At 43.0% G+C, this 60,948-nt stretch overlaps 1 protein-coding gene across 2 annotated transcripts; it reads right to left on the reverse strand.

The window, feature by feature from the left end:
* Window positions 1–13,159: 13,159 nt before the first annotated feature.
* ERCC3 (ERCC excision repair 3, TFIIH core complex helicase subunit) lies at window positions 13,160–59,425 on the reverse strand. Of its 2 annotated transcripts, XM_033102317.1 has the most exons (15): window positions 59,299–59,425; window positions 58,759–58,964; window positions 57,962–58,198; window positions 56,308–56,357; window positions 55,751–55,886; window positions 55,435–55,599; window positions 54,768–54,972; window positions 53,211–53,525; window positions 47,892–48,076; window positions 44,854–45,056; window positions 37,460–37,556; window positions 36,294–36,411; window positions 16,968–17,086; window positions 14,951–15,103; window positions 13,160–13,466 (listed from the first exon to the last, which is right to left on the reverse strand). In XM_033102317.1, the coding sequence occupies exons 1-15, from the start codon at window positions 59,417–59,419 to the stop codon at window positions 13,335–13,337; spliced, it is 2,442 nt and encodes an 813-aa protein (XP_032958208.1). In that variant the 5' UTR covers window positions 59,420–59,425; the 3' UTR covers window positions 13,160–13,334. The 2 variants fall into 2 exon arrangements, with proteins under 2 accessions (XP_032958208.1, XP_032958209.1); XM_033102318.1 differs by lacking the exons at window positions 55,751–55,886; window positions 56,308–56,357.
* Between the last annotated feature and the right edge of the window lie 1,523 nt (window positions 59,426–60,948).

A 60,948-nucleotide genomic window follows, 5' to 3' on the forward strand; every position in this document is an offset into this window, starting at 1 on the left:
AACCACTATGCTCTTCACCTGAAACTAATATAAAATAATACTGAATGTCAATTGTAACTGAAAACATTTTTTTAAAGAGGTTAAAAATTTAAAAATAAAACTGCCAAAAACTAGATTTCATTTATAGATTAATGTAAGCAGAATTGATATTTTGGCAGATTATCCCTAAGCATTTCATATTTTTTATGCTATTGGAAATGGTATTTTTGTTTTAATTTCCAATTGTTTGTTACTAGTTTCTAAAAAATGTAATTGATTATTATGTGTTGATATTATATCCTGCAACCATGCTAAACTCCCTCATTAGTCTTTGGAGATTTTTCTGTAGATTCCATGAGATTTTTTACTTAATCATATCATTTGCAAATAAAAGTTTATTTTCTTCCTTTCCAATCTGTATGCCTTTACTTTTTTCCCTACCTTATTGCATTGGCTGGAGCCTCCAGTACAAGGTCAAATAAAAGTAGTGAGAATGGACATACTTGCCTTTTCGCTAATCTTAGAAGGAAATTTCAGTCTTGCAACATTAAGAACGATGTTGGGCCGGCCCAGTGGCTCAGGCGGTTGGAGCTCCGTGCTCCTAACTCCGAAGACTGCCGGTTCGATTCCCACGTGGACCAGTGGTTGCCGGTTCAAAGTCCCGCAAGTGATGGTGGGCTCCGCCCCCTGCAACTAAGATTGAACAGGGCACCTTGAGCTGAGCTGCCTCCCGGATGACTCAGTTGGTTGGAGCATGGGCTCTCAACCACAAGGTTGCCAGTTCAACTCCTCGACTCCCACAAAGGATGGTGGGCTGCACCCCCTACAACTAGCAACGGCAACTGGACCTGGAGCTGAGCTGTGCCCTCCACAACTAAGATTGAAAGGACTACAACTTGACTTGGGAAAAAGTCCTGGAAGTACACAATGTTTCCCAATAAAGTCCTGTTCTCCTTCCCTAATAAAATCTTAAAAAAAAAAAAAAATGATGTTAAGGTGCAGGTTTGTTTGTTTGTTTTCTGTAGATGCTCTGTATCAGTTTGAGAAAGTTTTTATCTATTCCTGCTTTCAGATCACTGAATCGACCCTCTGCTTCATCTAATCTACTGTTGATTGATTCCCTGTAATGTAGTCTTCATTTCCATTATTGTACTTTATTTCTGACTTTTTTTTTTCCATTTTCTATCTCCATTTTTATGTTTCCTATCTCTTTGTTGATGTTCTCACTGAGATAATTAGTGTTTGAAACCCTGCGTCTGGTAGATTGCTTGTCTCCATTTTGTTTAGTTCGTTTTCTGGAGCTTTGTTCTGTTCTTTCATCTGGGACATGTTTCTTTGTCTCCCTATTTTGGCTGCCTCCCTGTGTTTCTGTGTATTAGGTAGAGCTGCTATGTCTCCAAGTGTTGGCAAGGTGGCCTTATGTAGTAGGTGTCCTGTGGGGCCTTATGGTGCAGTCTCCCTGGTCACCTGAGCCAGGTGCTCCAGGAGTGTCCCTTTTATGTTGCCCTCCTGTTGTAGTTGAGATTTGATTGCTGTTGGCATGTCAGTGGGAGGGATTGACCCTCAGGATAACTGGCTGTGAGGGCTGACCATGACCACAGTGGAGGAGCTGTTGTGCAGGGGCTGACCCTACAGAGCAGGAGTGGCTTTCATGGGACTCTAGTGCCATTAAGTGTGTCATTTGTGGAGCTAATTGAGTGGTGCCCTGGTATGTTCTAAAGCCAGCCACCAGGTGTGTTGGTTCTGGAACTTCTTGGGAGGGGCTCTGATGCAGGTCAAGTTCAGCGACTTCTTGTGCCCAGTTTGTGGCCCTCTTGTAGGAGCTACAACGTGCTCTGCAGATCACTGCCACTTGTGCTGGGCATGGAGGTGCTTGGGAGAGGCTATTCGGAAAACCAAGACTGGCTGCCACTAACGTCAGGCTTGGAACACTTTGATGGGCACCATGATGTGAGCTGAGGCCAGCTGCCACTTGTGCCAGGTTTGTGACCACTTAATTGAGGCTATGTTCCAAACCATGACTGGCCTCAGCTTATGTGAGGCTTGGGGCTACCTGGTAGGAGTTACAATGCCAGTAGATACCAGTCACTGTTTGTGCCAGGCTTGGGGTAGCATGCTGTGACCAGTCACTGCTTATTTGGGGTTTGTGGACCTTTGAGAGACTTTAGGAAAAGCCACTGGAAACAGCTCTGGCTGGGCTCATGAGTTGGGTGGGGCGGGGCCTCAGTGTGTCACCAGGGTGGGCGGATGGTATTAGCCCACATTAATGGAGAATTCAGATTTGGCGCCGGCCTGAGCCAGCTGGCTGAGTGAGAAGGGTCAACAAAGGAACAATGGCTCCTGCCAATGCCTTCATCCCCAGAGAGAGTTGTCCCAGCCTCTGCCCCTCCAGCCCTGGCCCTGAAGCCAGTCAATTTAGTTCCTCCCTGTATGTCCCTTGTGCTTTTAGAGCTGATGCCTCTGCACTGGAGCTCAAAGAGAGTGAGTTTATGAGCAAGTGAGTCTGTGTGTGGACCCATTAATACCTGCAGTGCCTAGGTCTCCAACAGTCCTCCATTTCATTTAGACACAACCCCTGCTCATTTTCAAAGCCAAATATTATGGAAACTTCTCTTCCTGCCACTGGTACTGCAGGATGGGAAGCCCAGTGTGGGGTTGGAACCCCTTGTTCCTCACGGCGGACATCCTGAGATGTCCCTCATGATTTTTAATCACCACATCGTGGGTGTGAGGTCTGACCATTCCATGTTTCCACCCCTTTTATCAGTCTCGACAAAAGGGGTTTCTTCTTTATATCTGTAGTTCTAGGGCTACTGTTCAGCTAGTCTTCAGGTGGTTATCAGTGGTGGTTTTTCTATAATTTAGCTGTAATTTTGATGTGGTTGTGGGAGGTGAGCACAGCGTGTATCTACTCTGTCATCTTGACTAGAAGTTCCTATTCCTGGTTTCAGAATGGCATTCAATTTAAAACTTATGAATTGTTTATTTCTGGAATTTTAGATTTAATATTTTCAGACCACAATTGACCACTGGTAATTAACTAAAACTGAATATCGAAACCGTGAATAAAAGAGGACTACTGTTGGGCCGGCCCAGTGGCTCAGGCAGTTGGAGCTCCATGCTCCTAATGTCGAGGGCTGCCGGTTCGATTCCCAAATGGGCCAGTGGGCTCTCAAACACAAGGTTGCCCATTTGACTCCTCGATTCCCACAAGATTGCAACTAAGATTGAACGCGGCACCTTGAGCTGGGCTGCCACTGAGCTCCCGAATGGCTCAGTTGGTTGGAGCGCATCCTCTCAACCACAGGCTTGCTGGTTGGATTCCCGCAAAGGATAGTGGGCTGCATCCCCTTGCAACTAACAATGGCAACTGGACCTGGAGCTGAGCTGCACCGTCCACAACTAACATTGAAAGAACAATTTGACTTGGAAAAAGACCTGGAAGTACACACTATTCCCCAATAAAGTCCGGTGCCCCTTCCCCAATAAAAAAATCTTAAAAAAAAAAAAAAAAGACTACTGTTCATATCCGATTTGCTAAAATTTTAAGAATTTTTGCATCTATGTTTATGAGACAAAAATTGATACCTCTGAAATTGGTATTATTGGTCTGGAGTGTTCTTTTCTTGAACTGTCTTTGTCCGCTTTTATCAAACCAGTGCTCTCTTCAGACAAATATTCTTTGGGGGCAAGGGAAGTGTATAAAGTTGTTCATAATATGCAGTTACTATTCTTTTAATATCTGTAGAATTTGTAATAATGTCGCAGCTCTCATTCCTGATATTGGTGATTTGTACCTTTTCTCTTTTCTTCTTGATCAGTTGCTGACTAAAAATTTATCACTTTTCTTGATACTTCTTTCAAAGAACTAGTTTTCAGGGTTTTTTGGCTTTCTGTAATGTTTTGTTTCCTATCTCACTGATTTTTCTGCTTTGATTTTTATCTCCTTTCTTTTACTTGCTTTGTGTTTTATTTGCTTTTCTTGTTCTTAAATTGGAAGCTAAGGTCATTGATTTGAGATCTTTCTTCTTTTCTAATATCATCTAATTCTACACATTTTCCTCTAAGTACAGCATTGGTTGCATCCCCCATATTTTGATATGTTGGTTTTTATTCTGTGTTCTTTTATGTGATGGTCAGTCAGGTGCTGCCACAAGAGGAGACACGGGAGAGGCGCATAAAAACAAGTTTATTTTGTTCCCTAGAAACAAAAGGCACATCACACCACACTATGCAGGGCCACATAGGGAAGCCGTAGGATGGTCAGTGGGCAGAAAGTGGGAGGAAGGGGAAAGCTGAGGCTAGAAAATTTATTGGAGTTTCTGTGAGACAGGCAAGGTAGGGCAAGATGAACAATTTAGGATTGGCTAGTTTGACTAATTTCAGTTGGCCCTAAACTATAAGGGTGGTTTCTAATTGCCTGGTACCTGGCCCTGGAATGATTAAGGTGGAGGAATAGTGCCTCCTGGGATGTAAGAGCCAGATAGAAGTGTGGCTCTGGATTGGTTAGTTTGCAGACTGAAGTCATGCTCCTGACTGAGCACTTTGCTAGCTCAAGAATTGGCTAGCCCAAGGAGGGGCTGTCTCTCCCAAGCCAGAAAGGTTTTAAGATGTCAAAACATAATATACAGAAAATAAAAATATAAACAATTCAGTTTTCATTTTTACTCAATTTAAAATATTAATTTCCCTTTTGTTTTTTCCTTTCTATTTAGAATTGTGTTACTTAGTTTTCAAATATTTGTGGGTTTCCCAAAGATCGTTCTTTTATTGATTTTTAATTTAATTCCACTGTGGTAACAAAACATAGCTTGTATGACCTGAATCCTTTTAAATTTATTGGAACTTGTTGTATAGTTCAGAATTGAATCTGCATTAGCAAATGATCTGTATGAAGTTAAAAAGAATGTGCTCTGCCATTACTGGGTGGTATTCCATAATGTCAATTACTGTGTTTCCCTGAAAATAAGACCTAGCCGGACAAACAGCTCTAATGTGCCTTTTGGAGCAAAAATTAATATAAGACCCAGTATTATATTATTATATATTATACTATATATTAAATATATTAATTATAATTATCATTATAAATACCTGGTGTTATTTTATAGTAAAATAAGACTGGGTCTTATATTAATTTTTGCTCCAAAAGATGCATTAGAGCTGATTGTCTGGCTAGGTCTTATTTTGGGGGGAACACAGTAGTTCAAGTTGGTTGGTAGTGCTGTTCAATTCTTCTATATCTTTAATGGTTTTTGGTCTACTTATTCTACAATTATTGAGAAAAAGGTATTAAAATCTCTGAACATAATTATGAGTTTGTCTAGTTCTTTCAGGTCTATCAGTTTTTGCTTCATGCATTTTTAAATTATTATTAGGGACATACATGTTTAGAATTATTATTCCCTCCTTGTGAATTGACCCCTTTATCATAAAAAAATGACACTGGTAATTTCCCAGTATCAATACAGCCACTACAGATTTCTCTTGCTTAGTGTTAGCACAGCATATATATCTTTTCCATTTTTTTTACTTTCAACCTATTTGCTTCCTAATATTTAATTTTGTAGGCAGTATAATTCGGTTCTTCTTTTCAAAATCTGACATCTTTGCCTCCTAATTGAAGGTGTTTAGATCATTTCCTACTTATTCTCCATTTATTCCATCTGTTCTTTATTTCCTTCTTCCTCTTTTTCTGCCTTCTTTAGGGTTATTTTTCAAGATTCCATTGTATCTCTTATATTAGCTTATTAGCCATAATTCTCTGTTGTGTTATTTCAGTGGTTGCTTTAGTGGTTGTTTTAACTTATCAAGGCTATTTTCAAGTCATATTACACCATTGCATGTATAACACAAGAACCTTAAACCGGTATACTTCCATTTCAACCCTCTTGGCTTTTATGCGATTATCATATATTTTAGTTTTATAAACTCTACATTATCTTTGCTTTAAAAAATTATCTTTTTTTACTGTAGTAAAATATATATGAAATTTACTATTTTAACCACTTTTAAGTGCACAATTCAGTGGCATTAAGTACATTCACACTGTTGTGCAACTATGATCACTATGCATCTTCAATTCTCCCTTTTAAAAAAAGATGTAAAAAATAATCTTGTATATTTACCTTTGAAAAAAGATGTAAAAAATAATCTTTTATATTTACCAGTGGTCATTTATTCCTTTGTGTAGATGTAGATTTCTAATTAGTATTAGTCTCCTTTTCTTGAAGAATTCCCTTTCTACAAGAATTTCCACTTGTAGTGCAGTCTGCTAATGATGAAATCTTTCAGCATTCCAATATCTGAAAAAGAATTTCACTTTTGTTTTTGAAAGATCTTTTTGCTGAGTATAGAATTCTAGGTCATTATTTTTTTTCTTTCATTTCTTAAACAGGTTGCTCCACTGTCTTCTGGCATACATGGTTCTTGATGAGAAATCTGCTGTCATATTTCTCTATATTCCCCTGTACATAAAGTGTCCTCTCTTGCACCTTTTTAAGGATTTTCTTTATATCACTGGTTTTAAGCAATTTGATTATGATATACCTTTGTGTAGTTTCCCTTGTATTTCTTGTGTTTGGGGTCCAACGGGTTTCTTGGAAATGGGGGTTTATAGTTCTCATCAAGTTTAGAAAAATTTCTTCATTTTTTCTTCAATTTCACTTTTTCATTATTTCTTCAATTTTTTTTTTTCTTCTCTATTTTCCTTTCTCCCTCTTAGGCTTCAGGAACTCTGTATACATACATATTAGGCCACTTAAAGTTAACCAACAGCTCACCAATGCTCTGCTCATTTTCAGTCTTTTTTTTTGTGTGTTTCATTTTTGACATTGATGTTGATATGTTTTAAAGTTCACTATTCTTTCCTTTTACAAAATCTAATCTCCAATAATCCCACTGTTTTAGTTATCAGTCGCTGTTGAAAGAGGCTATAAAAAATTTTTTTAAACCATCAACAGAGTCCTTCTAAAAATCAGTTTGCCCTTCACGTTTCCTGTCTCCTTTTGCATTTTACTATATAAGCAGCAAGAAGAAATCAGATGGCCACCAATCCCTCTCCTGGGTATCTACCCAAAAAATCTGAAAACATTTATTCATAAAGACAAGTGTGCACCAATGTTCATTGCAGCTTTATTTACAGTTGCCAAGACATGGAAACAACCAAGGTGTCCTTCAACAGATGAATGGATAAAGAAGTTGTGGTATATATACACAATGGAATACTATTCAGCGGTAATAAAAGATGAAATAGGACCATTTGTGACAACGTGGATGGATCTTGAGATTATAATGCTAAGCGAAATAAGTCAGACTGAAAAAGTAGAGAACCATATGATTTCACTGATATGTGGTATATAAACCGAAAACAACAAAAGAACAAGACAAACAAATGAGGAAACAAAAACTCATAGACACAGACAATACTTTAGTGGTTACCAGAGGGTAAGGGGGGAGGGAGTGGTAGATGAGGGTAAAGGGGATCAAATATATGGTGATGGAAGGAGAACTGACTCTGGGTGGTGAACACACAATGTGATTTATAGATGATGCAATACAGAATTGTACACCCGAAATCTATGTAACTTTACTAACAATTGTCACCCCAATAGACTTTAATTAAAAAAAAAAATCAGATGGCACCTTGCACAATTTGCTTGCAAATTTTAGCAAAGCTTGCAAATCTATATCACATAGTTCATTAAGCACGTTCTGCTTTCCACAGAATCAAACATGATAGTGCCATGAATTTTGCAGGGCGTGGTGTAACACAGTTCCCCCTTCCACCACTTTCCAATAACATGATTCTTACTTCCTTTTAAGCACTCACTGGTAGTATCTCTAAAGTCTGGGTTTCTACTAATAGTCTGTTGAAGGCAATTTAAGCATTCTCTAACATGTTCCTCAAAATCTTTCCAGATTGAGACGTAAGTATTATGGCAAAGTGAGAAGACTCCATTGTTTCTCCCCTTAAATTTACAACTTGTCATACTACTATAACTCAATAAAGGATTTCTTGCTCAACACAAACACACCTGAAGATACATACATAGAGGCATGTGAAGGTGGGCATATTGGAAAAAGCAGGGGAGGTGAGACAGGGGAAGGACAGGGATGGTGGTCACAGGTGCAGCTTGGCACCCACTGTGGCTCCAGTGAGTGTGGTAGCAGTGGAGAAGTCAGGCTGAGGCCCTCACACTACTGCCTGGAGCTTAAAAGAGGTTGAAGCCATTTCCCTTTGGGAAAGGGCATTTCCCCTTTTCCCTCTCCATGGCAGAACCATGGAGGTAGAGGTGGCTGGGAAACTTTAAACAAAGCAGCAGAGCTGCAAGATCAAGAATGTGCCCCCTTGCCCCACACCCCCCAGGCAGAGCCCAATAAAGAAAGCAAGGAAGCTTTAAACAACACAGTGGGGCCGATAGTCTTCATAAGAATGGGGAAGAGCTGAGAGATCATGAATTTATATCCCCTGTCACGCACACCCTGACAGAGCCCAGTAAAAAAAAAAAAGAAGAAAAAGCGAATAGAAAGTACACTACCTATCAACCTGGTATATTGAGAGGAAAATAGTATCCAAACAAAAAAAGAGTTTACTACCTCAAATGCAGAGGCAGAGAATCCATCAAATAACATGAAAAACCAAGGTAACATGGGGGCACACAAAAAATGAAAAGTCTCCAGAAATCAAACTCAAAGTCATGGAAGATGAGGACTTAAATGACAGAGAACTTGAGGCTGCAGTTATGAAGAAACTTAACGACATACAAGAAAACGTAGACCATTCAATGAGCTCAGAAATAAAATTAATGAACAAAAGGAATACTTTATCAAAGAGAATGAAACTATAAAAAAAGAAACAAACAAATTCTGGAACTGAAGAACTCAATAAAGGAGATGAGGAATGGACTACAGTGTCAGAAATAGAGCAGACCAAATGGAAGGGAGAAATAGAAGATAAAACCCTAGAAATGACCCAGGAGAAAGAAGAGAGAACTAAGAAGAAAAGAAAGGAAGGAAGGAAGGAAGGGAGGGAGGGAGGGAAAGAAGGAAAGAAGGACGAGAAGGAAGGACAGGAAGGAAGGAAAGGAAAGAAAGGAAGAAAGAAAGAAAGAGCTGACTCTATGAGAACTATTTGACTACATTAGAAAGAGCAACACAAGGATAATTAAGCACACCAGAAGGAGAAGAGCGGAGGAGATCAGAGAGCCTACTCAAAGAAATAATTGATGAGAACTTCCCAAGCCTATAGAAAGAATTGGACTTTAGAACAGAGGAAGCTAACAGAACACCTAATTAGATCAATGCAAAAAACACCCTTGCCATACTTTACTCAAACTGTCAAAAATGACAAAGAATTCTAAGGTAGCCAGTGGGGGGAAAAAGACTGTACCCTGCAAAGGAAACTCCATTAGATTATCATGAGATTGCTCAGCAGAAACAATACAAGACAGGAGAGAATGGAAGGAAATATTCAAAATATTGAAAGAGTGGAACCATCAGCCAAGGATAATATATCCAGCAGTTATCCTTTAGAGATGAAGAAGAAATAAAAGCATTCTCAGACAAACAAAAGCGGAGAGAATTTACCACAAGACCTGTATTACAAGTGTTGAAAGGAGCTCTTCTACCAAAAAGAAAAAGAAAAAAATATATAAAACTTTCAGTAAGATGACTAACTGACAGAGGAAGGAAACTGCAAATCTACTTCGGAACAGGATATTAAACAATTATAACATAAAAGCTAAAGGAGAAAAAAAGGGATCATTAGAAAATAACTATAAATACTACAATTTGGTAACAAAGGCACAACATAAAAAAAGGATAATATGTGACAACAAAATAATAAAAGGGGAGGAAGAAAAGGACTGAATGGGCACAAGTGAACGAAGACACGAGGTAATTAGAAAGAAAAGAGCTATTGTATGTATGTGACATTTTACACAAACCTAATGTTAACCACAAAAACAAAATCCAGAGCTAACACATGAAACACTAAAAAAAAGGAGGGGGGGGACAGAGAAAAAAAAATCATAGAAAACCATCAAACTAAAATGTCAGACAGAATCACAAGGGAAACAATGGAGTTACAGAGCAACCAGGAAACAAAAGATACAATGGCTGTAGTAAGTGCGCATATACCAATAAGCACCCTAAATGTAAATGAACAGAACTCACCAATTGAAAGGCACAGAGTAGCAGGATGGATTAAAAAACAACACCCAGTTTATATGTTGCTTACAGGAGACTCATCTCAGCTCCAAAGACCAACAGATCCAAAGTGAATAGGTGGAAGATGATACCTCAAGCAAATGGCAAGCAGAGAAAACAGGTGTAGCAGTACTTATATCAGATAAAAGAAATTTCAAGATGAAAAACAGTAAACAAGAGACAAAGATGGACATTTTATAATGCTAAAGGGAACAACTCATCAAGAGGATATAACACTCATCAATATATATGCACCCAACCTGAGAGTACCAAAATACATATATAAGCAAATACTAACAGACCTAAAGGGACAACATGACCAAAACACAATTGTAGGGGACCTGAATACCTCCATTGCATAGATTATCCAAACAGAAAGTCAATAAGGAAATAGCCTTAAATGACACATTACACCAAATGCACTTAATCAACAAATATTTTCCAACCACTAGTATTAAACTGGAAATTAACTACAAGAAGAAATCTGGAAGAACCATTTCACTTATGTGGGACATAAAACTGAAAGCAACAAGCAAACAAAACTCCTAGGCACAGACAACAATATGGTGGCTACCAGAAAGTAAGGAGGGGAGGGGGAAAGGAGAAAAGAGTAAAGGGATCAAACATGGTGATGGACTGACTCTGGGTGGTGAATCACAATGTGATATATAGATGATGTATTACAGAATTGTACACCTGAAATCTATGTAATTTTATTAACCAATGTCACCCCAATAAAAATTTCATAAAATTTAAATTAAAAAGGCACTTGGCACATAGCAGGTGCCCGATTTTTTTTAAAATGTAAAGAAAAATGCTTAAAATTTTTAAATTGAATAGTTTAAAATAACATTTATTATCTCAGTTTCTGTGCATCAGGAATCCAGGTCCTTAGCTGGGTCCTCTGGTTGAGGGTCTCTCACAGGCTACAGTCAGAGGTTAGGTTAGGGCCGCTGTCATCTGTCTCGCTGAGGGGAGCATCCATCTCCCAGCTCACTGTACGGCTGGTGACAGGATTCTGTCAACTGTGGGCTGCTGGACTGAGGCCCCCTCAGTACCTTGCCATGTGCGCCTGTCCACCACGCAGCTTGCTTTATCAGAGCAAGCAAATGAGAAGTGTCAGAGTGTTGAAACAAGATATCTTGGAAGTCAGTCTTTTGTACTCTAATCCTGGATATCCCCATTACTTTTGATTTTACCCAATAAAAGCAAGTCTGTACTTCCAGCTCACACTCGAGGGAGAGGAATACACAGGGCCTGAGTACCAGAAGGTGGGATAACTGGAGCCATTTCAGAAGCTGCCGCAAACACCCACAAAGTATACTTTTCATTTTAGACATTGTAGTTTTCATCTCTAGAAGTTTTATGTGGGTCATTTTTATATTTTTCATGTCAACTTAATATTAAAAATCTTCCCTCTAGCTTTGTGAACATATGGAATAGTTACAACATTTACTGCCCTGTGTACTAATTCTATTATCTGGATCATTTCTGAAAGCATTTGATTTCTTTTTTTCATTGAATCGTATTTTCCAGGCTCTTTACTTGCCTGGTAATTTCTGATTGGATGTCAGACATTGTACTTTATTGGTTGCTGGATACTTTTTGAATTGCAATAATTAGCTTTGCTCTGGGATGGTGTTAAGTTACTTGGAAACAGTTTGATCCTTTCGGGTCTTGCTTTTAGACTTCATTCAACAGGACCGATGCAGCATTAGGTTAGGTCTAAGTTTCCACACTACTGAGGCAAACCTTCTGAAAACTACAAGATACCCTGTGGTTTATGGGGTTGTTCACTCTGGCTGGTGGGAACAGGAAAAGGCCAGGCCTTGGGTAAACTCCCTGATCCTTGTATGCGGTTTCTTCCCAGCCTCAGGTACTTCCTTACATGCATGTGCTAACCTGTGCTCAGGGGAAGAATCGAGGGACCCTAAGCAAATCTCTATAGTTCTTTATGCAGCTCTATTTGGTACTTTGTCCCTGCAAAAATCTTATATAGGGAGGAGGAAACAAGTAGAAAGAGGGTGTCAGGAAGTGGGATGAAAGGGAATGGCATGGTCAGTCAGCAGATCATACAGTATTTTACCCTGAGTCTAGCCTGTTGTCAGGAGGGGTTGTCGGCTAAGGATGAGCCAAAACCCCGGGACCCGGGGGAAGGAGAATCTTAAACCAAGGTTTGGGTAACAAGCATTTTGTTCCAACTGATCATGTCTTCATGACCTATGCCTGTGTGCCTTTCTTTTAGGGAGCAATCCTGCTTTGTCTCTTTTCCTTAACACCTTTTCTTTCATATCAGCAATAATAAAAAACCAGTCCAAAGACATTTTTCAGCGTAAAGAAACTAGCCATTAAAGACTCAAGGGTCTTTAGACTAAGGAGCTATTAGAAGAGGAATCCGTCTCCCAGAAATACCAGAAATGTGTTTTGAAAGAGAAATAAGAGGTCGTTCAGTCAGAGAAGATTATCTACCAGGAGCTATGTGCATTGGTTTCCTAAGGAGGCGATGAGCTTCAGGTGACCGAGAGTACTAAACGCGGTGGGTGCACACAGAGAAGGCAGTACTACAAATGCTCAAGCTCGTCCCTCTGCCTGGACTATCCACCCCCAGCTCCCGGGCCTGGCCCGTCAACACCTCCACCAAGTGGCGATTCCTCTCTTCTCGTCGCCCCAGTCACTCCCTGGGGACATGTGGGCTCCATCTCATTCCTCCCCTGCTACAAAACGGGGCCTCGATGGATGGTTGTCATCCAGACGTGACCCATTCATATGACAAGGTACAAGGACATTGATAATGAAGTGTGGTTAAATGGTGCATTTGTTAATTCAGAAGAACATTAAGATAAATACCCCTTAAATATTACAAATTTTTATATACAGGAATGAACTCCCCTATATGACTACTCAAGTTTGAAAAGACCAAAAAATATAGTCCCACTTTTTTAAAACCCTGGATGACCCATGAAGACAGAACCAAGTTCTTGATGCCTTTTATTCCACACAGTCAACAGATATTGAATCTACATCAGTTTGGCCAATGCTACAGGAAAGCACATGGATATAGAAATGAAAAGAAAATGTTACGTTGAAAATCCCTTTTCCAGTGTTGGTCTGAGCATGCAGCCTTCACCTGCGTGACTCCATGGGTGTCACTTCCGGAAGCGCTTGAACAGTGGGTGCACGTGCTTGGTGGCGGTCCTGCTCCGAGCAGAGTGGTACTCCATGTACACGGTATCGTCGGCCCCAGACATGGAGCTCATTGTACCAAAGCGCCGAGACACCTGTGGGGGACCCGGCCCACTGTCAGTTTCCAGGGGGAAAGACATTCCTTTTATAACATTCATAATAAGTTTATAAAATTTGTAAGTTTAACAAATTTTATTATTTTTTGAGTAATATTTATTAACCACTTACGATGTCTCAGATATGGTTCTAAGCAGTATTTACAACGTATTAATTTATCTAATCCTCACAACCATTGTAATCTCCATCTTACAGAAGAGAAAACGGAAACACAGAGAGGTTAAGTAGCTTGCATAAGATCACACAGCTCTTAAATAGATGGGACTTGAACCCAGGTGGTCTAGCTTCTGCCTCTCTTAATGACAATTTCTGGAGAGAATTTTTTAACAATGAGGGCAGAAGCCCCTCAAAATTTCCTGAGACTCCGCCGTAAATTTTTGAATCAGGTGGAACCTTGGGCACATAATGAATGCCCACACCTCAAGCTGTGAAGCGGGGAGAACCACATCTGCCTGGACACAGGCTGTGAACAGAAACCCCTCAAGTCCAGGGTGTGACCCAGAGCCTGACACGGCACTCACACCAGATCATAACGGGTACGCAGGCAGGCACTGAGGCAATGCTTGCGACAGCCTGACTAGGTGACCCCCTGTGAGGTGGAACCGACCAACCGCACCTCAGAACGCGGTCAGAGGCAGGAAGTTTCTCTGGGGCTTCCATGTCGGGTACCAGAGAGAGATCGAGCCCCCACCCCAGGTCTGACAGGAGAAAGGTGTCAGGGAGCAGGAATGGCAGCAGCCCCCAGGTGATGCTAGCTCTCTCTCCTTGCTCCAGTCATTGCTCACCTTTTGGCTCTAATACCGATTCGTTTCCAAAGCATCTAACTAAACTATATTTTTCTCCTTGGAAGGTCTGATAACTCCTCATAATGACACTTTCATTAATTATACCATATTGTACTGGCCTGGCATATAGTAGGCATTCAATAAGTATTTGCAGGATAAATGAGAAGCTGAGTATTTTCAGAGAACTCTAAATTTTTCAAAGTGTTGAGACTACAATATGAGTTGATCATCAGACCCATCTTACAAGCTGGAGGCTCAGCCCCATGACTGAGAAGGAAATCAAGACGCAGCGACTTGCCCAGGCCCCAGTAGGGGCGGCAGCCCAGGCCCATCCCAGCCCTTCCTGCAGCCACCCCAGTGAGAGCCGGCAGTCATATTTGTCCTCCTGGGCTCCTACATCATAATACTAACACACTTACACCAGACTGTTACATGAACAGAGCAGGAGTCCATTTACAGAAACCGTGGGCTAAGCCATGTGAAATATGTACAGAAGCAAGGACACACACATGAACAGTTAACAGGTTGTTACTATCCTCTTCTCTACAGTTGCCAGTGTTTTCCAAGTTTTTCAGAAAATTGCACAGGTCCATGCACGCGCACACACAACTGCACATCTGCGTGTCTAAGAATTCGGTCCTTCGGGAGAACTGACACCTGGAGCCACACCCACTCACCTGGCTGGATCTGGAGCCAAATTCTCCTGCCACCACCTCTTCTTCCGCATCCAAGTCAGTGGCTGCCAGGACTTTCTGTAAGAGCTGCTGTTGTTCCTCTTTTGTCGAAAATGCCAACTCTTCCTCCTCCATGCCAGCAAGCTTTGTGATCACCTGCGAAGCCAAAACCAGCAGGCGACATGTCCTCTTGTTTCCTCTCCCTTGGCCCTACCCCCTGGGTTTCTTCCCTTGGGCCCGCAGAGCAGGGAGCTGCCAGTGGAGAGCTCCTCTGGGCAGCCCAGAGACCAGTTTCCGCAGCTGCTGTCAGCAAGGAACATTGCCAATGACTGCGAGGCAGGAGAAGTTACAAAGATGCTAGAGAAATCAGCTCCCAACACACAGCCGCTAAATGACCACTTATGGAAGATCCACAGGGATCTTGGTGATTTTGAACACCTACTCTGGTAGTTTTCCCATCTTGCACTAGGGAAAGGAAGGTACCAGAGACTGGACAGCACAGCCTGCTGCCCCCAAGAATGGGCTTCCACCTCCCAGCTTGGACCCAGGGGTTCCAGCAGGAGGGAGCACTTACGAATAACAAAATGACGAGAACGGACTTACAAGGTTTTTTCTAAAAGAATAAGATGACAAAAGACCTGGTTTTCATTTCTTTGGGGGTAACTTACTACTACAAGGCCTACTTATCCCTGCAGAAAGCTTGGATTGATTGTGTAAAGGGAACTTTTTTTCCTCTCTTTAATTCTTCTCAGAGTTTTAATTAAAAGAATATTCCTAGAAGCAGGATCTGGCTGAGCTCTTCTAGTGGCCGCACATCTGGAGTATAGACATGAGATACCTCTGCCCTGGCCGGGCCTGGTCACCCCGCTAGGGTCATGACTCTGGGAATTCTAAGCTGGCCGCTCTCAGCGGCACCACTGAAGGAAGGAAGATCAAAGCTGCTCCTGCAAACACAGACAGCTGGTGCTCACGTGTCTTTTGTCGAGCTCATCCTTCAAGAACCCACCGCACTTCCTGACTCTGTGCTTCTCCCACGGCTGTGACTGCCTGAGGCATCAGGAAGCAGTAATGCTGTTATCAGCACCCAATTTTATACAGAAAGGTCACAATGCAAATCCTGCAAACACTGCCCCAAGAGTCCTATCCTCTAGCCCAGCATGAGGAGTTTGAGAGTGTCACTGCCTCTGGCTAAAAGGGGAGGTGTCAGACAACCAGCCTTCTTGTCTAAGGCTGACAGGCTCTCGTTAACTTACAAAAAGACCCACTGGGAAGTATCCGACAAGGTAGCCCAGTCTGCCTCAAATCAAGACTCCAGGCACCTGTAGACACAAGTTCTAGTGAAGTTCTTTCAGTCCCCTGCTTCCAGCACCCTCCACCCACCCTCACAAATAAAAACCCTTGGGAACTAAATCCTGATATAAACTATTTGTGTCAAGCAGGAAAGAAAGCAAAAGCCCAGCCAGTGAAAGCTAGACAAAGATTTAAAATTTCACAAGTCATTCAAATACCTGATTTGTACACTGAATAGCTCTAATGCCTGTGAGGCCCGGCTTACCACCTGGGAAGCACTGTCCCAGCCGCCTGGAGGGGGCACCCCCTGACAAAGTAACCCCAGGGGCTCAGACTTACACAGTGAGGGCCACAGTTCCTTGGCACCTCAAGTCCTGTGAGGCTTGCACATGTGCCCCCAACATCTAATGGTCTCTGCACAGGACAACTGTACCAAGTTCACAGGCAGAGATTCCAGCCTCTTGCGTCAGAGGATCTCTCCTTCGACCATTCACTGTGGGAAGCTGGAGGCAGGAGGAGATCCTGCACTATGTTCTCCCTCAAATTGCCCTGCAATCATGCAGACAAAGGGAGTCTGCAGCAGGGCCTCCAGCCCCCTCACGTGCTCTGCCTGCCCAAGCTGTATCCCACACTGGTGTGAACAGTGGTCCCACTTCTCCTGGAGGCCTGGGAAAAAAAAAAAAAAAAAAGCCATGGTCCTACTCTGACCAGACACCAAATGGACACATACCTTAAAGCTATAGCCCTGGTCTACCAAGAACCTCTGCCGCTTGGTTGAGTAGGCCATTTCCTGTGTGTCCTGGGATACCAGCGAGTAGAAGAAGGCATTGTACTCCTCTGCAACCATCCCTGGGAAGAGAGCAGAAAGGACAACATTAGCTGTGAGAATGCGAGAACTAAGGGTCAGGACTCAAAAGCAAGGAATGCAGTAGGAGAGCTTTGTAGTCAGGGGTGACTGGCCTGACTTTGTAGAGGGACTGCATCAAAAGTGAAAATCTGTGTGCTTCAAAGGACACATCAAGAAACTGAAAAGACAACCCAATTATAAAATGGGTTAAGGATCTGAAACCCACTCCAACTCAAGGATGAGCCCCTGCAATAGCTTCTGAATCAGTCTCACCCCATCAGCCCTTGCCCACCGTGTACCTAAGGAGTGGTGTTAAAAATGCAGACCTGAGGAGGTGAGTCTAAGATGGCGGATCCCATAAGTACTATGCCTGTTGCCTCCCAGGGTCACATCAAAACTACAACTAAATTACACAACAATCTACCTCAAGAATCATATGAAGACTGGCTGAACAGAACTCCTACAATCAAGGATATAAAGAGGCTACACTGAGACTGGTAGGAGGGGCAGACACAAAACGGGCTGACCCTAAACCCACAGGTAGTGGTTGAACACTAGGAGGGACATCTCAATGGCAGAGGCCCCCCCTGGATAGGGCAGGGCTCCCTAGACCAGAGGTCTTACGCCAGGAAGAGGACTTCCCACATGTGGCACTGAAAATCAGAGAGGACTCTATCTCTCCATGCCGGTGAGATGGAAGGCAGCAGGAAACCCAGACGCCCTCTTACAGACCCTGGACACAGACTCATTCACCTGCAAAGACTCATCTGGCCTATGGTGGAGGGATAGCAACTCAAGACGCCCAGAGACATACAGGGAAAGACTGAACTGTGTGACTTCAGGGAAAAGGCTGGAAGGACAGGAGCAATTATTATCCCTATGTGGTGCCTGAAACACATGTAGCCTACAGAAGCTCGCCATCTTTTGTGTTGAGCCCTCCCCCAAAGGGCAAAACCTGGGACTGCACTGGTCTGGCGAAACCTGCGTGTGTGCACTGCCTTGGTGATGCCCTGGGTCCCCAAGCCCCACACAGCTGGTGCTGCATTAACTGGGACACTCTTCACTGCTGGGCTGCTGGCTGCACCCCCACAGGCTGCGGAAGGCTTTAGGCAGTAATGGATGGCCCATGGTGGCCTGGGAAACGTTTGGTGATAGGCGGTAACCCAAGACCTGCGCTGCAGCCACTCTTGGGCAGCTCTCAGGGATTTGTGAGCCTGCAGCAAGCAGTGGCTGCCTGCAGTGTTCTAAGAGCATTTTGTGAAGTGGTCACACGCCAGGAAGGGCTCCAAGGAGAGCAGTGGCTGGCTATGGTGTTGTAGGGAGCTGTGCAACGTGGTCACAGGACAGGCATTGGTGCAAGAAGTGACCTTGCATTAACTCTGTAAAAACGACCACTAGCATTTTTTGACTCCGAGACTCCACCCCGCCCAGGTAGGGCTGCACCACAGAAGGATACTCTCAACTCCGGGTCAAACAGCCGGCCCACGCACCAAAGGGTGCTCTTTCAATAGCTGAGCCTTACAGGTTCCTGACAGGTGGCAATAGGACTAAGGGACCCTAAGCTTTTCCTAAGTGGCCCCACGTCCAATATTGGTGGCAGCCAGCCTCAGTTCACATCGAGCCCACCCCACATGACTCCAGGTCCAGCACAGGCAGCAGCCAACCACATACAGTTCTTTGGCTCCTACAAGGTAGACGCAGGTAAGTCACACACATGGCTGAAATTGCCCTGCATGGGAGCCCCAGAAAACACACACACAGAGGCCAGCCTCAGACAACACCACAGCACTGGTTAGCCCCACAAGCGGCACACCCAAAGGGTGGTCTCAACAGGCACAAGAGCCCACAGAGGTGAGCCCCCCCCTGAGGTGTCAGCCCCCACAGAGCAGCACATACACTATGGGTGTAGTCAGTCCTCAGTCAGTCAGCCTGGGAGTCAATCCCACCCACTGATGCACCAAAATAATCTAGGCTCAACTGTAACAGCAGAATACACACAACACACTCAAGGGATACTCCTGGAACACATGCACAGGAGATCAGGGAGATTATGCCATTGGACTACACAGTACACATACTACATAAGGGCATCCAGCAAAGACTTGAGAGACATAAATGACCTACCTAATACACAGAAGGAAACAGAGCCACAGTCAGAATGAGGAAAGAAAGAAACATACCCCAAATAAAGGAGAAACCTCCAGAAATACAACTAAATGAAATGGAGGCAAACAACCTACAAGAGACAGAGTTTCAAACACTGGTTATAAGAATCCTTAAGGAACTTAGTGAGAATTTCAACAAAGAGATAGCAAACATAAAGAGGACACAGAAACCATAAAAAAGAACCAGTCAGAAATAAAGAATACAATAACTGAAAGGAAGAATACACTAGAAAAAATCACCAGCAGACTAGATGAAGCAGATCAAATCAGCGATTTAGAAGACAAGGTAGCAAAATATACCCACTGGAACAACAAAAAGAAAAAAAGAATGAAAAAAACAAAGATAGCTTTGGTGACTTTTGGGACACCATCAAATGCAACAACATTCATTATAAGAGTCCCAGAAGGACAAGACAAGAAGCAAGGGATTGAGAACCTATTTGAACAAATAATGACCGAAAACTTCCCTAACCTGATGAAGAAACTTGACATACAAGCCGAGGAAGTGCAGAGTCCCAAACAAGACGAACCCAAACAGGCTCACACCAAGACACACCAAAGTTAAAATGGCAAAAGTTAAAGACAAAGAGAGAATCCCAAAAGCATCAAGAGAAAGACAACTAGTTACTTACAAGGGAACTCCTATATCAGCTCATTTCTCAATAGAAACTTTGCAGGCCAGACCGGAGTGGCAGAAAATATTCAAAGTTATGAAAAACAAGGGCCTACAAACCAAGACTACTCTACCCAGCAAGGCTATCATTTAAAATTAAAGCACAGATAAAGCGCTTCCCAGATAAGAAAAAGCTAAAGGAATTCATTACCACCAACCCAGTATTACAAGAAATGTTAAAAGGACTCCATTAAGCAGAAGGAAGGAAAAAACAAAACACCAAGATCAGAAATATGAATAATAAAATGGCAATAACTATGTACCTATCAATAATCACTTTAAACATAAATGGATTAAATGCTCCAATCAAAAGACACAGGGATAGCTGAATAGATAAGAAAACAAGACCTATGCATATGCTTTCCACAAGAGCTCCCCCCCCGCCCCGAGACCAAGAGAAACATACATACTGACAGTAAAGGGATGGAAAAAGATATTTCACGCAAATGGAAATAAGAAAAAACAGCTGGGCCAGCAATACTTATATCAGACAAAAGGCTTTACAATGAAGACTATAATGAGAGACAAAGAAGATATTACATAATAATAAAGGGATCAATCCAACAAGAGGACATCACCCTAGTAAACATTTATGCACCCAACATAGGAGCACCTAAATATATAAAAACAGATATTGACCAACATAAAGACAGAGATCAACAGTACTGCATAGTAGGGGAATTTAACATGCCATTGACACCAACGTACAGATCTTCCAGACAGAACATCAACACGGAAACAGTGGCCTTAAACAACATAATACAGCAGATGAACTTCATTGTTATTTTTAGAGCATTTCACCACAAAGCAGCAGAATATACATTCTTCCCAAGTTCACACAGAACATTTTTCCAAGACAGACCACATGCTAGGCCACAAAACAAGTCTCAACAAATTTAAGAAGATTGAAATCATATCTGAGTGTTCTCTGACCACAGTTCTATGAAACTAGAAATCAATTACAAGGAAAATAAAAATAAAAAAAAGAAAAACACACAAACACATGAAGACTAAATAACATGCTACTAAATAATGAATGGGTCAACGATGAGATCAGGAAGAAATCAAAAGATACCTTCAGACAAATGAAAATGAAAACACAATGACCCAAAATCTATGGGACACAATGAAAGCAGTCCTAAGAGGGAAATTCATAGCAATGCAGGCCTACCTAAAGAAACAAGAATAGTCTGAATTTACACGTAAGGGAACCAAAAAAAGAACAAATGAAGCCAAAAGTGAGTACAGGAGAAAATAAATATCACAGTGGAAATAAATGAAATAGAAACTAAAAAAATTTTTAAAAATTAAAAAAAAAAAACAACACCACAATTCAAAAGATCAATGAAACCAACAGCTGGTTTTTTGAAAACATAAACAAAACTGACAAACTTTTAACCAGACTCATCAAGAAAAAAAGAGGGGACCCAAAGAAATGAGAAGTGACAATCGACACCACAGAAATACAAAACTTTTTAAGAAAATACTACAAACAACTATATGCCAATAAATTGGACAAACCGGAAGAAATGGATAAATTCCTAGAAGCATACAATTTTTGAAGGCTATATCAAGAAGAAACAGAAAATCTGAACAAACCAATTACTACCAATGAAATTGAATCAGTAATCAACAAGCTCCCAACTAACAAAAGGTGAATTTTATCAAATATTAAAAAATGAATTAACACCTCTTCTCCTCAAACTATTCCAAAAAATCCAGAAGGAGGGAAGGCTTCCAAGCTCATTTTACGAGGCCACCATTACCCTGATTCCAAAACCAGACAAAGACATTATACAAAAAATTATAAGCCGCTATCCCTAATGAATATAGATGAAGAAATCCTCAACAAAAAATTAGCAAACCAAACTCAGCAATACATTAAAAAGATCACACACCATGATCAAGTGGGATTCACGCCTGGTATGCAAGGTTGGTTCAATATCCACAAACCGATTAATGTGATACACCACATAAAATGAAAAATAAAAATCACATGGTCATAGTAACAGACACAGAAAAAGCATTTGACAAGATCCAACATCCATTTATGATAAAAACTCTCAGCAAAGTGGGAATAGAGGGAACATATCTCAACATAATAAAGGCCATATATGACAAACCCAGAGCTGATATCATAATCAATGGGGAAAAGCTAAAACCATTCCCCTTAAGATCAGGAGTAAGACAAGGTTGCCCACTTTCCCCACTTTTACTCAACATAGTGCTGGAAGTTCTAGTCACAGCAATCAGACAAGAAAAAGAAATAAAAGGCATGCAAATTGGAAAGAAGGTAGGAAATCTGTCATTATTTGCAGATGACATGATACTATATAGAGAGAACTCCAAAGATTCCACCAAAAAACAATTAGAATTGGTAAATGAATTCAGTAAAGTAGCAGGATACAAAATTAATACTCAAAAGTCGGTTGCATTTTTATACACCAGTAACAAACTATCTGAAAGAGAAATTAAGAAAACAATTCCATTGACAATTGCATCCAAAAATAAATAAATACTTAGGAATAAATATAACCAAGGAAGTAAAAGATCTGTATTCAGATAATTATAAGGCATTGAAGAGATAAATTAAAGAAGATACAAATAAATGGAAACATATACCATGCTCATGAACAGGAAGAATATATTTAAAATGACCATACTATCCAAAGCAATATATACCGTGTTTCCCCCAAATAAGACCTCACAGGAAAATAAGCCCAGCATGATTTTTCAGGATGACATTCCCTGAACATAAGCCCTAATGTGTCTTTTGGAGCAAACTTTAATATAAGACCCAGTCTTATTTTGGGGGGAAACGCAGTAGATTCAAAGCAGTCCCTATCAAAATACCAATGGCATTTTTTTACAGAACTAGAACAAATAATCCTAAAATTTATATAGAACAATAAAAGACCCTGAATAGCCATGGCAATCTTGAGAAATAAGAACAGGAGGTATCATCAAATTTACTACAAGGCAATAGTAATCAAAACAGTTTAAAAACAGACACATAGATCAATGGAACAGAATAGAGAGCCCAGAAATAAACCCATGTCTATTTGATCACTTAATCCATGACAAAAGAAGCAAGAATTTACATTGGGGTAAAGAACATCTATTTAATAAATGATGCTGGGATGACTGGACAGATACATGCAAAAAACTGAAGCTGGACCACCTTCTTACGTCGTATACAAGAGTAAACTCAAAAGGAATTAAAGACTTAAATGTAAGACCTGAAACCATAAAACTCCTAGAAGAAAATATAGGAAGTAAACTCCCAGACCTTACTCTTAGTACTATTTTTATTGATCTGTCTCTCCTCGGGAAAGGGAAACAAAAAATAACAAATGGGACTACATCAAACTAAAAACTTTGTGCACAGCAAAGCAAACATCAACAAAACAAAGACATTCTACTGAATTGGAAAAGATATTTGCCAATGATACATCTGATAAGGGATTAATATCCAAAATTTATTTTACAAAATCATACAAACCAACACCAAAAAACCAAACAATACAATTTAAAAAATGGGCAGAGGACCTGAACAGACACTTCTCCAAAGAGGACAGATGGCCAACAGACATATGAAAAGATGGTCCGCATCACCAATCATTACAGAAATGCAAATAAAACCACAATGAGATACCACCTCATTCCTGTCAGAATGGCTATCATCAATAAATCAGCAAACAAGTCCTGGCGAGGATGTGGAGAAAAGGGAACCCTCATGCACTGTTGGTGGGATTGCAAATTGGTAAGCCACTATGGAAAACAGTATGGAGTTTCCTTAAAAACTTAAAAATAGAACAATCTTATGACACAGCAATTCCACTCCAGTAATTTATCCAAAGAAATCCAAAACACTAATTCAAAAAAATATATGCACCCCTATGTTTATTGCAGCGCTATTCACAACATCCAAGACCTGGTAACAACCAAAATGCCCATAGGTAGATGACTGGATAAAGAAATTGTGGGGGTGGCCGGATGGCTCAGTTGGTTAAAGCATGAGCTCTTAACAACAAGGTGGCCAGTTTGATTCCCACATAGGTCAGTGAACTGTGCCCTCCACAACTAGATTGAAACCAACGGCTTAAGCTTGGAGCTGAGCTGCCAGCAGGCGGACAGTTGGCTCAGTAGTGCGGTGCTCATAACACCAAAGTCACTGGTTCGTGTCCCAAATGGGCCAGTGAGCTGCGCTCTCCACAACTAGACTGAAAAACACACTGCTCCCCAATAAAAAAAAAAGAAAAAAGAAATTGTGGTACATTTCATACAATGGAGTATTACTCTGCCATGAAAAGGAATGAATCTTACCATTTTCAACAACATGGATATTAGGCTAAGTGAAATAAGTCAGACTGAGAAAGACAAATACCATATAATCTCACATATATGTGGAATCTAAAGAACAAAATAAACAAAGAAAATAGAAATAGGCTTACACAGAGAACAAACTGATGGTTGCTAGATGGAAGGGGGTTTAAGGGATGGGTGCAAAGGTGAAGGATTAGGAAGTACAAGTTTGTAATCACAAAACAGTGACAGGGATGTGAAATACAGTATGCGAAATATAGTCAATAATGTTGTAAAGACTATGCAGGGTGTCAGATGGGTACTGGACTTACTGGGGGGATCATTTCATAGATTATATAAATGCCTAACCACTGTGCTGTATACCTAAAACTAACATAAAATAACAATGAATGTCAAGAGTAATTAAAAATATATATCTAGGGTGGCGATGGTTCAGTTGATTAGAGCGCAAGCTCTAAACAACAGGGTTGCCGGTTGGATGCCCACATGAGCCAGTGAGCTGCGCCCTCCACAACTAGACTGAAGACAATGAGCTGTAGATGAGCTGCTGGAGGAGCGGTAGGATGGCTCAGTTGGTTAGAGTGCGAGCTCTCAACAACAAGGTTGCTGGTTCAATTCCCACATGGGATGGTGGGCTGTGCCCCCCGCAACTAAAGATTGAAAATGGCGACTAGACTTGGAGCTGAGCTGTGCCCTCCACTAGATTGAAAAACAATAACCTGAAGCTGATGGGCCCTGGTGAAACAGTGTTCCCCAATATTCCCCAATTAAAAAAAAAATTTATATATATATATAGATATATGTATAATTATATATATATATATATATGTATGTCACGAGATGTAAAGTTCAGCATAGGGAATATAGTCAATGGTATTTTGTAACAGCTATGTACAGTGTCAGAGGGGTACCAGACTTGTTCAGATTATCACTTGTGAGGGTTGTACATGTCTAATCATTACGTTGTTTTGTACACCTAAATAAAAGAAGAGTAACAATTTTTTAAATGTTTTAAAAGATATAGAATGGCACACAAAAGATGCCCAATATCATTAGTCATCAGGGTGAGATACTACCTGGTACACATTAGGATAACTAGAATTTTTAAAAGACAGATAATTTATAGTTGTTGTGAAGGATGTGGAGAATTGGAATCCTCATACGTTGCTGGTGAGAACGTAAAATGGTGCAGCCACTTTGGAAACAACCTGGCAGTTTATTAAAATGTTAGAGTTAGGCTATAACCCAACAATTCCACTCGTACTGTTAATGAAAGACCAGATCTTACATTAAGTTTTGCTCCAAAAGACGCATTAGGGCTTATGTTCAGGGGATGTCCTCCTGAAAAATCATGCTAGGGCATATTTTCCGGCTAGGTCTTACTTTCAGGGAAACACAGGAGATATATGCCACAGAGAACTGAAAATACGTCCACACAAAATTTGCACATGAATTTCATAACAGCATTATTCTAAGAGCCAAAAGTAGAAACAATCCAAATATTAACTTATCAGATTATTTATTAGATGAATGAATAAATAAAATGTAGTGTGTTCATACAATGGAATATTATTCAGCAATAAAGAACGAAGTTCTAACACATGCTGCAATATGGATAACTCTTTTGAAAACACTATCGTAAATGAAAGACAGAAGAGGCCCAAATTATGATTCTATAGATATGAAATGTCCAGAATAGGTACATTTATAGACTAAAGACTAGTGGCTGCCTGGTGTTGGGGTTTGGGAGGTAAAGGAAAATGAGTTACTGCTAATAGGTTAAGGGATTCTTTTGGGGGTGATGAGAATATTCTAAATATAGATTGTGGTCACTGGTGCAGATAAGCTAGCATGGTGACATTAATTCTAAAAAATGTTTTTAATTTTCAGTCTGGTAGGCATAATATCTGCTTTCTTGTTTCTGCACAGTTCTTTGGGGCACAATGTTGCTTTAGGTTCAGTCCTAAGATTATTTTGCCCCACTTTAACATTCTAAAATTTTGAGGCATAAACTGTGCAAGGCAGCTCTGGGAAGGCAGCTCCGACTCCATTTTAAAGTGGCTCCGTTTACATTATTTTTTTACAACTATAATCATCATGTTGTACATTACATCCCCAGCATTTATTTACCTTGTAACTGGAAGTTTAACCCTTTTGAATACCTTTATCCAATGCCCCCACAGCTACCCTCTGCCTTTGGTAACCACAAATTTGAACTCCTTTTTTCTATGTGTTTTTTTTTGTGTTTTTTTTTAAGATTTCACATGTGAGATAAGGTATATGTCTTTCTCTGATTTACTTCACCTAGAATAATGCCCTAAAGGTCCATCCATGTTGTCACAAAGGGCAGGATTTCATTCATTATCGGTGAATAAAAAAGGAAATTGTATTAACATATATACCACATTCTAGAGCAATGTATACCACATTCTCTTTATATATTCACATTTTGATGAGCACTAAGATGGTTACCATATCTTGGTTATAGTAAATAATGCTGCAATTAACATGGGGGTGCAGATAATCTCTTTGACATAGTGATTTCATTTCTGTCACACATATACCCAGAAGTGGCACTGCTGGATGATATGGTAGTACTATCTTTTTGAAGAATCTTTATACTGTTTTTCATAGAGGCTGTACCAATTTGCAATCCCATCACACAAGGGTTGTCTTTTGGTCACATACATGGCACCATTTATTTCTTGTCTTTTTGGTAATAGTCATTCTAACAGGCATGTGATGATATCTTGTGGTTTCGATTTTCATTTCCCTCATGATCCGTGATGTTAACAATCTTTTCATGTACCTATTGGCTGGCCATTTGTATATCTTCTTTGGAAAAATATCCACTCAGCTCCTCTGCTCCTTTTAACTGGATTATTTGGGCTTTTTGCTATTGAGTTGTGTGACGTTTTTATATATTTTGGATGTTAACCCCTTATTATGATTTGCAAATATTTTCTCCCATTCCATACGTTACTTTTCATTTTGTCAATCACTTCCTTTGCTGTGCAGAAGCTTTCTAGTTTCATGTAATCACGACTTGTTATTTTTTGGTTTTTTATTTGTTGCTTTAGGTGTCATATCCAAAAAATCACTGCCAAGACCCACATCAGGGACCTTCTTCCTATGTTTTCTTGCAGGAGTATTACATTTTCCAGTCTTACATTTAAGTCTTTAATCCATTCAGAGTTAATTTTGTGAGTGGTGTAAGATAGGGGCCTAGTTTCATTCTTTTACATGCAAATATTCAATTTCCCCAGCACCATTTACCGAAGAGACTATCTTCTTTCCACTGATTATTCTTGGTTCTGTTGACAAATTAGTTGACTATATGCTTGGGTTTCTTTCTGGGCTTTTGATTCTGTAACATTGGTATATTTCTGTTTTTATGTCCGCACCACACTGTTTTGATTATGATTTCAAGCTATGTTATAAGGCTATAGTAAAGTGTGATGCCTCCTTTGTTCTTCTTTCTAAGGATTGTTTTGGTTATTTTGAGGACTTCTGTGACTCCATATAAATTTTAGGATTGTTTTTTTCTACCCCTGTAAAAAATGTCACTGGAGTCTTGATAAGGATTGCACTGAATCTATAGATGGCTTTGGGTAGTATGGACATTTCTACAATAATAATTCTACCAATTCATTTACATAGAGTATCTTTCCATTTACTGGTCTTTGATTTCTTTCATCAGTGTCTTGTACTTTTTAATGTAGAGATCTTTTCACCTCCTTGGTTCATTTTATTCTTAAGTATTTTACTGTACTTGATGCTACAGTAAATGGGATCATTTTATTTGCCTTTCAGATAATTAATTGTTAGGGTGTAAGAACACTAATGATTTTTTTCCTTTAAAGTTTTGGGGGGAAACAATTATTAGTAAAGTTACATAGATTTCAGGTGAACAACTCTGTAATACATTAACGATATCTCACATTGTGTGTTCACCACCCAGTCAGTTCTCTTTCCATCACCACACATGAGATCCCATTTACCCTCTTCTATAACTCCCCTCCACCCTTACCATCTGGGAACCCCGAAACAATTGTCTATGTCTATGAGTTTTTGTGCTTTCAGTTCTGTCTTGTTCTTTTGTTGTTTGCGGTTTATATACAACATATCAGTGAAATCATATGGTTCTCTACTTTTTCTGACTTATTTCGCTTAGCATTGTAATCTCAAAATCCATCCATGTTGTCACAAATGGTACTATTTCATCTTTTCTTACTGCAAAATAGTATTCCATTGTGTGTATATGCCACAACTTCTTTATCCGTTCCTCTATCGAAGGATATTTAGGTTGTTTCTATGACTTGGCCGTAAACAAAGCTGCAATAAACATTGGAGCCAACATGTCTCCTGGATAAATGTTTCCAAATTTTTTGGGTAGATACACAGGACAGGGATTGCTGGGTCATATGGTAATTCTATTTGTAATTTTTTTTTTTAAGAAAGGATAAAACTGTATTAATTGTAGTACTCAATATATACCAATAACAAAAGATGAATACATGTCACGTTTGACTTCTGCAATTATGAGGTGCTCAAAGTGGTTACCATCAGCATCTAGAGACTTCTGTTTTTTATTTTTTATTTTTTTGATACTTCTGATTACGGCAAACTAATGCTCGAGCAACGTTGACCAACGTGTCCACTTGTATCACTGCACATGCCATTTCAGTTTCTTCATACAGTATCATGCATCTCAAACTTATCACAAATAGGTGCAATTTTTGGGGTGTGTTGGAGGTTCTGTTGCATACTCATGCCTCCATTTTCATTGTACTTCCACAACGTTCTCAAATTTCAAATACCACTTCAAAATGGTCTTGTGCTTCTCAAATGACAAAGGTGCTGCTCTATTTGTAATTTTTTGAGGAACCTCCACACTGCCTTCCATAGCAGCTGCATCAATCTGCATTCCCAACAGTGTATGAGGGTTCCTTTTTCTCCACAGCCTCTCCAACACTTGTTACTATTTGTCTTGATGAAAGCCATTAAACTGGGGTGAGGTTATATCTCATTGTGGTTTTTATTTGCATTTCTCTGATGATTAGTGATGTTGAGCATTTTTTCATATGTCTATTTGGCATTTGTTTGTCCTTGTTGGAGAAATGTCTCTGCAGGTCCTCTGCCCATTTTTCAATTGGGTTGTTAGTGTTTTTGTTGTTGAGTTGTATGAGATCCTTGTATATTTTGGATATCAGCTGCTTATAAAAAGCGTTGTTTGCAAAAATCTTCTCCCATTCACTTCGTTGCCTCTTTATTTGTCGATGGTTTCTTTTGTTGTGCAGAAGCTTTTAAGTTTGATACAGTCCCATTCATTTATTTTAGCTTTTACTTCCATTTCCTTCAGAGTTAAATTCATAAAATGCTCATTGAACCTAAGCTCTACATGTTTAGTACCTATGTTTTATTTTATGCAGTTTATTGCTTCAGGTCCATTTTGAGTTACTTTTGGTCCATTGTGACTGGTGATAGCAGTCCAGTTTCATTCTTTTCTACATGGCTTTCCAATTGTGCCAGCACCATTTACTCAAGAGGCTGCCTTTGCTCCATTGTATGTTTTTTGCTTCTTTATCAAAAATTATATGCCCATATTTATGTGGTTTTATTTCTGGGTTCTCAATTCTATTCCATTGTTCTATGTGTCCCTTTTTCTACCAAAACCATGCTGTTTTCATTATTGTTGCCCTGTAGTACAAGCTAAAGTCAGGGAGTGTGACACCTATGGCATTGTTTTTTCTTGGGATTGCTTTGGCTATTCAGGGTCTTTTGGGGTTCCACACAAATCTGATGATTTTTTGTTCCATTTCTTTAAAAAATGCCATTGGGATTTTGATTGCTTAAATCTGTATATTGCTTTGGGTAATACAGCCATTTTAACTATGTTGATTTTTCCATTCTATAAGCAAAGGAATGTCTGTTCATTTCTTGGTGTCTTCTTCACTTTCTTTTAAAAATGACTTATAGTTTTCAGCATATACATCTTTCACATCCTTGGCTAAGTTTATTCCTAGGTATTTTATTCTTTTGCTGCAATTGCAAAAGGAATTGGTCTTTTTAATTTCTTTTTCTGAGATTTCATTTTCAGTATAAAGGAATGCAATGGACTTTTGTATGTTGATTTTGCAGCCGGCAACTTTACTGTATTTGTTCATGTTTCTAATAGCTTTTTGGTGGCGTCTTTAGGGTTTTCTATATAGAGCATCATGTCATCAGCAAAGAATGACCATTTAACTTCTTCATTCCCAATTAGAGTGCCTTTTATTTCTTTCTCTTGCCTGACTGCTCTGGCAAGGACATCCAACACTGTTTAAAAGCAGAGGTGACAGGGGACAGCCCTGTCGTGTTCCTGAACGTAGAGCAAAGGGCTTCAGTTTCTCATTCTTAATTATGATATTGGCTGAGGGTTTGACATATATGGCCTTTATGTTAAGGTACTTTCCTTCTATACCTATTTTATTAAGAGTTTTAATCATAAATGGGTGTTGTATCTTGTCAAACGCTTTTTCTGCATCAACTGATATAATCATATGCTTTTTGTCCTTTATTTTGTTTATGTGATGTATCACATTGATGAATTTCCATATATTGAACCATCCTTGTGCCCCTGGGATGAACCCCAGTTGGTCATGATGAATCATCTTTTTAATGTATTGTTGCATTCTATTTGCTAGAATTTTGTTTAGGATTTTGGACTCCGTATACATCAGAGATATTGGTCAGTAGTTTTCTTTTTTTCTGTTGTCCTCACCAGGTCTGGGTATCAGGGTAATGTTGGCCTTATAAAATGAGTTAGGGAGTAGTGTCTCTTCTTCAATTTTTTGGAAGAGTTTGAGCAGGATTGGTATTAGATCCTCTTTGAAGGTTTGGTAGAATTCACTAGTGAAGCCATCTGGTCCCGACTTTTGCTTTTGGGAAGGTTTTTGGATGACTGATTCAATTTCGTTACTGGTGATCGGTCTGTTCAGATTTTCCAGTTCTTCAAGGTTAAGCCTAGAAAGGCTGGCTATATGTTTCTAAGAAGTTGTCCATTTCTTCTAGGTTATTGAATTTGGTGGCACATAGTCCTTCATAGTATATCGATCCTTTGTATTTCTGTGGCATCTGTGATAACTTTCGCTTTTTCATTTCTGATTTTGTTAATTAGTGTCTTCTCTCTTTTTATCTTAGTGAGTCTAGCCAAGGGTTTGTCAATTTTGTTAATCTTTTCAAAGAACCAGCTCTTTGTCACATTAATTTTTTTCTATTGTCTTTTTATTCTCTCTTTCATTTAGTTCTGCTCTGATTTTTATTATTTCCTTTCTTGTGCTGACCTTGGGTTGCATTTGTTCTTCTTTTTCTAGTTCTTTAAGGTGTAATGTGAGGTTATTTATTTGGGATTTTTCTTGTTTCTTGAGATAGGCCTGTAATGATATAAATTTCCCTCTGAAAACTGCTTTTCCTGCATCCCAAACATTTTTGTAGGATGTATTTTCATTCTCATTTGTTTGCATGTATCTTCTGATCTCTCCTCTTATTTCTTCTTTCACCTGGTGATTCTTTAAAAGTATGTAGTTTAATCTCCACGTATTTGTGGTTTTTCCTGGTTTCTTTTTGCAGTTGATATCCAATTCCAAAGCCTTGTGATCAGAAAATATGCTTGGTATGATTTCAATCTTCTTAAATTTGCTGAGGCTAGTTTTATGCCCCAATATATGGTCTATCCTTGAGAATGTTCCATGTACAGTAGAAAAAAATACGTAGTCTGACGTTCTAGGATGAAGGGCTCTATAAATGTCAATTATGTCCTTTTCATCTAATGTGTCATTTAGAGCTGCTGTTTATTTATTTTCTGTTTGGATGATCTATCCATAACTGTCAATGATGTATTTAGGTCCCCTACTATAACTGTGTTTTGGTCAATTTCTCCCTTTAGTTCTGTTAATAGCTGCTTGGTATATTTCGATGCTCCCTAACTGGGGCCATAAATATTGCTGACTGTTATGTCTTCTTGTTGTATAGTCCCCTTTACCATTATGAAATGTCCATCTTTGCCTCTTGTTACCTTTTTATCCTGAAGTCTATTTCATCTGATATCAGTTAGGCTACACATGATTTTCTCCGGATACCATTTGCTTGGAGTCTATGCTTGTCCTTGTAGCTGAGATGTGTCTCTTGGAGACAGCATATGGTTGGGTTTAGTTTTTTGATCCAATCTGCTATTCTGTGCCTTTTTATTGGTGAGTTCAGTCAATTGACATTTAGGGTGATTATTGATATGTGAGGATTTCCTATTATTCTATCATTAGCTCCCTGGTAAGACTGTGTCTCCATTGTTTCTTTGCCTTTTTGTTGTTGTCTATTATTTCTGTGAGGTTGTAGTCTATGATTTTTCCCTCTGTTTCTTCTTTTATTACGTTATATATTTCAGTTCTGGAGCTTTTTTGAGTGGTTACCAGGATGTTCATGTAAAAGAAAGTTTCATATTGAGAGTATTCCATTTTCTTCAGCATTCTTACCTTTTTTCATTCCCATATTCCGGTTCAGGCCTTTACTCTCCCCCCTTTGTTTTGGCTGCCACAAATTATCCCTATTGTTGCTGGTCCAATAGGCTCCTTCAGTATTTCTTGTAGTGCAGGTCATGAATTAGAAAATTCCCTCACCTTCTATATGTCTGGAAAGGTCTTTATTCCTCCTTCATATTTTAAAGGATATCTTTGCTGGATACATTATTCTTGGCTCATAATTTCTCTTTCAATAGTTTGAATATTTGGTTCCACTCCGTCCTAGCTTGTAGAGTTTCTGCTGAAAAATATGATGATAATCTAATGGGCTTTCTTTTGTAGGTTACCGTCTTCTTTTCCCTGGCTGCCTTGAGGATTCTTTCTTTGTCACTGATTTTTGACAGCTTCAGTACAATGTGCCTTGGAGAAGGCCTGTTGGGATTGAGGTAATTAGGTGTACTATTTGCTTCTTGGATTCGAGGATCCAGTTCTTTCCACAAGTTGGGGAAGTTCTCATCGACTATTTCTTTGAATATACTCTCTGTTCCCTTTTCTCTTTCTTCTCCTTCTGGTATGCCCATTATTCCTATATTGCTCTTTTTGATGGAGTCAGAAAGTTCTTGTAGAGTTGTTTAATTTCTTTTAAGTCTCAAGTCTCTTTCTTCTTCCATCCGTGTCATTTCCAGGTTTCTATCTTCGATAACATGATTCTTTCCTACATCTGGTCAACTCTACTACCTCAGCTGGCTATTTGATTCTTAATTTCTTCTACTGAGTTCTTAATCTCCAGAAGTTTCATTTGGTTTTTTCTTTAAATTTCAATCTTTTTGGAAAAATGTTCATTTTGTTCTTTGATTGTGTTTCTGAGTTCATTACACTGCCTTTCTGTGTTTTCTTGAATCTCACTGAGTTTTTTCAGAACAGCAATCTTGAATTCTCTGTTATTTAAGTCACATGTTTCCGTATCTTTAAGTTCATTTTCTGGAGACTTTTCATTTCCTTTCCGAGCTGTCTTGTTGCCTTGGTTATTCATGGCAATTAATGGTTTATTATTTCTCTTCCTAGACATCGACAGGAGTGGGTTCAGCAACAGGTTGATAAAAAGAGGTCTTTCTTTTGTTTTCCGGTAGGTGTTGGTAGAATGTTTTATTCTCTCTCACACTGTAGTGTTATGTTTCCTCTACACTATTCTGGCTTCTCACACAATGGGGCAATTCCCTGGAAGGCGGGCTTCTCTGTGAACAGTTCACCTGGGTCATAGGGCGCCGCCTCTGTGGGGGAATATGGAGAGCTTCTGAAGTTCCAAAGCTCTTCCTGCGCCAGATTCAGAGCCCGTGTGTTTCAGCAGCTCTGTTTACTCCTTCAGGGATCCGCCCACCAGCAACCACCACCACAGCCAGGCCTGCTTCCACAGCTCCCTCCCCTTTGCCGGGACTAGTTGCACGTGGAGTCCGTGTCTGCCGACCACAGTTCTCAGAACTCCAAATATTCTGCTGTTTTGATCTGACACTGCTACTGTTCCGCTTCTAGCATGGGCACGAGGGGGCGGGGTGAGCTCTGGGAGGGTAGGGAGGCGGTGGCTAGTCTCAGTGCCTAAGGCTTCCATTCTCTGCTCAGCAGTGAGGGCTTAAACCACTGTTTTCAGCCTTCTTCCCTCAGTCTTTGCTCCAAGGTCTCTGCTGTGAGTGTTGGGTTCAGCCGTATTATATGCTGTCCCCTCAGCCCTGTGTGCCATAAGCGGAACCCCAGCAGTCCAAGTTCTTCCCTGTCCGGCAGCTGCGGTAGTTTCGGGATGCAGCGAGCTCGGAGCACTGAGCTAGGTCTGCGTCCTGTGCCCGTGCGGCTCCGTCTCTGCACTTCTCCCTTCCCTCCTGCCTCACTCACTCGCACAATTTGCCCACTTTTAAGTGATTTCAGTAGTGAGCCTCTTCATCTTGCCTGTCTGCTGAGCAGGGAGACCTTTGTGGAATTAAAGTTGTTCAATCTGTTGTAAATTCCAGGGGAGATTTCAAAAGGCTCACCTCCCACTGCTATTTTTATGACGTCATTCCACTATTGATTTGTATGTTAACTTTGTATCCTGAAACTTTACTGAATTTGTTGATTAGATCTAACAATTTTTTGGACTTTCTGTATATAAAATCATGTCCTCTACAAACAAAGACAATTTTACTTCCTCCTTTCCAATTCTGATGCCTTTTTTTATCCTTTTTTACCTGACTGCTTTGGTTAGAACTTCCAGTACTATGCTGAATAAAAGTGATGACAGTGGGCATCTTTGTCTTGTTCCTGATCTTACAGTAAAAGTTTTCAACCTTTAACCATTGCTAGTTTGCTAGCATTTGGTCTGCCAGTATTTTATTGAGAATTATTGCATCTACATTCATCAGGGATATTGGCCTATAATTTTCTTTTCTATACTTTTCTGGCTTTGGTATTAGGATAATACTGGCCTTGTAAAATGAGTCAAATGATATTTAAAAAGAATAAAATTCTAATCAAATTTCAAAGGGGTTTTCAAATTATATTTTTATCTTTTTTGGTGTGTGGTGAAGAGTAAGGAATAAGTGATATATTACTTTCACATATGCTTGTCAGTTTATAAAAGCTACAATTTATCCAGCAGCCTACTATATTTTGTTATGCAAGTCTCGTTCCTCATAATAATCCTGCAAGGAAGGATTGCCACTCCTACATTAGATAGGAAACCAAAGCTCAGACAAACTACTTGCCCAAGGTTTGGTGACGAATTCCATGCTTGTTATTTATAAGTTACCCTGTCACTATTTTAAACAACATCAATTAGCTGCTTCTTAAACATATTTGAATACAGCACGATTCCAGCATGTGCTCACTGATCTTGTCATTTTCAAACATCCTAGCAGTCCAGATGCCTCCTAAGTGAATTCCTTGAGGACAGGGCCTGTGTCCCAGGAGGATGCCATCTCTTAGCAACCATGTCAGTCTCTGCCATGCCCACAATTGAGGTCTGAGCCCTTTACCACAGTTAACAAGCAGAGAATCCACGCCTTTTGCTTCCTCATTCACTGGGCCTGTGATGCCCCGTTGCAAGCTATGACTCAGGGCACCACGTTTCACAGGCGTGAAGGGAGGTATCCACCTGTGCTTGCCCAAACTGTTCCTAGCAGGCCCTCCCCTTACTCCTAACTGGAGGTCCAGGGGACAGCTTCCAGGTCTCACCCTTCCACTGGAGGCCCAGCTCTGCTTTCTCCTTTCTAGGTCCACATCACTAAGCACTGCTACCCAGGCTCCTCTTACTGTCTACCAACACAAGTGCTCAGCTTAGAGAATATCCATGTGAGTTCTAGGCGGTTGCCATGGAAAACACCCACATAGTCACCCCCAAGGCATGAGAAATAACAAGGGCCCAGGAGACCTCGGTAGGTATGCCCTCCCTGAGAGTATACCTAGCCCAGGAGCTCAAGCTTGCCATCATGAATGCACAGGCAGTTTTTCCCTACCCTCTTCCTGTCTGAGGTGGACTAAAAGGAGAGACCTCCTGGAGCAAAATGGGGAAGACCGTCTTTACCTTTTTTGGCTCGGAGCACTCGCCCTAGCCTCTGAGCCTCCTGTCGCCGGGAGCCACCGTGAGATGAGATCTGAATGAGAACATTTGCTTCTGGGAGATCAAATGATGTATCACCCACCTACAGAAATGAAGCAGCTATGTGTCTGGGAAGGTTTTTACATATGAGACAAAAAGAAAAGAAATTCAACTGGCCTCAAATTTAAATTTAGAAAAACAATCACCATCCTCTCCTCTCTGTACCATGGTCTTTTGGAGGCAGGAGGCCTCCAAAGTGTGAATTCTCCTGAGAGGTGTCCTAAAGCTATCAGGAGCCACAGTCACCACCATCTGTCTCAGCCACATTTCCAGTGTGGCTAGGGTCCCCAAAGACAAGAGGACCCTATCAACAGAGGTTCTGTCAGTGATTCTTACTTTTTGCTATAGGACTAGGACTGCAGAAAACCATCCACACTATTAACTGGAGACCAGCAGCACATGTCAGACACATGACCTAGTGGGGGCCACTGCCTGCACTGGGTTGGATTCTTACTGGGAAGCTGCCTCAGCTTGGGGGCTCCAACCATCTAGATTCCCCCACAGACGTCAAAGTTTGGTGCTTATAGACACAGCCATGATCACCTGAGGTAAACCTCATTTCTTTTGGACTCTGGGTCTTTTTCAATATGAATGACTATTCTAAACAGTTGGGCCACAGCTTCTAATTGCAAATTAAAACCATCACCAAGCTGGCCGTATACGAGTTTGCACTGTGCTTAGCTTCACCACCACCAAGGCTCACCGGGAGCCTGGGCAATGGCTGCCCATGACCCACAGGAATCTCCCAGCTCCACAGAGAGAACCTCATCCAAATACCTACTTCTGCCAGAGTATAAAAGGGAAAAAAAATGAACTTTTTTCCCTTTTATAAAGTAAATACAACTTAAAATTCCTGTACCCAAAAAGAGGTAGGAAAAACTTTAGTCAAGCAAAAGGACTTCATAGATTATGCGTAATACATAAAACCCTAAATCTGCTTCTTCCATTCCCCAGATACTGAACATGTGAAAATGAACACTGACACATGATGCTCTTTCAACAAACACCAATTCACTGCCCAGAAATTACCCAGTGCCCCCCGATCCTGGGGGTTGCTGGTACCTCACCACCACACTGCATGCCACACGGACCTTGGATATGAAGATGGTGTTGATTTTGGGATTGTGCTTGAAATTCTGCAGAATCTGCATCCTTTCTCCCTGGGAGGTAGGACCATAGATATAGGGTCTAGAGAAGAACAAAGCTGTATTAGGAAGAGCAAAGAATCATTCCTCAATTATCCTGAAAAACACATCAGGGAAAAAAGAGCTTCTACAAAGTTCTCTTTCCTAGGAAGTCCCCTGTCATGCACAAATATCAGGAGACCCATAAAAATGAGTGGCAATATACCCTCCCAACCACCCTTCCAACACACACACACACACACACGCGCGCGCACACACACTTCATCCCCTCCCCACTGAGCTGAGGTTCAAGTTACCATTCCCTTTGGGATTCCCTTTTTTACATTTTTGGTTTTGGACTGTGCTCTTTCCTGCTTTAACGCCTTTAGCTCTAAGCTCAGCGTCTATAAAAAGAGAATCCTCCAGACTTCATGAAGCCCAATGGGAGTGGCAAAGGAAATATTGTTATTTGCAAACAAGTTTGGAAGCAACTGTTTCCAAATGACACAGGCATTCCTCAAGGCAGGAGTAGAAAGGAACAAACTTTTCCCCACTGACCTCCTATAACACTAAGTTCACAACTCTTTAATTCCCTGCTCTCTGCCAAAGGGCACAACCCTATCTGACGGCCTCATTGGTCATCACCTCTTGGCACCTGGCAATGCCATTCTTCTGCCATTCACGGAATGACCTGGTTTCTGTAGCTTCCCAGGGGTAATAACAGTGAATACGACGACGACAACGAAGAGAACAGCTATCAGGTCTACAGGTCCCATCCACATCAAACAGTGCCCAGGGAAGGATCAGAAGGCTCAAGTTTTGATCCTCCACACAACGCTTCCCACCACTGTGCCAGAAACTGCTAACGGATGTACCTGAAATAGCAAACCCACTGCCTATGGGGAAGTTGGGCAGGACCTTGGGATAGCTGGACACAAAAGGCTGATGTCCTCCAGTCATCCCAACCACTGCAAGCTATTACACGAGTGTTCAGGACACCACACTAATCTTATTATTTTCTATGTGTCTTATGCTGTGAAAAAGGTTGGGAAACTCCACTCTTCAGAAGAGCCTGTCTCTCGATACCCAGGTTTTTAGGTGTTTTTCCTTCCACCCCATCATCAGGAGAACACAACAGAGCCCTCAGTTTCTGAAGGTTTCCCACACAGGAAATGAAACAGAAGACGAACCATTCTTCAGAAGAGCACCTAACATTTGTTGAACACCTACTAGATGATAGGCATGTGGATCTTCCAAGGTGGGTGGTGGTAAGTGCACCTGACAGAGCAAGAGGAGGCTGAGACAGGTGAACACTACTCTTGAGGTCACACAGCTAGGAAGAGTTGCTGGGAGTCACACCCAGCATATCCGACTCCACAGAAAGTGTCCCACCCACTGCCTTACATACCACATCACCTAACAGGCCCTCCTGTGAAGTACATTAGTGACATCTATTCCTTCTTATCAAGACCGGAAGCTCGGAGACTCCCTGCTGCTCAGGATCCAAAGGATCATTTTAAAGCAAGAAAACAAGACAGAGAAGAACACTTCTTACATTTAAAGGCCAGAGGTACACAAAATAAAGATAAATAAAAGCTGTAATTATCTTTCCGGCATCCATGAGATTGCCACGACCTGCTGCCCTTCACTATGCCAGACAGGCTCAGATTCCACAGTGCTGGTAAAATCGGTGTCCCTGACCAGGCAGATAAGCAGGAGGCTACAACCAAGGGACAAGCCTCAGGTGTGTTCAAATGTAGGTGTGGGGACGAAACCTGAGGAAGGCTCCAGGAAGAATCTGGACAGAGTACTAAAATGGGGGTTGCGGCGAGAGGGGTAAGGAGGGAATATGACACAGTAAATATATGCACTGTCTTATTGCCCTCTCGTATTGACACTAATGTGGCAGTAAAGGACTAAAAAGACAAAAATCCATTTCCGGTCAAGATTGCAGAGTAGGTCCAAGCTGTGCTCACCTCCTCTCAGGACATCAATTACAACTGAACTACAGAACAACCATCACTGAGAATCACCTGAAGTCTAGCTGAATCAAAGCCCTACAACTACAGACATACAGAAGAAACCACCTCAAGACTGGTAGGAGGGGCAGAGACACAAAACAGTCTGGTCCCACACCCGCATGTCACCATTAAAAATCAGTACGGATGTCTCGGCTGTGGAGGTTTCCCCCAGAAAAGAGAGGGGTTCCCACCCCATACCAGGCTCCCCAGCCCAGGGTTCCAATGCTGGGAAGAGAAGTCCCCACACTTCTGGCTGTGAAAACCAGTGGATATTGGGGCTGAGTGAGACAGAGGGCAGCTGGAGTCCCAGGCCCACCTCTTAAAGGGCCCGTGTACAAACTTACTCGCTGACGGACTCACTCACTCTGAGCTACAACGCTGGGGCAGTAGCTCGAAAGGTGCCAGGGACACCTGAACAACCTGGCTTTAGTGAGGGCTGAGGGGGAAGCTTTCTTTAAGATGGAAGGGATGGCAGGAGTCATTGTTTCTCCCGGTATGCAGACCCAGGCAGACCCCACATCTGAGTCTCCATTAAACTGGCTATCACCTTTCATCTGTCCTGCCCTAGTGACTCCAGGAGACCCCACTCCACCCAACTTTTGGGCAGCCCATGCCACTTTCAGTGGCTTTTTCGTACAAACAATCTGTTTTAGCTCATGTTGCTAACTTTCATAAAATCTCTCTAAGGTTCGCAAAACCCAAACAAGCAGCATCTGGCTTCAGCATGATCCATACCTGTGGTGAGCAGCCCTAAGCCTGGCACTAGCAACAGGCAGACTCGCTTCTCAGATTGGCCTCTCGAGGCACCTCTAAGCCCAGTGTGGGCAGTGGCCGTCTGCGGGTTGCTATGTGGCTCATCCAAGGTGGCCTCAGGCAGGGCACAGACTGCTGCTAAACTTGGCCTGCAGCAGGTTGCTCCCAGGAGGCTCCAGGGCTGGCACACTGGGTGGCAACCTTCAGAATAAGCCAGGGCATCACCTGGCCGCATCCAACGATGACACACCAAAAGAGCAAATGGCACAGGTACCAGCACCCTGCTAAAGTGAACCCTGCTCTACCTGTAGAGTCAGCCCTTGCACTACAGCTTTTCCACTGTAGTCATGGCTAGTCCTCACAACCAATCAGCCTGAGGGCCAATCCCTCCCACTGACGTACAAACAGTGAGCAAGGCACAACTACAACAGGAGGGCACACACAACCCACACAAGGAGGGCACACACAACCCACACAACCCACACACGGAGTACTCGGCTCTGGTGACCAGAAAGACTGTGCCACTGGGCCCCACACCTACTACATAAGGCCACCTTGCCAACACTGGGAGACATAGCAGATTTACCTAATACATAGAAACAAACACAGGAGGAAGCCAAAATGGGGAGACAAAGAAAATGTCCCAAATAAAAGAACACAACAAAGCTCCAGACAAAGAACTAACCAAAATGGAGACAAGCAATCTACCAGACAGGATGGGCAAAAAATAGTTCATGAAAATGTTAACAATAGCTGAGGTAGCAATGCTTATACCACACAAAACAGACTTTAAATCAAAGGCTATAACAAGAGACAAAGAAGGACCTGGTAATCCCACTTCTGGGTATTTATCTGAAGAAACCCAAAATGCTATTTCGAGGGGACATGTGCATCCATATGTTCATTGCAGCATTGTTTACAATGGCCAAGATGTGGAGGCAGCCTGGGTGTCTAGACGTCAATAGAAGAACAGATAATGAGGAGGTGGTACATATGCACAATGGAATACTGCTCGGCCGTAGATGGGAATGCGTCCTTGCCATCTGCGGAGGCATGGATGGACCTGGGGGGTGTTGTGCTGAGTGGAGTATGTCAGACAGACAAAGACACAAGCAATGTGATTTCGCTTATATGCAGAATCTAAAGAACAAAAAACAAAACAGAAACTCGTAGATACAAGAGAACATTTTGATAGTTTCCAGACTGGAGGGGGGTTAGGGGTGAGTGACAAAGGGGACGGGATTAGGAAGTGCAGATTGGCTGTTATACAGTAATCACAGGGATATAAAATACAACATAAGAAATACAGTCAATATTATTTAATAACTATGTATGGGGTCAGATGGGTACTAGATTTGTTGGGGTGATAGATGGGAGGAGGATGGGGGACAGGGTGGAAAAGGTGAAGGGATTAAGAAGTACAAATTGGTAGTTACAAAACAGTCATGGGGCTGTAACTAAAGCATGGAGAATACAGTCAGTAATATGGGAATTAACTATGTACAGTGCCAGGTGGATACTAGTCAGAAGGATCACTTATTAAATTATACAAATGTCTAACCACTATGCTGTGCACTTGAAATTAATGTAATATTTAATGTCAAAATAAATAAAGTGTGAAAAAGACGCAAACCCACAAGGGCAAAGATAACAGGAGAAGAAGTAACAGCAGAATACGGGAGTAACACCAGGGAAGTCAAGACGCAGATGGAGGCAAGCATGGTAAATGAGCTAGGGACTAGAGAAAGCAGAAGCCCAAAGCTGGCAGGAGGGAAGGCCAATAGAAACCAGTGCACCTTCTATGCAGCACACAAGAGCATTTGGGAACTAGTCACCAGCTTCCTCTAAAGGAACGTGGTGGGGAGGCTGCAGACATAGGACTGGCAGGGTGTGTGTATGAGGAATAGCAGCGAGGAGTACTTCCTCACACCTGGAAAAAACCTAAAGGCTCACTTCCTGGACTCTGAGCAGGAGCTCTGTACTTAGGAATCTCAGGCACTGCTAAGGGCAGAGGCAATGAAAGTGAAGAATGAAGGGGACCTTCCACCACCACCAAATGAAGAATGAGGAGACCTCCCCCCACACATAAAGAATGAAGGGGACCCTCCCCCACCACATGAAGAATGAAGGGGATCCCACCACATGAAGAATGAAGGGGACCTGCCCATCACATGAAGAATGAAGGGGACCCCCCCACCACTTGAAGAATGAAGGGGATCCCCCACACACACGCTGATGGCCAGGAGACCAGAAGACACATGTCTGGAGAAACTGTCCCCCACAAGAGAAAAGACCCAGAGATTTAGCACTTGGCAAGCTCTTGAAAAATTGCCAGGTCCCTGCCCAGTCATGCCATGGTGAGGTGCACAGGTCCGCAAACCCGCAAAGCTATGCAGGAAGGCGAATCGACTTTCTAGTGACTGGCTCTTAAACAAGAAAATACGACCAAGGGATACCAAAAATCTGAAGTGCTCTGAAGGTGAAACAATCAAAACAAACAAAAATTTGAAAAAAAGACAGACTGTGTAGGGAACAGAAGAAAGCTTTAAAAGCTTTAACAGCTCCCCGCCAGAGAAGACACTGTACTCATGAAACAAGAACAGTTAGCAATAAAGAACACTTGGAAATTCACAAAAGCTTCAACAGAAGGGTTGGAAGACAAAAGGGTAAAAAATAGGAGAAAAAAGATCCATTTGGAGAAGCTGTTTAGAAGATCTAACATCTTACCAGCAGGGATTCAAAAAAGAGAGACCAGAGAAAACAGAAGATGAGTAACAAAGAAAAGACAAACTCTTGACTGAAGCACATGAGTTTCCATACTGAAGGGGTCTACTGAGGGCCCACCACAAGAGGATAAAAAGACAACACTAAGTAGACAATGTTTTGAAATCTCAAAAAAGAAAACAAAGATTCTGAAAGCTTCCTGAGAGGGGAGCGCACAGGCACAAGCAATGACATGCAGAGAGGGAGGAGTCAGCAGGGCAGCCAGCTTCCCAGCAGCTGCACTGGGGTCCCGAGAGAGAAACGAACTCTGCCTGTAACACTCGGAGGCCCAGCCAAACTACTGATCAAGTGTGATGCTGAATAAGGACATCTGCAAGCAAAGTCTTAAAAAATTTTCCTCCTATGTAAGTTCTCTCCGGAATCTACTGGTGAATCAAGTCACTCATCAAAATGAGTGACCAAAAAGGAGGAAACGGGAGATATAGAAACAGGGGCGGGAGTACAGGGAATACACAGGACGATGACAGAGGGAAGCCCAAAGATGACAGCTGGGCAGCATCTCTAGTCCTAGGGAGCAAGCAGGCCAGAGCAGAGCAGGACCAAGTGCGGCAAGGATCCGACCAGGGAAACAAAGAAGAAAGGGACTGAGAGATTAGCTGACAGGTCTGACCCTACTGAGAGGGAGTTTATGGCTGCATGAAAGGTCTGAAGAGGAGTAATTAAGTGGAGAGAAAACCAAACAAAAGCAAGAATGAGGCAATTATTAACTCCAGAAAAAAACAAATGTTTACAAAAAAAGAACATGTAACCCTAGTACACTATATGCTTGGTTTGAACAATATTTATACCATAAAATAATGTAACATTGAATACTAACTTAACCCCAAACATACTTGGGAACACAGGGGCCAGAGGAATGGTGTATGAAAGAGCTAAATTCTCAACTGCCGTAGTAGGAAGTTAATAGGTCACTTCTATAATTAATAATCAAGAAATTGCTATATAAATTATTACTTAGCAATACGAAGGTAAACAGAGAAGAGTTGAAAGTGGCTGCCTCTGGGGAACAGGAATTGTGGGTGGGAAAACAGGTACAAAGAACTCCTGTTTTTCATAATAATCTATGTTACTCCGATAAAAAAATTAAATCTTTTCTAAATTAAAAAAGGTGCGATTTCAGAAATTTAAGAAACTTAATCTTTCTGTGTCTGTTTTCTCATCTATAAAACGGGAACAATACAATGACCTCATATGCTGAGGTGAGGATTAAAGCACAGCTTGCTAAAGAAAAGGTAGTCTAAATGCATTCTTCCCTCTGCATTCTACCCCACAAGAACGAAGGCCAGTCTCCAGAGGGCCGTGCCTTCTTCTGCTCACAGCAGCTGAAGCCCTCTGTCAGTACAGCAGGAAGGTCGGTCCTCTTCCTCCTCACCCTGGTGGGGCTGCAGGCTGGGGAGGACTCTGGTGGGTGTTTCCTAAGAAGCTCTTTCTCAACGCCAGGCCACACCTGGATGCTGGCCCAGGCTGCCTTGCCTTCCTGGTCCCTGGCCCACCTAGAATGCTCACTCGGCCTGACATTCCCAATGACAACTCGTGCCCACCTTTGGAGCCCGGCTGTAGAGCAGCACGACTCTAGCCCCTGGTCCCTGTGCTCAGGGTGACCAAGCTCCCATATCTACGTGCTCTAACCTGACTCCAACCACCTGCTCCTCTGTCTTGCCTGGTTTCTGGGACGGGGGACACAGGATCCTTTAGATCCTAGGAAATTCCTGAGAGCTTAGAGAAAAAAACAGGGACCTTCTACACTCTCACATGGGGAGGTACACTGGCTTTAGAAGCAACACCTAACTTCCCCACCCTTACTTGTTCAGCCGAATGGCGTACTCCTTCAGGGCAAACACGTTATCAGCAAAGACAATAATCTTGTCGTTCCTCCTTTCGTGGAACTTGATCAGAAACTGGCAAGCTCTGAATTTGTTGGGATTCATGGTATACAGCAAGATGCGCTTCTTGGTTTTGATTGCCACGTACTCCCTGTAAAACTCAGGAGACATCGGGCACCAAACCTGTGATACAGTAAGAACCGGGGATCAGTTTCCAAGTTTAAACATCACCTGATTGGAAACTTCTGAAGACCATTCATTTAGCAAAATTAACTTTAAAACAAATTAAAACAAAACCAATGGTATGTGATTATCTCAGTATAACTGCACACACACACACACACTCACAAAACCAAACCTAGTACCTAAAGCTGAACCAGTACACTCTTTTGTGTTAATCGGTTCACAAAGATTTTCAAAGATATCGATATCCAGGGAATTATTTTCATAGCAGCTCCAAGTGAGGGAAACCAGAACTCAACCAGTGATGCGAGCAATACTTCCCACTTAGATCACACCCGACACACAAGTCCACACACAGCACTGCATGCAGAACAGCACACACACATCCTGGCTCTGTCTGTTGAGTGAGCCTGGCAACGAACACACCTAGCACCCAGATCCTGGTGTGTTAAATTACATTCTCTACTGAAAAGCTCCGTGGAGAAAAGGCTGATTCCAGGGCCAGGGCAGGGCAAGTACCAGATGAGTCAGAAATATTTTGCTGGGCCAGAAAGCAAGGAAGTGCTTAAAGAAGGATGGGACATAGAAGCCACCTTGAAGGTAGTCCCCCCACTGGTCACATCTGAGACAATCTGAGCATCCAAATCAGAATGGCAGTAACACTCCAGAGGGCCTCCTCTGTGCCAGGCTCTATGCTTGGGCTGCTAACAAGCTAAAGGAAGCTCAGGGAAGTATACTTAAGTGCTATGAGTTTTAAAGGTCTCAAGGCTGTGTACACATATAAAGAGCCCTCGGGGAGCTTTGCACTGGCATAGGCCACAAAGCCTCCACTGACGGACTCCAGTGCCACTTCTGTGTGATCACCACAAACCACTTCTTCATGTTGCCACCACTGTGGAATTATCTGCCATCACTATATGCCAAACTCGGTGCTGAGCTCAAATCATTAAGTTTTGCTGTTAATGTTTTCTGGTTCCCTCTGGGTCATATCCTGTAATAACTCCTACTTCTTTATAACCAAAGCAATTCTCTTTCCACAGTAAAATCTTTAAAATCCTGCATTTCGCAGACTATGAAACATAAATGGCAAAAAAACATATAAAAAGATTCTCAATGTATTTAGTAAAAAAGAAAATACAAATTAAGACCATAAACGAATACCATTTCACACTTACGGGGTTAACAAAAATTAAAGGAAAACAATTCAATATTAGGTACTAGAGATGGAGCGACCTCACTCGCCAGTGTTCAGTGTTAAATTGGTACCGTCACTTTGGAAAACAGAGTTTCCCGTGACGTGACTAGGAAAGTGGACATCTGCAGAGTCTCTGACACCACAATGCTATTGCTAGGTGTATCTGCCAGAGCAGTGGCCTTCAAGCTTGGATCACTCTACATCACAAACTAAACATTCACACACACAGTTTTAGGAAATAACATATACCCTTAATACATATTATGCATTCTGTTAGATTCTATTCTATCCTGGTCATGACCCACCAAAGTGATGTCACCACCTACTACAGGGTCAGTCCACAGTGTGAACAAGTTTTAGAAAAACTCTGACACAAGCGTCCCAAGAAACAGATACAATATTTGCAGCAATATTGTCATTACAGCAAAAACACTAAGCTCCAAATTTACAGAGACAGAAAATAAATCAGAGGCTAGCTAGGCGGGAGTAGAGGTGGGGACACATTGCAAATGGTCACTTCTGGGATAACGGAAATGTCCTAAAACTGGATTGTGGGGATAGCTACACAACTCTACATTTAATAAAATCACAGAAGTTATAAATCACAGTACTTACTTACATAGGTGAATGTCATGGAATTTAAACTAAACCTTGGTAAACCTGTTAAAAAACTTACCAACCCAAATGTCTGTCAACATTAGAAAAGATTTTTGTATTTTTACTGCTGTGTAATATTCCATTACATACCAAATTGTGGTATATTTGCACAATGGAATAATACAGAGCAATTCAAAGGAATGAATTACAGCTATGTTCATCAGCAAAAAAAATAATGCATTATGCAAAGAATAAAAATACTGAGCAAACAAGTCACACAACATACATAACCCGTTTCTATTTGTACGAACAGAAAGATTAAAAAAAGGCAAAGCGAAACAACATATGTTTACGGAATTATACACAGGAGGTAAAATAATAAGGAAAAGCAAAAGAATGACAAAGCTAAGCTCCAAGACACTAGTGCCCTGGCAGGGGTCACGCAACTAGAGAGGAACAGAGCCCCCAAGGTCCTGGCAGTGCTATCTCCTGAGATGGGTGGTGACTGCACAGACACAACTAAAGGGAAGGGAAGCTTTGCAACAGAGCTAGTCTCCTGCACAGGGTCCTCACACTTAGCTTTACCCACCCTTTCAGGACAAAGGCCACCCTACTGTAGCCATCAAGTGACAGGCATTTTAAGGTGCGAGAAAGGATTTCTGTTGTTGCTTCTGAACATGTATTTTTAACATATACCTGTGCAGGTATTCGTTATACAACAATATTGGGAAAATGTCTTCTCAGAAATAATATGATCAAAGTCATAGGCACCTTCTGGGTGAATCAAAACCAACAGCTTTTGGCGCCTGGGCATGGCCTGGGTGAAGGTGGGCAGGAACACGCTACAGAGCTCCCTTTCAGAAAGGAGGAGCGTGGCCTTGGAGCTGGCCTAGCCTGCATGAGCAACTTCCCTTCACCGTTGACTGGCCGCCCCGACAGGGTTTTGTCTCATGCCTGGGCAGTGGCAGAACACCGCCGCTCACAGGAGCCTGAGGGGACTGCATGAGGGCCTGACCGTGGGTCTGAGTCACGTCCCAAGCTACCTCTGCACACTGGACTTTCGCGATGTAGCCGACGTTCTGCAGCTCCATCCAGTTGGCTTCGTAGAGCTTGGGCCCGATCAGAAAATTTAAGTCGACAATTTTGTCATCTTCCCGGACGAGCGTTGCAGTCAATCCCAGCTTGCAGTGGGCCTGCACGATGGTGAGCACCCGCCGGAACATCTTGGCTAGGGAAACAATTGGCGAGTCACACTGTCACTTGTTTAAATGCTCAAGTACTACACACAGCCTTGCAACGTACAGTGGCCTGTGACATTACATGGGCTCAGCCCTGGCTTTCTGGACCATAGGAATCTGGCTCTAGAAAGGAATGACAGTATGGGAATGCCAAATCATCCCTGCTAGACCTCAGCAAAAGAAGGCAGGAAAGAGCAAGAGGACAAGAGGGAGAAGCACCAAGTTAGTGAAACCAAGTTAGAGCTTCCGGAAGCTCCAAGTTAGTGAACCCCATGCTCTTCCCACCACTGAATCCCGCTCCGCCGAACCCCATGCTCTCCCCACCACCGCAGACCTGTCAGCAGGAGTACCAACAGCAGCTTGAAACACGAACTACAACACTCAGCATGCCACTGAGCTCTGAATTATGCAAGGGATTTGTTCACCCTGAAACCGGCACCTAGGACACCTGGGAGATGGCTGGGTATCTGGGGGGTCAGAGGAACAAAATGATCTGCTCAGCTTCCTACCTTCTCAGAAACCAAGAAGAAAACAGTGAGAGTTGAACCCAGGCCCTCCACCCACTTCAGGAAACTCCCTTTTCCACACTCCTCCAATTAGTTTCATTTTGGTCAACCAGCAACTTCCTGTCTTCATTTCTTTGGAAATGTTCTACTTCTTTTGATTTATCAAATTAAATAAACACATAAAAGTGCATGAGATATTAATTTTAAAAGACCTAATTTACGAGTTACCATAGCTCACCTTTTAAAAATTCTAATACTTGACTCTTGAACAACAGAACTTTGAACCACATGGTTACATAAAGGTTAACTGTATTTCTGACCCAAGGTTGGGAATCTGCGTGATTCATAGGCTCACTGGTGTCCCTAACCTCCGAGTTGTCCAAGGCTCAACTGTTCTCTGAAGGAAGGTTAAAGTGTTTGAGTGATACTTACCTTGCAATACAATTAAATAAAGGTAAGGTTAATGATAACAGTGATTAACAATCTGACGAATGAGAGGTCAGACTGCACCAAAACTCAAACCAAAAACATAAGAACAGTGAAATGAGGGCTGGCTAACACCAAGTAAATGTCCAGGTCTCATGGAGTTTCACATACTGAGGCCTAATATGGTTTGCACACATGCTTGGAAGACAAACAAAAAACCAGTGTCAGAAGTACCTCCAAGGACTGTGCCAGTTCCAAAAAAGGGTGGCCAAGGACTCCAGACCAGGACCCCCACATCAGAAAGACATGGTAGGCACGACCCTGGAGACAACGACCTAATGTGGGTCCAGGGAGGCAGCACTGGGGAAAGCCCAGGGATCATGAGCCCCAGGGAAGCACAAGTCAGACCCTGCCTGGTTACTGCAGACAGAAACAAGCCCTCCCTGGGGCAGCACCGATGACACTACGCTCTGACAGCCATGACGGCCATCACAGGGAAAGAACATACATACAATGAAAGGTACAGCTTGATAAATTTTTCCAGATACATATGCATTATCTGTGGAACCACCCAGATAAAAAAGAGTGTTCTGAATACCCAGAAGTCTCTGCTCTGACTCCTGTCAATACTAGCACTCTCCCTCAAGGACACCATGACTGACTTCAGGTATCAGCGAGGACGTCTGCCTCCTTTTTGAATTTCATAAAAATGGCATCACAGGACATACTTTTTGTGTGTCGCTTGTTTCACTGGACATGATGTCATGGTTATCACCTGACATTTATTTGTGTGACTCTGTTTGTCCCTCCCACTTTTGCCAAGCACAGTGCCTGCTACTTAAAAGGTTCTCGATAAATACTTGTTAAAAGAATGAAATTGGCACAGTGCCTCCCATGCATTAAGCGCTTAATATATGCCAAGTGCTTCTTGCCAATATATGCCAAGAACTTATTAATACAATGGCCTGACAGGGCTCCTATTGGAAGATCTGTAAAAGAACACAGCAGTCTTTATCTTTTGAGATAAATCTCAACAACGTGGTAAATATTTAACAGTCCAGGAACTTATTCTGATTTGCTAGAATTCCCTTATTTCACATTTGCTCTGGTCTGGTGAGCGTGGTCAGGCCATGGGGCTTACAGGGCCTGAACTCAAAATTCATTCAGAGCTGTTTGGTTTCACTCTTCTATCCAACCACGGACAAGATGACCCAGGGGACCACAGGGAAGATACAGACACAGATGGTGAGTGTGAACTGTGGGGCACACCGCTATAACCTCACTACCAGGTAACCAATCCCAAGCCTGGCTGCCACCTTCTGGGGCCTGGGACCCAGGTTAAAGAGGAACACCAACATATACTAACTACAGCCTCAAGCCTTCCTAAACTTCAAACACAGATGATACGATTTTCTGTATCATCAATTTCCAATCCAATCAGAACTAATACCCACCCTCTTCCAATTTATTTTTCTTTTAGTTTTTAAATTATTACACAGTAAAACTGACCTTTTCCTGGGGGGTGGGTGGGATCGGTTTTATAAATTTTAACACATGTACAGATTTGTGTAACCACGATTATCAGGATACAGACCAATCCATAACCCCAAAACCTCCTGCATGCCCTCCATTTAGAGCCACACCCTCCTCACCCCACCCCTGGCACCCACTGATCTGTCCCCATCACTACAGTTTTCTTTTCAAGATGTCTCATCAAAGGCATCACACGCTATGTAACCTTGGGGACTGGCCAACCCCACAGTGAGCGGCCTGAGATTCCGACAGGCGGCTGCACGCAAGTGTCTCCCTTCCCACTGTGGAGCAGCGCTCCCAAGGACAGACGCACCATCCAGTCACCCACTAACAGGCATGGCGCCTGCTGCTAGGTTTTGGAGATTAAGACTAGAGCTGGAATAAACATTCACAAACAGGTTTTTGTGTGAACTGATTTTTCATTTCTCTAGGATAGACACCCAGGGGAAGGACTGCGGGGTCATGTGGTAATTTCCTAATAAATTGCCAAACTTTCTCAGAGCAACTGCACATTCTGCACTTCCTCTGGCAATGTGTGCAAGTTCCCATTGCTCAGTACTCTGTCAGTACTGGGTATCGTCCGTATTTTTCATTTTAACCACTCTAATAGGTGTATACTAGCATCTCACTGTGGTACTAATTTGCATTTCCCTGAGGGCTAATGATGCTGCTGTCTTTTCAAATACCTATTAGCATCTGTATATACTTTTTGGTGAAACGTCTATTCATGTCTTCTGCCCATTTTCTAATGTTGTTGCCATTGCCTGAATGTCCAATAGGCCATCAAATTAACATGTCTAAAGCCAACTCCTCAATATCGTCCTCCAAACCTGCTCTTCCTGTAGCTTTCCCCCTCTCTGCTAATGTCCACTCCCTCCTTCAAAGTGCTCAGGCCAAAAACCTTACAGTCATCCTGTACTTCTGTCTCTCAGCTCCCACATCCACCCTGTCAGCCTCACCTTCACAACACATCCAGAATTAGATCACCTTCGTTCTTACTGGGTCAAGCCTCTTCTTGGGGTTCCAACCCATGTAGCAGCTGCTATCCTTGCTTCCTTCAGTCTATTCCAGCACAGAAGCCAGGGTGATGGTTTCCTAGCACCAAGTCAGACTATGTCACCTCTGCTCAAATTCCTCAAATGGCTCCCTACCACTCAGAATATAAGTCTTACCATGACCTACGAGGTCCAACAGGATTTGCCCCAACACACTACTCTGCCTGCCCCTCTCCAACCTCGGCTTTGCCTGCTCTCCTCTCTGTTCTCCTCTAGTCACAGGGCCACCATGCCAAGCACTTTCCCGCCTCAGAACCTTGCACCCTGTTCCTTCTACCTGAGAGACCACTGATCTCTACCTGTGGCGTAGACATCTAGGTATACTGGGGACATCTAGGCATTTTCAGATACACAGATGTGCTCATTAAATAGAAAAAAACAGATGCCAGAACCATTTCACAATATTTTGAATACTCCATGTGAAAATGCCTCTGATTTCATTTCATTCACAGTATCTCTAACTGACACTTCATTTACCAACAGTTTGTCTGATCAAGAAAAGTTTGCCTGGAATAAAAGTGTCATGCGGGGTGTCATGCAGGGTCTCAGTTCCCGCTCCCCACATAAGAACGCAGGACATGGTAAGGCCAAAAAGGAACACCCATGGAGCCATCGGTAGGGGAGTCATACCACTATAGTCTCCCTGGCAGCTGGGCTGGAGACACAGGAAGCAGGAGCCACACGATCCGCAACCCGCTCTCCACCGCTTACTAGCTCAGCCACCATCTTCTTGCTAGCCCCCTCGTTCTGCTAAGGTAGCCACAGCAGTTATATCAGTGTCCAATGGCTCACTGGTTACAGCTGCCGGCCATCTGCTACCCAAGCCAGCACCTTTCCACGTGAGGCCAAGAGCCTGGGAACTGCACTCCTGACTCTGTCCCCATAAAAAGAAACACACTATACATGCACGTTACAATGTGGATGAACCATTATGTGAAGTGAAAGAAGACAGATACAAGAAAATACACCTGATTTTGTTAATATGCCGGATGTTCCCAGAAACGGCTATGGAGCAAGAAAGCCATTCGGGGCTGCCTGGGGCCAGTGAGGAAAACAAGAACTACAAATGAGTGTGAGGGAGAGATTCTAAAACCAGACCACGGTGACCGACGGCTGCACAACTACATAAACTTACTAAAACTCTTGAGTTGTATCCTTATAGTGGGTGGATTCTAGGGTATATAAATCGCATTAATGTAGCTGTTTTAAATAAAAGGATTGCCTGCAACACAAGAAGTAGGGCTTCTGTAATATATTAAGAATGAAAACTACAACCTTCAAATAAAACAAACAACACTACCGCAAGGACTTTACAGTCATTTCTGGAAGACCATAGGTTAAGAGCAAGCTGAACTGCAGCAATAAGACAGAAAAAGAAAGATACCACTTTCTGAAGGACCCCCTGGGCCAGTGACTATGGAAGCAGAGAGTGCACACCTGCCCACCACCCCCGACCCAGCCCCACATCTTAGGACTCACTTAGAAGCTTTACCCAGCAGGCCTCTCCAGCGAGGTGGGCGTACTGCCGAGTCCCTCCCTCACCCCCCACTGGAAATCAGTGCGGGTCCTCACTGAGTGGGCAGCTCAGCTCCCACCCTGCTCACCTGGGATGGTGTGTACTTCGTCCAGGATCATGAGGCCCCACTCCTGAGTGCGGAGCCATTCCATGACCCGCTCCGCCTCCCAGGACCGCTTGGTGGTGTGGCCCAGCATGGAGTAGGTGCTAATGGCAACGGAGCAGCCTATGGGCTTGTCCTTGGCGTCCGAGGTGAAGCGGCAGATCTGGCTGTCGTCGATGGTGGACCACATCTTGAACTGGGCTTTCCACTGCTCCACAGACACAGCTGAGTTGCCCAGCACTAGACAGCGTTTTCTGACAGTGCACGCAGCTGTCACACCAACCAGGGACTTGCCAGCACCTACGAGAAACCAGAGAATAATCCCACCCAAGGCCAGGTGGACATGAAGGACAGAGACACAGGGACTAGCAGCACACAAATCTGAGCAATTTGCACTGATCACAGCTGACACTGTGGGGTGTTTACTGCTCCAGACCATTTCTTCTCTATAAAAACGAGACGTGACACTTACATACAAATATAACAAGGAAAAGAGACAGGTACCAGGCACTGCTGCGGCATTTTACATGCATCTTGTTCAAATGCTAGAATCTCAAAACTAAGCAGAGATGAGAGACACTCCTATTGTTGCCATCTTCTGTGGGAAACTAAAGCTACAACATAACCTGCACGAGGCCGTGGGCAGTGGTGCTGCTGGGTACAGTGTGCCCAGCACACAGACTGTACAAACGAGGGACCCAAGAAAAGACAGCTGTTATGACTGCACCACAAACTGGGCCGAGAGGCCAGAAACGCAGGAAATGTGTACACTACTGACAAAGACAGGCTGAAATCCCAGGAGCTTCCGCGTTTACTGCCATCCACCATTTGAAGATCAAGATAAAAACCAAGCTACTTCTTTAAACAGCAATTCTTCCTTTACCAGGAACATGCGTCAAAACAACTCATGGAGCTTTAAAAAAAAAAAAAAACAGGAAGAAGAAAAAGGTGAAGGCACAGGCCCCTTCCCTGGAGACTGTGCCTCCTTAAGTCGGGGACAGGGCCGCTGGTAAGTCTGTTGTCACTGCCAGCCAGGAACCTAGGACAGGAGTTGGCACGACTGGTATCTAACAGGCACCGAGGGCCTGCTACTGCCCTTCTGTGGCTGTGCACAGTGTAAGCAGCTGCCCAGGAAGAAGGCAAGTGTCTGTGCCGGGGACCCGCCCACGCACAGACTCCCAAGCCTGACTGCGAAGAACAACGTCCCCAGGCTGTAAAATAACACCACCCTCACACAGCTCTCATCCCTCAGTTTTCCTTCACTGCCCTAGATTTTCACCTTGCTGAGGTGACTTGTTTACCGTGTGTCCCCGCCTCAGCAGGACGAGCCTGAGGTCAGGAGAGTTGTTCTGTCCACCACTACACCCCAGTGGGGGGTCAGGCACCTGCATACAGCAAGCATTCAAGTTATCTGTCCAGTCATGAGTCAGAATCGCCTAATCTTGGCTGTCCCACAGTGTCACTTAGACTGTGATTTAGAGAAAAGCGCAGAGAGAGAGCAGGAGGCAGCCTGGACATCCTCTTCATTCGGGTGTCACTTACCACAAGGAAGGACAATGACCCCTGATCGTGCACGCCCATTCCCAAACATCTTCCGCAAGCTCTTCTCCTGATAAGGTCTAAGGACAGCCGTGGGTTTCAAATCAATGTTGATATCAGGGTTGACAGAATCGTTCCGGAAGTCGTACTCTGCCAACAGAGGATACTCCAGGTGGATGCACCGCTTCTGGAGCTCCTCTATCATCTCCTGGCGGGTGAGCACAAAGGAGATTTTACAACCTTGTTCACCCAAATGCGTGGTCATCAACAGAACACATTCTAAGGGACGCACATTCTAAAAGAATGGCAGTTTATCCACACTTTTGCAATTTCAGATCTTGCTTGATAACAGCTGGGTTAAAGCATAGAAAAACAACCCAAATTAAGGACACAGACAAAATTAAATCCAACCAGCCACCAAAAATGCCCGTCAGGCACCATTTCTCACACTCCCCAAGAGCTTGTGAAGGCTGACTCACCAGCCTAAGGAATAGGACACTGAGATCTCACTCAATTAGAAAAATGCTGCTGTGGCCCAGACACCAAAAAGGAGAAAGCAATTCGGGAGACCAGCATTACTTCCTCTCGCACAGACTGCAGAGCACATGCAGCGCTGGACCACCCTGACACTGGCTTACAGAGGGAATCAGGAGGGGGTTCATTCACCAACCTGCTTGACTTCAAAAGATACTGTCTGTGTCTCCTCTTCTTCTTCCTCATCCTTGTCCATTTGCTCATAGAAGTCAAACAGGTCTGTGGGGATGTCAGACTTGCCCTGTGGATCTGTCGCCCGGGAAGTGGAGGGCCCTCCACTGCCCTCAGCAGTCTTAGTAATCTATAAGAGAAAGACAAGATCTGGGTTCACATATTTAAGCCCCGTTACCAACATGAGCCGAAGGTGTAAGAAAGCTGGGGGACCAACAGGCTGCCAGTGCTGGGCTAAAAGGCTGGGAGCTGCCGTCCTGACTGACGCGGGAGCCACATACAGCAGGTCTGCTTGTGAACGTCTCTGTGATGAGTTCAGTCGCCTCCCCCTCCGGACTCCTCAGGCGGCATTCCCGAATCACTGGATCCTGAAGAAGATGCTGGATGACATCGGGGTGGGAGCTTTCAACGAAATACCTACAAGAGATGAGGAAGGAGGTGCCTACGGACTGGTATACCATCTTCAGAAGGTTCCATTGCTCAATTAGATGGTCTGGAAACTGTGGCCTCATCCCTCTCTTCTTTCTCAATCTCCCACAACCCTTTGCCAACTGTGAGCTAGGAGCTACTGGCCACGATATGACACACAAGAGTTGTGGGCAAAGCCCAACTTTGAAGACAAATACGCAGGGGTCTAAGCTACAGCTCCACTGCTCAGAACACGGTGGCCAGTGAACAAATTTCCAGATTTGGCCATATCACTTCGCTTATTCCTTTTATCACCTTCCTCAGGAGTAGGTGTTGGTGCAGAGCAGGCAGTCCACAAACATCAGAATCATAATGCCTGATGTGCAGAGAGTGCAAGAGCCTCAGACAGGCCTGTCACAGAAACCCTTACCTGTTGTGCTTCAGGACCAGCTTGACCTTTCCGTAACTGACAGTACACAACTGCAAGGAGTGACAAATCAAACGGCAAAATTAGCAGTATGCAGCTCACTCATTCATTCATTACTGGGCACGTCCCACAGCCTACCAATGAAGTCAAGAGTTCTGTTATGGTAAGAAAATCTCAAGGGCCAGATCTGCCTAACTGAGCATTTCTATTAGCCTTTTCTTTTTGAGAATAAAAGCTTCCTCTTGCCTGGCTAATCCCTTCATTAATAAAACACTGCTTAAAAGTCTTTATTAACCCTTTCCCTTTCTTCCCTATCCCCACAGGTTCATCCTGACACACCAGCATTACTCCAGCTCCCAGCACAAAGCTGGCTAGACTGTGTGTTCAGTAATGGTTTGCTTCATACATCAAATGCAAAGCTTCCTGGCCTCCTTACAAACTTCCCCAACTAGCATGTGAACTTCGTGATGGTAAGGAATACAACGTACATCCTCCCAGGTTCCCAACAACCTCTAGGATGGAATGCAGCAAGGTCATGTGGTGGTGATGACAAGCCACCATTCAGCTCCATGCTGTAGTCCTTACCATCACGCTGCTGCCCCCTGGGCATGCCCCTGCACCGACACCTACATCCCTGCAGGAAGCTCCCAGCCAGGACTGAACACAAAGGGAACTGACGCAAGGTGCAGGCCCTTGTCCTAGGTGGTCTTCCACATCACAAGATATGGGAACTCTCTACAAGACTCCTGCCAGGTTCTCTGAGATGGGATGCATGGCTGTACTGGATGCCTGTGGCACTCATCTTCTGCCATTCCAGATTTGGGCGTCAGCACAGGACTACAAAAGCCATTGTCCATCTGTTCTGAAAGGCATTCACCTATCTCTCAGAACAAACCCAAGCATGTTCAACTGCTCTTCACATGGAATGCTACCCACTTCAACATTAGAAGTTCTTTTTGACTCCCCATAGTGGAAATTGTTGATTATCTGGTACAGGTATTCAGCCTTAGGTCAAGTTTACTGCATTAGTCTACTTGGGCTGCCAAGCAGAACAGCATAGACTGGGTGGTTTAACAACAGAAACTGATTTCTAGAAGTCTACGATCAACATTTCTAGTAAAGGATGTCCTTCCGGCTTGTAAAGGGCCACTTTCTCGCTGTATGCTCACTTGACCTCTTCCTTGTGTACAAAGAGAAAGCACACAGGCCTTCTGATGTCTCTTCTTATAAGGACACTAATCCTGTTGGATTGCGGGCCCACTCTTATGACCTCATTTAACCTTAATTACTTCCTTTCTCTAAATACAACGCATTAGAGGTTAAGGCTTCAAGATATAAATTTTGGAAGGAACACAATTCAGTCCATAACACCATTCACTTTGGGCTGCATTCCCAAATAAGCATGGCCAGAATGGACCGGAATCACTAGCCCCACTGTGGGAGTACCCACTGGCTAAGAGCAGCTCATGACAAGTGTGGCCTCGGAAAGAACACAACATTGGGTCCAGAGAAGCAGGTGGGGAATCAGTTAGTATGCTCCCCACGCTAGGCCTGAATAGCATCTTCATGATGGCCACAGGTAACAGTGTGGAGTACCTGTCCCCAATAGTACTACAGTAGGAAGGATGACAAAAGAGCCAGTCTTTGCCCCACTTGCCTTAATAAACTGAATAATCCCATCGGGGACTCCCGTCTTGCTGAGCTTCCTGAGGTACTCAGTGATATCACTGGTTTGCAGTCCGACGCTGACAGCTGCATACAGGGAGTAGGCGGTCAGTTTGTACTCATGCACATGGGTTGGTCGGCACACTGGCTCTGCAATAGCTACCAGGAAGTCTTGAGCATATTTGTAAACTGGAGAGAAGGCTTCTAAGAAAATGTGGCCATCAGGAGCCTGCGAAACACCACACAGACACAATACACATGGAAACTAATGAGTTGCAGAGACTACTAGACTCTTTCTCATATCATTATCTGTAAAGGATAAGCTGCCCAAAAAGTGATGTCTTTAGCTATCCAATCCCAGGTCTATTTTTGTAAGCACTCCTTCAGCTAACTGTGGGGCCTGTTACTTAAATCACACACAAGGAGTGGAGCAAATAGGTTTCCAAAGTCAGGGAAAGTCCAAAGCCACCTTCCCAGCCAGTAAGTTACCTTTAGGCTAGATTTCAAATGAATGCAGAACATTAATTACCTCACGCTGAGCAAAAAAAGCTGCCTAGCAAATGTGTCTTCCATTAATTTAAAAAAATGGGGAATTAAAATGTTACATAACAAAAGCCATTTATTCAGTAGGTAAAAGCATTCCCAAACCTGTGGCGGAGTGGAGACAGAGGGGAGTAAAAGGGCGGGTTAGAGATGTAGAAAGCTCCGCAGCCAGCTCTGACCAGCAGCCCGCATCTGTTTTGGCTCCACAGACTCGGGGGGCCCTGCTCTGGCTGACCGTATGCTTACCACCCAGAGGGGCCTGGACACGTGGTCGTCCTTCAGCGGCATCTGCAGCCTGTAGTCCTTGGCTCCGTACTCATCCAGTTTGGTGCTGGACTCATCCACCTGCTTCCCGGCCGCGGAGGGGACCGCCTCCTGGGAGTCGTTGCCAGGGACGTCGTCTTCCTCTTCTTCCTCATCCTCGTAGTGCCGCTTCTTGGACTTCTTCTTATCTGCCGATAGCGACACAGAAGTAAGCCCGCCAGGAGCCCTGGCTTCCCTGCGCCCTGTCCAGCGGCACAGCGGGGAAGCTGGCGGCAGCCTGACCCCACTAGCGCACACACTCCCTGGGTCCACCTCCGGCCGCCACTTCCGGCCGCGGCGTCCTCTCTCTGACTGTGCCCACCCGGCCCAGGACGCAGGGCTGCCCAAAGGTGGCGCGTCGGAACCCGACGTGAAGGCCGCGAGAGACGGCAGGGTTGGCCACCGCCGAGGAGCCCGGAATAGCCCGGAGGGGACGATGGGCACGAGTGAGGGCAAGCCGAACGCGCCCACGCCACCTCTCACCGCGGTCCGCTCGGTCCCTTTTGCCCATGGCGCGGGTAGCCGCTAACAGCCCGTGCCGCCTCCCGCCGTGGCGGCAGCTGAGAGACTTCCGGTTCACCCCCGGAAGTCTTTCTACATCCATACAGGAAGTCCCGCCTCTGGGCTTCGGGGCGCAGCTTGGGTGACTCAGTGGAGGCCCTTTTCTCCCCAATCTTTCTTTTAGGCAATGAAAGCTTGTTTTGATTGGGCGGGCCCTGTTTTAGCCGCTGTGGTAGGACAGAGAACAAAGTAAAGGCCTTGACATCCTGGGACTTAAATTCCACTACAGAGATGTGTTAAGTAAACAAATTTGGTGTTAAGCAATAAAATAGGGCCCAGAGTGACAGGCAATGCCATTCTTAATAGAATGGTCCAGGAATACTTCTTGCAGACCCAAAGATCTGAAGAAACTGAAACTGTGTCCTCTGTAAACACTAAGGTGGTGCGGTGTGGGTGGGCCTAGGCCGCAGCCAGCACAAACATAATGGCAACACAGGTTTGGCAGTTAAGAATGTGGACTGAAAAGGGGCTACAGGTTAAACCTGACAAGTTTAGGAGACTAAAAATAACCACATAGGATGGTGTAAACATAAAAATTCCTAACTAAGATGGGCCATGGTGGGAAGTCACATCCTTGGCCTGTAGCTTCCTTGACAAAGGTCAGTCTTTACCTTAAGTAAGTCTGTCTGTCGTCTTTTTGCATCTAAGACAACATACCCTTGGAATGTCAAAGTACTCCCTTTCCAGACCCCTCCCCACCCCCCACGGGGCACAACCCACCACACCAGAGCAGGAAACTACAAAATCCCTCATTGTTACCTTGTCCCCCAAATACTACTATCTCTACCGTATGTGCTGTAAAATGCAACTATCCTGTACCACCAATGTGAAAAAAAGTGTGTCTCTCCATTTTACTTTTTATCCAATCCCAGAGATTTCCCCGCTTTGCTTTATCCCACTCCCTTAATCTACAACCAGTGGATTTCATGTAATCTCCTTCTTTGATTCAAATGTATAAAGTAAGTTGTGCAACGTCGATTTTCTGGAGCATTTTCTCAATCTGTTGAGATTTTTCTTCCCGGCAATTGTCATCAGTTTGACTCAAATAAACTCTTACAAGCTGGATGTTTTTTTCATCAACAAGATGAACAAAAAGGGGGCTCTTTAATAAATACAACAAATATAGTGACAGAGAGACCTCACAGAGTGGTATGATCATAAATTCCTAACTGTACATCGTGATGGGTAGTCATGCGCCAGGGCATATAATTTTTTTTTTAGTAAAAGGCTTATTTTTGCTTTAAGCAAGCCCTGACCATTATTCTTTTTTTTCAGGAAATTTTTTTTTGGGGGGGAGGGGAACAGTGTGTACTTCTAGGGCTTTTTCCCAAGTCAAGTTGTTGTCCTTTCAATCTTAGTTGTGGAGGGCACAGCTCAGCTCCAGGTCCAGTTGCCAGTTGTTAGTTGCAGGGGGCGCAGCCCACCATCCCTTGCGGGAGTCGAACCGGCAACCTTGTGGTTGAGAGGTCATGCGCCAACCAACTGAGCCATCCGGGAGCTCAGCGGCAGTTCAGCTCAAGGTGCCATGTTCAATTCCAGTTGCAGGGGGCACTGCCCACCCACCATCCCTTG

The sequence above is a fragment of the Rhinolophus ferrumequinum genome, unplaced genomic scaffold (assembly GCF_004115265.2).
Source record: "Rhinolophus ferrumequinum isolate MPI-CBG mRhiFer1 unplaced genomic scaffold, mRhiFer1_v1.p scaffold_84_arrow_ctg1, whole genome shotgun sequence".
Lineage (NCBI taxonomy): Eukaryota > Metazoa > Chordata > Mammalia > Chiroptera > Rhinolophidae > Rhinolophus > Rhinolophus ferrumequinum.

Bases quoted from the DNA above. Each gene is read 5' to 3' on its own strand.
- ERCC3 (XM_033102317.1), bottom strand. From the start codon at position 59,419: ATGGATGTAGAAAGACTTCCGGGGGTGAACCGGAAGTCTCTCAGCTGC. The intron at 55,600-55,750 runs GTATGTGGCTCC...TTTCTCTTATAG, and splicing joins CGTTCACAAGCAGACCTGCT to ATTACTAAGACTGCTGAGGG. The intron at 37,557-44,853 runs GTAAGGGTGGGG...GTTCTTCTCTAG, and splicing joins TACGCCATTCGGCTGAACAA to ACCCTATATCTATGGTCCTA.